Raw genomic sequence first — 72089 nt, forward strand, 5'->3', positions numbered from 1 at the left:
CATTAGAGCCCTCCATCGAAAGGAACTATCTGATCATCACTTGCTTACTTCTTGAATTCGTCAACAATGACCTCCAATTTCAGCTATCGTTTTGCCATTCTGCTCTTGTTGTCTTTGAAGGGACTTCAGGTTAGTAGTCTTTTTTTCGTCTTGCCCATGCAAATATTATCAACTCAAAAGGTCAACTTTTGATGTGCTCAGTGTAAATCTCGATTCGTTCTGATTCCTTTATAATGCAACATAGTGGAATATTCTTCGATTATGGGTACCATGTCTTCTTGGTTGAATTGTCTTGTAGATTGTCTCCCTGAGTATAGTCGGATCTCTGTGATTTTCACCTATTGTATTACAACCCCTTTGTCCATTAATGCAAATTATTTAGGTTTAACGAACACGGTTTAGTGAATCACCACCTCTTCTGAATGATGCAAATGATAAAAATAATAAAATAGAAGAAGACAACAATGAAAGGAAAAAAGTTAGTGAGATAAAGATAATAATCAGAACAATGATGGAAAAAATATCCTACCCCACATGATATCTACCCTATATGCTTATTATTCATACTCGGAAATGATCTCTATCCCTCAAGTTGATTTTGAACAAGTCCTAACCGCATAAATTTCTAGTTCACATGCTTTGAACAGACAATAAAGCAGAAAATAATCTCAAAGTAGCCTAGGATTTGAAATGAAGTTTTGGGGTGGGCTCTAATTCCTTGTAGTCTCTTGGTTTAGGTTCTAAAGAAAGGTACTCGAGTTATCATTGCGGGTGCCCCATTGGGCTTGCCAGACCCTTAGTCCTAAGCACATTACAAGCTTGTGTGGACTAAGTTAAACTCGAGAGGATACATTTCCTTATGCCCATACGGAGAATAAATTCACACGAAGACGTAAGGTATATGAATCCTGAAGGTTACTTTCTAGGCCCATACTGTAACACCCCCAACCCGTATCCGTCCCAAATACGAGTCCGAGGTGTCACATTGACTTTTCAAAACATTTACTAGTATAAAATAATGAGTAATTTAAAACTTTTATAACATATAGATGACGAACTTACATAAAATACATTTACATTATTGCAAAAACCGATCAGAGCATGCATAATTCCCTTATTCATCTACATATAACTTATTCAGAGCTTATACAATATACTCTTTTGAATACATGCCAACTAGAACTTTATATACAAAAATACATATTATTCACCTCTTTTCTGATCTGACATTCGGTAAGGAGAACTGACCTGTCTTGCTCCATATTGCTCTTTACTCTTCTAGAAACCGTGTAAATCACTTACACGCTAAGTCTATGACTTAGTGAGGTAAATAAACATATAATGTAAACTATAACTTGTAATCATGCATGAACAATTATTGTTACCATAGCATACCCAAACATATATCTGCTCATCCATCAAATCCATACATGCATATAATTATCTTGATTCATGTCATTATCATTTTATTATCATTCATATTTCTATTCTCTTGTTCATATGGTTTATTATGTTCATATCATATATCTTATAACATATACAATAATCACTACCACACAGATATCCTATCATATAATTCATATCCCAAAACATACATATCCCATACATTGTATTCAATAGATCTCTTATTAGCCCATGTACATATGAGAACTGTAGCACATAGTGTCCCAAAGGACTACATATAACACATATGTCCCAAATGATCACTATGTCCCGATGGACCACTATGTCCCGAAGGACCGCGTAGACCCTCGACTCTTGGCATGCCTATACTTCTAGCTCTCAATACACATAACATGGGCATTTTCACTTATATAATTTCACATATACACTTTTATATCACATGTTCATATAAGCTCATAGCTTCTTTCATGTAATTCATCACTTTTCATATAATTCACATGTTCACATATCTCTTTTCATATTCTCATAGGATCACATAGCTCATATATTCATCACATCACTTCTCATAGACATAATCCTCATATCACATAACTTATATTACATGTTCATATAATCATTTATATCTATACTATATAGCTTATATCACTTTCTCTTGTCATTACATAAGTCATTATTATTTACATAGTTTATGATCATATAACTTATATCACAAAGTCACATCATCACATAAATCATATCATAGAAAAGAACATAACATAACAATACATATTCACATACTAACGGCTACCACTATACTTATTTTCATGCATTCATAAATCAGAACATGGAAATAGACTCATCACAGTCAAATTTCCATATAATCATATACTATATCATATGCATCATCTGATCCTCACTAAGTTCCAATCCACTTTTATGATTTACTTTCTTTCGATCGAATCTTGACTTGATAATCGTTCCGGAACTTGTTCGTGATATCTATATAATCATACATTGATACATATTAGTATCTAATTGATATATTCTAATATATCATTTCTTAGACCAAAAGAAATGTCTATTTCAATTTCCTCTTGAAGTGTATCGATGCATTCTACAGTGCATCGATGCATTCTTTAACATGTGCATCGATGCACTGCCCATGCATTGATACACAAATTACCTTCGATGTTTTCATTTTAAGGGGATGCATCGATGCACTCCTTATGCATCGATGCACCAATTTCATTCGATGTTTCTTCTTTAAAGAGTGCATCGATGCACATTGAAATGTGCATCGATACACCTTGCCCAAAATTTGCATTTTAAGCTCGAAAACCATAAACTTTTCACTCAATTCTTCTATTTTAAGCCCCTATAATTTCATTAAACTTAATTACCATTACTTAAACCAACTTATATCCATATAAACCATCTTTATCTTCCATATCTCATCATGATTCTTAAAATTTAAGAATCTTGTTAAACTTTCAACTTTGTTATTAATCCTTTCTAACTTCATATATCTCTTATTCTTAGTGATGACAAGTCAAATTCCTTCTCAAATTTCACTTATTAACTCCTTTCCAGAAATTCATCTAAAAACTCATTTTCTTTAATCTCTTCTATATCTTTCATCTTGTTGTTTTAGAACAAATTAAGCTTTCCTTAAGCTTAATTATCATCTAATGATCATAACCCAACCTTAAAATCAATAATTAATCAACAAACAAAGAAACTCACTTTTGAGTCAAGCCTTCGCGTATAAAGAAGGAAAAAGAGAAGAGAACTCTGGAACCTTTCTCTCTTCCCACGTGGTTCCTTATCTTATAAAAAAAATCTTCCTTGTCAAATGACCCTTTTGCCCTTCAATTCATCTAATAATTACTAACAAATTTTATGATTTATTTCCAAATAAATCATTGAACTAATCCATGGTTCTACTCTAGTCGCCAAATTCTAAAACTTTACAATTTGATCACTAACCCAGTATTGAGGATGTTACACATACGGAGAATAAATTCTCACGAAGGTGTCGCTTTCGCCCCCACTTAAAAGGGTTTGGATCTCGGGTATAGAGCCTGAGATGAAAATTTTGAAAATCTGAAATCATTGAAAAAACTTCTGTACAAATATTTATTTGAAAAATAATCAAAGATAAATAATTAGAATCGAATAAATAAATTACACTTTAAACTTATAATTTTCACTCAAAACGACAACCGAAATTAATTCTGGCATGACTCACTTACCTGTCCCCAGCAGAGTCGCCAAGCTGTCGCTACCGTCTTTCGAGTGGGCTCGGAATTTTTGGTTTCGACTTAAAGTAAATATTAGAGTCGCCACCAATCATTTAAGAAATATTTAGGTTGATCAGATACCATCTTACCTGATCTACGTTTTACCAGAAATATGTTGGGCTCGGGAGTCGGTTACAGTTAATGAAGGATTAGCACCCTTGAACTGCGCGTTACCATTTAATTTATCGGTTGTCTTAATTGTGAAAATTAAAATTAAAATTTAAAAATTCGATCATAATTATTTACCTTTTGATCAATTAAAATTATCCTAAAAACCATAAATAAAGTTAAAAAAATAAAACAAACAAAAACAAGGAGTTAGTATTAAGATCAAAATAAAAAAGTAAATAAATAAATAAAAGGAATGAAAGAAAGAAAATTCAAATAAAAAATTAAATTGGAATAATTAAAATTCACGAATCAAATTAATTCTAGGAATGAGCTGCAAGAGAAAAAACAGAAAGGGATTAAATAGCAAAAGAAAAAAATTAAAGTACTAAAATAGCACAAACAAAAAATTAAAGGATTAAAATAGTATTAATAGAAACTAAAAGGACCTAATAAATAAATATAAACAAATAAGATCCTCAAAAATGAATTTAAAATAAATACAAGGGCCTAAATTGTAATAAAATCTAATTATGTGGATTAAAATGCAATAAAATAAAAGATAGTAACTAAATAAAAATAAACATGGATCGAAATGTAAGAAATTAAAATTCAATTGCTAAATTAAGATCTAATAAGGACTAAATTGAAATAAATAAAATTGCGTAATAAAATAAAAATAAATAAAAAATGAAAGAATTAGTGACTAAAATGTAAAAACATGGCTAAGTTATTGGGACTGAAATAGTGATTTTACCAAATAATTAAAACATGCATAACAAATAGGTGCAATACCAATTTTGGTCCTACAGGGACCAAAATAAACACAGCTATAAATAAAAATGAAAGAATTAGTGACTAAAATGTAAAAACATGGCTAAGTTATTGGGACTGAAATAGTGATTTTACCAAATAATTAAAACATGCATAACAAATAGGTGCAATACCAATTTTGGTCCTACAGGGACCAAAATGTAAAACACAGCTAAAGTGGAGGTATTTAAGATGAAATTATACCATTAACTTTACCTATATACCAATCCTTTGTTTTTTTGTTTCATTTTCACACAAATCAGGAAAAAAAAGTGTCTCAAATTTCTTTGGTCGGCCATGGGTCGACCGCCCTCTCCTTCACAAGCCGCCGTCCGGCCGTGCATTGGAATCCATGTTCTCGGATAATGTTTTACAAACAAGCATAAGGTTAGTTGCAGAGGCGGTTCGTGCATTGGAACCTAGCGTGAATTGGTCGATTTGAAGCGAAAAGCTGTTCGGATTGGGAGTTGTAAATTGGGTAAAGTTGAATACAAATGGTGCAAGGAGAGGTAATTCCGGCCTGACTACTTGTGGAGACCTTCTCTGAAATAGCTCGGGTGAGTTCGATTCTTGAAATGAATTTTAGAGCATTTACGAGGATCTTAGAATGACTTGGGACATGAATTTATAGAATATTATTGTCGAGACAAGTAGCAAAGAGCCATCGTTATGCTCAAGAAGGAATCGATTGTACAAAAGATTGTCACTTTTCACACACTTAATTGATTTAGTAGATCCTAATTGGAACCTTGATTTTCGTTATACCTCTCATGAATGTAATAGAATGGCTAATAGTTTGGCAAAATTAGCATGGAAGCGACCATTGGTATATCGGGCATTCCACTCTCCACATGCTGCTGTTACTAAGACCCTACGCGAGGATGACTCGCTTTTGTATCCTACGCAGAATGTTTCAAACTCTGCTAAATATTTTGTAATCTCCTGTTTAATAATTAAAAGAATGTATTATTGGCCGATAAATAATGTTGGTGGGTGGTTCCTTGCTTTTTTTTTTGTCTGTTTAATTTTGGTCATCAAATTTTAAAAAAGTTTGATTTTGAGTATTTTTGTTTTTAATCCGATTATTTTGATCACTGTACCATTAACTTTCGTTACTTTATTGACATGACACATTAAGAAAATTAGTTAAATTTTAAATTGATTATGAATTTTAGACAAAATACTAATTAGACATTAAACTTTACATAAAATACTAATTTAATCTAAAAAATTTATATAAAATATCAATTTGACCCTTAAATCTAGTCAAAGTTCATGTCATTGGTTGATATTCATTATTGTCGTTGATTACTATCATCGATCATTGTCGACGACCGTTAGACCCCAAAATATTATTTCTTCTCTTATTCTTCAGTCAAAATTTATTTTAATATTTCTCTAAACAACTTAAAATCAACAATGATTATCAAGTAACAAACTACAAACCTAAAAAAATAAAAATGCCACAGCTTAAGTTGAAAATGAAAACACTTAAGTAAAACATTTTACAAAATATAATGAATCATTTTAATTATAAAATATCTTATAATTTTATTTTTTTATTAAGATTTTTTGTAAAAAAATCTTAAATATAAACTTACGTGCACATATAAATTCCTCCGTTTCAACTCAAATCGTATAGAAAAATAACATTATAATTATTAAAATTATTCAAAAAGTTTTTATAAAAAGAAATTAAATTACAAAATTGATATCTATTGGAATATGGAATGCATGTGTTTTTATTCTTTCAAAGGTGAATGCGATAGCAAGTGAATCAGTTTTTAACAAATGCAGGTGCTACATTGCAGCATTCTAGTGACTTCGCTGTCACAGATGACATTCTTTTAATATATATAATATGAACACGATTTTTAAATATATTATATATTTTATATCTTAGCATATCCGTGGCGAAATGGTAGGGCGTCGGACTTCAGATCAAAAGGTTGCGTGTTCGATTCACGTATTGTTCAAAATCGCGACTCAAGAAGCGTGTCCAATTTTTTTGTTTCTGTTTTCAACAGGAAAATCAAATCGAAAAGCTTGAAATTATTCTTAATTCTTAGTTCTAATATGTTCTCCAAATCCAATAAACAAATGAGAACCCAAGACCCTCTCCAAATCCAATAACCAACAAATGAGAAACCCAGACCCATCCTCTTTGTCATATTACAACGCTTGTCTCCTCCAAGAATGCCTCAAATCCAATGATCTCCTAGCCGGAAAATCAAATCCATGCCCGAATTATCAAATCCGGGCTTCACTTTAGTGTCATCTTATTGAACAATCTCATGAACTTTTATTCCAAAACCGTGTGCTTTTCCGATGCCCGCTTATTGTTTGACGAAATGCCTGTGAAAACTAATTTCACTTGGAACACCCTTTTATCAGCTTATTCCAGACGGGGTAAAATGGCTGAAGCTACTGAAATCTTTCATAAGATACCGAATCCTGATTCTGTTTCTTGGAGCACGATTATTACGGGGTATAATCAGATGGGTAGTTTTGAAAGTGCTATAAAAGTGTTCGATAAAATGATTAAAGAACCAGTAACACCAACGCAGTACACAGTTACTAGTGCTCTTGCATCATGTGCTGCTATTGGAGCTTTAGATATTGGTCGAAAGGTACACTCTTTTGCTGTTAAATTTGGGCTTAGTAGTTATGATAGTGTAGTGAATTCTTTGTTAAACATGTATGCTAAGTCTGGTGATCCAATGATGACAAGAGTTATCTTTGATAGGATGGAATATAGGAACACATCGAGTTGGAATGTTATGATTTCCTTGCATATGCAGCATGGACGAGTTGATTTTGCACGTGAACAATTTGAAAGGATGAGTGAGAGAGATATAGTGACGTGGAATTCAATGATTGCAGGGTACAATCAACATGGGTATGACCTTGATGCTCTTTGTGCTTTTGGTAACATGCTGAAGGATTCTTTGTTGCTTCCTGATAAATTCACTTATATTAATGCACTATCGGCTTGTGCCAATCTTGAAATGTTGAAACTTGGTAAACAAATCCATGCTCGTATTGTTAGCACCGACTTTGATACGTATGGGCCAGTAGGAAATGCCTTGATCTCAATGTATGCAAAGTCAGGTGGGGTTCAATTTGCTCGCAAGATTGTAGAGCAGAGTGGGGTTTCACGCCTTGATGTTATTGCATTTACATCTTTGCTGGATGGATATGTTAAGCTTGGAGATTTAAAACCGGCTAGACATATATTTGACTCATTGAGATACGGGGATGTGGTTGCATGGACTGCCATGATTGTTGGATACTTGCAGAATGGTTTGAATAATGATGCATTGGAGCTTTTCAGATTAATGGTTAGAGAGGGTCCTAAACCAAATAACTTCACTCTGGCAGCCATGCTGAGTGTCAGTTCAAGCTTGACTTTGTTGAACAATGGCAAACAAATTCATGCAAGTGCAATAAGAACTGGCCAGGCATCTTCAGTTTCTGTGAACAATGCTCTAATTACCATGTATGCTAGAGCTGGAAGTGTTAATTGTGCACGGAAAGTGTTTAATCTGATACATTGGTTCAAAGATATTGTGTCTTGGACATCCATGATAATGGCTCTTGCTCAACATGGTCTTGGAGAAGAAGCCCTTGAGCACTTTGAAAAGTTGCTGGCAGCTGGAATTAAGCCTGACCATATAACATATGTAGGTGTGTGCTCTCTGCTTGTACACACGTGGGACTGGTAGGCCAGGGCTGGAGGTATTATAATATGATGAAGGATTTTCACAAAATTGAACCAACACTGAGCCATTATGCATTGATGGTTGACCTTCTTGGACGAGCTGGATTGGTACAAGAGGCATATGATTTTATTGAAAAAATGCCGATTGAACCAGATGTTATAACTTGGGGTTCACTCTTATCTTCTTGTAAGGTGTATAAAAATGTAGAACTAGGTAAGGTTGCAGCAGAAAGATTGCTCCTTATTGACCCTGGCAACAGTGGGGCTTACTCAGCCCTAGCTAACTTGTATTCCGTTTGTGGAAAGTGGGAGGATGCTGCAAAAATCCGCAAGTTAATGAAGGATGGAGGGGTGAAGAAAGAACAAGGAATTAGTTGGGTTCAGATAAAGAACAAAGTCCATGTCTTTGGAGCTGACGATGGACTTCACCCACTGAAAGATGAAATCTACAAGATGATGTCACAGATATGGGAAGATATAAAAAAGATGGGCTTTGTTCCAGATACTGAATCAGTGTTACATGACCTTGAGGAGGAAGTAAAGGAGAAGATGCTCAGGCATCATAGTGAGAAATTGGCCATTGCTTTTGCACTAATAAGTACTCCTGAGAACACCACTTTGAGGATCATGAAAAACCTCAGAGTCTGTAATGATTGCCACTCCGCCATTAAATTTATATCTAAACTCTCTGGCAGAGAAATTATTGTAAGAGATGCTACTCGTTTTCACCATTTCAAGGATGGTTTCTGTTCTTGCCGTGACTATTGGTAATGGATACAGTTGGAAACAACTGACATATGGTACATTGTCAAAGAGGTTGATCCTGATGTTAAAATCTAGCGACACTCTCACCAGTGAAGTGAGTGCCAACCTAATAGATTTGGCTCAAGAGTATACACTATTGCATGGTTTAATATTTTGGGCTTATTGCGGCCTTTTGGCATGTAAAATGCTCGGTTGCACTTGGCTTGCCTTTAAGGAAGGCAGAACAATCCATTCCTACACTACTTTTTTGAGGTCTGGCTCATTATTTAGATTTAAGAGTATACTCAAGGAAACGTCTTTCCGGAATCGATCTCCGCTGCACATAACAAATGGTAAACCTTCTCCTCTCCTTAAAATGTTTCAATCTTATTTGGGTTCTGAACTTTTTTGATTCTTTTAAAGAGTGGAGTATTCAACATCTGTTATGTTGCAAAATAAAATATTGATAAATGATGCATTTAAAATATACTTGGTATTCTCATGATAAGTGGTCACCTTGCACAATAAGATTACTGTCCTTACCTTATTTTGTTTAACTTAGTATTTGACTTCTGCCTTTCATCATCATGTTAAACAGTCACTTTCTAGCAAAATGAGATCATTGTCCTTATCTACCCCTACTTTATTTCCCAAGTTTGGGGGGAGGGGTATAGTCTTTTCTGGTTATTCGATGATCTTAATGAACCTGAACATAATTTACCAATCAGTTATGTTAAGCGTGCACAAGTTACCCTTTAAGATTGTATAGCAACTATGAGAAGATTTTGAACCCTTAAATAGACTACACACTGAGTTATGAATTAGCCTAGCCAGTGTTTCTTCCAATAGATGATTGTTTACTACAATGATGCCATAATAGGTTTACAAATCTGTGTATCTGTGATATTAACTTTAGACAGAGAACTCAAATGAGGCCATTGGTTTGCGGTACCCAACTTGTATCATATAAAAATACCTTTCCTTCTTCTCTATGCTATCTTTATACGGATGCCACAAACTCAACCAATACTACTCAAATTTGGGTATAAATGCCCAGAGACTGTTCTAGAAAGCTCTTGGTCGTGAACCTGCAAACAAACTCTAGGTGAAGTTTTAATAACATACTATGAAAGTTCCAATACATAGTCAACTTTTGACAATTTTTCATTGGCCATGTTCATAGTATAGAAAGAACACTTACACGGAATTTACATAGAAATTCCAAATACTATATGACTCAAATGTAGAACCTATATATATATATACACTTTCAAGATTTTATATGATATACAAAGCATATTGAAAATCGATTTGAATTCAACCTTCCCCAATGTGAAATTAACTATTTATATGTTCAACATCTCAGACCTCAGGACAAGCTGCTTCAAAAACTGTGGGCTGCTTAAAATTATGCTACTTATGTTTTTTTTATAAGAATTGAAGGCCTCGTTAAAAAACCCTTCTTGATTAATGTAGCTTGTAAAAGAGCTACTTAATCAGAGGAAGGAGGAAAAGAGTGCCTTAGGGTTTCATTCAACAACAAAAATTACATAAGATACATCCTTTAGAACATCCCAAAACAAAACAGAACACCAAAAACAGCCGTACACAACCATAAACAGCATCACTAATTTAGGCTAAACCGAACAGCCTCAGCTAGTGAAACCTATAACCGAACTAGCAAACCATTACAAAGATAAAGCCCATAAATAACTCAAAGAAAACTACAAAACATAACCACAATAATCTTTCGCCGATCATCCAATCCCCTGTTTAGCTAGCTTGTCAGCCTCCATGTTAGAACTTATAGGAATCCATCTAAGATTAGCTACTTATGTTTATAATGGCATTTACCAAATGCCATCTCCGTTTGAGCGGTTCTTGCAGTGATCATCTAACAGTTTCTGCTGTAAGGCTAGGCTGGTTCACGAGGACGTTTAGCCCATAGTGTACTCAAAGCTTGAAGATGTTGGATGTATTCTCCCAAAGCAAGTAAGCCTCTAGCTGCCTGTCGAGTTGTTAGGATGTTAGACATCTTCTGTAGTGTTTCTTGCCGTAGGTGGTCAGCCTGCATATAGAAAAACATCAGATATTAGTTGAAACTTTGAAACATCACCCAGATTTCCTGTTTCTCATATCTACTAGGACATTAATAAAACATTATCAAGTAAACTCAAATTCAAAAAGTTCTCCTCAACAGGATTCTAGTAAACAAGATTTTTGTTATTCAAACTCTTCATTTTTTTTGAAAGTATTTATATTTGGCATCTATTAAGAAAACATACATGTTTGTATCCAACACTCATTCCGAGTTATGGTGACATGGAATAGGACCATGATGATTTAAAACCATTGAATTGCCTACTATAAGAACCGATTGATGGGTAAAATACTATGTATTCCAAATTCTGTATGAGATCCAGAAATGGGTACATGGCTAAGATAATACGTATTTTTTCTAAGTTTTCCATATTTGGAGGATCATACATTCATATTTTCGTATTCATAATTTCATACATATCTTAATATGCGTCAGTCAAGTATTTGTCACAGGTAAAATAAAAACGATGAGAAGAGCAAATATCAGGAGAAAAAAAAAACTAAAAGTGTAATTGTGTAAGTTCTTGAATTAAGCCCATGAGACCATCGGATGATTGTACAGTTACCTGGTTCACAAAGCAGACGAGAGCTTCTAACTTCTCCATTGCCATAGCCACCCGAGGAACATAATAAGTACCTTGACCCATTTGACCAGATGCTAAAGTTGCACTGTTTCCTGGAGTTTCCCCATGCCTTGCAAGAGGGCATCTTCAGCTTGATGACATGATTGCTTCAGGTTAAAAACTTCCAAAATTTGCTGGTCTGTCAAGGGATCTATCTGAGGCGTTAACACATGTAATCAAAATATAATCACAAAAAAATGATTCTACAATTGGGAATAGGCTTGGACCAGAATTCCAATGAAAAATACAAGAAACTATGCTCTTCAAGTAAAATGGGATTATAGTTAGTTCATTAAAGCATGTGTTGCTTCAACCCTTTCAAGTACCCCAATCCAAGACCTATATTTGCCACTTATATGAACAAGGATATAAGATAAGATCCTCCAAATACGTGATTTTTTTTAAAAACAAAACTGAACGTACTCGTCGGACATATTCTTGTACTCAATACTCGTATCCGAGTTTAACATAGATTAAAGCAACGATGATTAACCAATGGCCTCAATTGTGATGTAATCATGTGGGTGAGAAGACCAAACAGAACCAACATTGATAAAGGTAACAATTGGCCAAGTTTAGTGATCCAAGAAACTAAATATTTAGTTTTCGATACACAAATCCTGGAAACCCCTAGAAGAGAGCAATTGCAAAGGATTAAGGACAGAGAAAAGGGAAAACCTATCAACTGCAGGAAAAAGAAAACAGAGAAAAAACAAAGAGAATAGATTTGCTAAGCAAGCATTGTCTTCACAGCTACTGAGATCCAAAAATAATGATTAAAGAAAAAGCTTCAGATCTTTTTTAAAAAAAAGGGGAAAGAAAACACCCAAAATCCAGACGAGATGTAGGCATATGTCCATAGGAATTGTTTGCACATACATCCATCTATAGATGGTCATTGAATTTTCATCAATGCCATCTGGCAGAAAGAATTTGCAGTTAGATACTCTGCTATAGGTTCTGTTCCCCTCTAAGACCTATAACAGGAATGTAATGATGTACAGTTAATTAAACTAAATAATAATTCACCTTAAGAAGTTCTGAAGGCCGAAACCCTCCAATCCATGAGAAAAATCGCTCCACTGATGTTTTCCGAGTACCGTTCATCACATAGAAAACATCGGCCTCCGCAATGGTTGATTTCGGAAAAGTTCAAAATAGTGGCTCATGCCACTTTCCTCAAGTATGCGAAGCTCTATATCACTGATCTGGGCATTCAAAGCACTCCTCAGTTCACATGTGTTTATTTAGTTCTTCCATCCGGAATCCTCAGTTGGACTAATCAATTAATAACATTAAAGAATGAAAATTATTAACTTGGAACCAGAAGAAAATGGTGCTAAAGGGAATTATTGCAGAAATTTCACTTTTAACACGTCAGATAGTTGCAATGGGACACATATAACACCAAAACATTTTCAAGGTGGTCTAACAATTACAGTCCAGCTGTCAATATCGTAGACATTAAAAGAGTGAACTTTCTGATAGCTTATTTATTGAATAAACATTTTCAAAATGTCTTTATGGCACATAAATAAAGAATGTAGCTTAGTTTCAATCAAAAGAGTGAAGTTTCTGATAGCTTATTTATAGCATAAGAAGTATGATCTTCAAGGACAAGTGAATGGAAGTGAAAAATTAACGCCTAAAAGAAGTTTAAGGTCTTTCATAAACATGTAACTTCTCTAAGAAAAATTTAAACGTCCCATGAGCAAAGTTCAATCTGTTGGTATTTTTCCTTCAATTTGTGAGGAATCATGTCTGCTGCAAATCAAGAAAAAGTTAAATACATGTTTCTTACATGACAAGAAATGGTAGGGTTATGTCGTTTCTTTTGAAGTGTTATTCCACAGTTTTCACTAAGGTTGTGAGGGGTCCAACACTTTGGGGTGCACATAATGGCCTGTCCAACCCATATCTGGACATTGGTATGTAAGGTTATAGCTCGCTTAGGACCCTCAAAGCACACGGAAAATCTTTTAAAACAATTGAATATACATGAGTCCAAAATATACAAGGTCCCATCATGGTACGGATAGAATGAAACCATCAAAGAGAGCAGAACCAGCCTGAAGGAGACAAGGACTACTTCACTGGCACCATTGAAGTTTAGTTAAAGAATTCAACAAACATCTTATAAAAAGAAAAAAGAAAAACAGTATATTCCTTACTCCTGTCATGACATTCAAACAAGCATGGCATTAAAGCAAGAGTAAACAAAAGAAAGCTAATTCTTATTTGTACGAGTGAACGAGAAAGAAGTAAACACTACCAACAAATCGAAAGAACAAAATCGCCCTAATCAAAACCTCAGTTTCAACCTCAATTCAAAAGAATCATTTACGAGCTTCTATATAAGTATAACAGCTTGAACAATCAGGACCCTGGTACTTCTGCAAGCTCCTTTTAATCGTTTTTTCTTCTTTGTCTTACCCGTTCGCGTTAGTTTGCAATCATGAAATTGAAGTTCCCACTTCCTCCTAGTCTAATTCAGTCATAATGACCCTTCTATTCCTGGCATTATGGAAGCTGGCAGTTAAGGAAGATAAATATATTCTGAATAGTAACAGCGGCAACAGCGGTGAAGGCACTGCAAGGCGGTCATAGATTACACCTAATAGTTTGTAAAGCATGGACCGTCACATATTTTTATGCTTCCTCAGCCTATTTATTCCACTAAAAAACAATCAATTATGCAAAGCAAACATGAATTTAGTGCCTTCTTCTCCAAAAACACGGATTATTTGAGTCCAAGTGTAAGAAAAGATTGAAAACCAATTACGATTCTCCTCTGTCCAGCTCATGTCTTATGTACAACGGATTATTTTTATTTTTAAGTTAAATTATTTTTATTTTGTGATTTGAATTCTCTAAACAATTTTAATATAATTTTATTTTAATATAATTTATATATTATTATTTAAAAAAAATTTAAATAAAAATATTAAATTTATTTTTATTTTGTGATTTGGATTCTCTAAATAATTTTAATAAAATTTTATTTTTGATATAATTTATATATTATTATTTAAAAATAATTGTAAAAAAATATTGAACTCTTTTTTTATTTTTAAGTCTTACATTGATTATAATTTAATATATATGTGAAATATAATTTATTTATTATATTCGTTTAATAATTTAATATATATATATATATATATATGTTTGAAATAATCTCAAACACAATATATAGAAGATTGTGCATTTTAGAACCAAATACATGACTTTGACCAAGTGGTAAAAGCTTGCCTAATTTAATTAATTGAATTAAAATTAATTAATCAAATCCACTCAATGCACTTCTATTCCAATATGTTTTCCTTTGTATAGGTCACCACCTGATTAGTAGGAAAATTTGTTTAGTTAACATATTAAAATTAATTAAATTCACCCTTAAATTATATAGTGATATGACACCTCCAGATTGAGGACTAAATTTAAATAATTGAATTAAAATATTAACTAAATTGATACATTGTGTAAATATTAAGACTAAATATATAATTATGCTAATTTTATTATCGGCCACGTCATTACCTTTGTTAAAATTTAACAGCCAGTTGTCTGTTTGATCGTTTTAAATAGTTTGATAGTATATTTAATCGCTTTTAAACGTTGGTGGTCAAAATAGTTGATGACCATAGTTTGATAGACACTTGTGTAGTTTATCCTTTTTTTCCTATTTGAAAAAGAAAAAAAATTATTCATTTATTGAAAAAAAAATGTTATCTCTCACTATCACTAATGTACGTACCAGGTGACGTCTTATCCTACGCGTCAGTTCCTCTTAACCTAAGCACACTCCACTTTCTTATCTTGATAGTTCATGTAATTTTTCCAACGAAATTCCTCTCTCTCTCTCTCCCTCTCTCTCTCCCTCCCTCCCTCCCTCCCTCTCCCTCTCCCTCTCCCTCTCCCTCCCTCCCCTCCCTCTCTCTCTCCTCCCTCCCCCTCCCTCTCCCCCTCCCTTTCCCTCCCCTTCCCTCCCTCTCCCTCTCTCCCCTCTCCCTCTCCCCCTCTCTCCCCCTCTCTCTCTCCCCCTCTCTCTCTAATGGGAGATACTATTAGTTGACAAAAAAGGTAGTGAGTTTACGCGCTACTTCAGAGCGTGGGCGAGGAAGGAAACAAAGATGGATGTAAAAGGCGAACAAATGTGGAGTGCGTTAACCCAAGCTATCAATGCGCGTAGAAAGGGATTTTAAACTTTTACTGGTTTGGTTTGATTTTATGCTATTGGTAACGGCTATTCCATAGGGAAATTCGGAGGAGGGGTAGCAAAAATAATTTTTGGAGTTTATTAATACTTTGGAGGTTTATTTGGAATACTGAGATTCTGTAAGGGTTGAATGTGGAATTTTTAAAAAGTTCCAATTTTCTTAAGAAAGAATTTTGAATATTGCTCAAAGAATTAAAGATGTTAAAGGCGGCGAATTCAATTTTTGTGAGTTTTGACATTCTATAATACATAAACAAGTATATAAGACTAAATTGAAAGTGATTTTATGATAAGTGTTAATTATATATTGTTGATGTTATATATATATATATATATATATTGAAGAATATACATGATTAACTAAAATAAATAAATATATAAATAATATTATCAATTTTATTTTTTAATAGCATTGCGCGAGATGTTTTATTGATGAACAAATACAATTTATCTAGAACTAGGAATTAAAGTTCTATTTGTACTTTGATTGTTAGACAAAAAACTATATAAGTGGTCTAAGTTAAATAATACATGATACATCTTCTGCTTCATTAATTATCCTTAATTTTCTTTTTCTACGTTTTGCATTACAGTTTAATCAGCATATAACTAGATGAGGATGATCAAATATATGTTTCATGCGTATAAAACTGTGTTTTCATCTATTGAGAGGCTTTTCTTCCTTCTCCAAGGTCACGCCATGGCTGAAGTCAAGCCAAATGATGGTTCATGCACCTTGTGACCCATCCGGAAGCCAAGTAATGGTTCATGCCCCTTGGGATCAACTTCCTGTTGATCTATTGGGTTTAATCTTTGAGCGCTTGGATTTAGAGGATCCGCATCCGATTCAACCTTGTGTGCAAGCAATGGAGAAAAAATACAAAGCAAACTCGACACCCGTTATGGTTGATGCTCCCTACCGAACCAAATAACAAATATTTGAGATTCTATGACATGTACGAGGGTAAAGTTCGTAAGTTAAATCTTCCTGGTTCTGTACAAGGAGGTTGGTTTTTGGGGTGCTCCAAAGGTTGGCTTTTTCTGGTCATGGACACAACTGTTGGTAATCTGCGAATTTTTCTGTTCAATCCGATCACAAGAACTCAAATCCCACTTCCTCCGTTATCGACGATATCAAGTGAAGATACTACTTTTTTACCCATTTTATTTATTTATTTATTATTATTATTATTATATTATTATTATTATTATTATTATTATAATTATTATTATATATATATTATATATATTATTATTATTATTAAAAAAATAATTACAAGCCCAAATCCCAGGCCCAACCAGAACCGACCCAGACCTAAATGAAAACCCTAAAACATTTAGGGTTTCAACTAGGGTTTTCTAACCCTAGCCCCGTGCGCTGCCGCCTCAGCATCACAGTCGTTGGATCTGAGAGATCCAACGGCCCACACTCATCCAGCACAAACCTAGGGTGATGATACCCTAGGGCCACGCGGCCGACGCAGCTACTCCCACCATCTCCACCGCTGCCACGTCTCGTCGAAAGCTTCCAGAAAGCCACTCCAGCCGCACACATGTCGCCCCAACGGTGAGTCACCACTGGAAGTCCGGTGACTCACCGGACTCCACTCTTTTACCCGGTCCGATAGCCACACCGGTGAAGGCTATAAAGCCATTGACAACCTGCAAAGAGAGAAGGCAACCACGGCAACCAACAGAGAGAGAAAAAGGAAAAAAAACAAACAAGGAAAAAAAGCGAGCAAATCAGCAACCACAAACATCAAAATAAGCAAGGAGAAGACGGAGAGATACTTACTGAGGAAGCTGCAACATCACCGGAGCCTTCACACGTTATCGGAAACCTTCGAAAACCGAAGGTATTTTCGTAGATTTACTCCGATCGGGAATGTTTTAAGGGAAACGGTCATCGGAACCATCAATAGGATGACCCGATCTACATTTAGGTGTAAAATTTTTTTCCGCCACCGGATGCAGTGGCCGGCGGTGGGGTTAACGCCGACGAACGGCTGCCGGCCGGTGCTTCTCTCTGTTTTAGAGAGAAGCGAGAGTTTTCTCTCAAAGAAGAAAGAGAGTGAAATGAGAGAAATGAGAGCTGGCCCTTCGGCCAGCCGATTTGGGACTTAAATAGCCCTCCCCAAACGACGCCGTTTTGGGGAGGGGTCTGTCTGTAATTAACTAAAGTTAAACCCTTTCGCAGCCCTCCTAATTTGTAATCATTATATTTTAGTCACTAAATCAATTTATAATCCTTTAATTCGGTTCTTTAATTTTAATTTATTTATTTTAGTCCTTTATATTAAATAATATTTAGGATAATATCATATTTAGTCCTTTTATTTTAATAATTGATATTTTAAACCCCGAACAACATATTTTCAATTTATTTTAATTTGATATGAATTTATATAATTTTATTTAGTCACCAAATTAAAAATAAGGAGAATAGCAGTTTAATCCCTGTAATTTAAATAATAATTACGAATTAGGTATTTAATTTATTATATTATAATTTTCACTAATTTTAAATATTTTCATTTATTATAAAGTTTTACTTTTTTTAAATATTAGTTCTAATTTTATTTTTATTATTATTATTTATGTTTAATTTCACTTGTTTATATTTAAATATTATTTATTATTATTATATAGTCATATAATATATATATCAATAATAATTATATTAAATCTTAATTTGATTTTACATAAATTATTTTTTTATCATATTTTAATATTTATTTATTTTTCAATATCAAAGAAAAGGGCAGTCTTAATACAACTGGATGTCCTATTCTGGTATTTTAAAATTAAATATTATAAAAAATATAATTAAAATTTTATTTAAATTATAATATTATTAATATCGAAGAAAGAGCTGTCTTAAGGCACCTAGAAGTCCTTTTCTGATATTTCTAAATACGTAAATATCTATTTATGTTTAATATATTTTCTATATATAATCAATAATAATTTATATTAAATCTTAATTTGATTTTACATAAATTATTTTTTTATCATATTTTAATATTTATTTATTTCAATATCAAAGAAAAGGGCAGTCTTAAACAACTGGATGTCCTATTCTGGTATTTTAAAATTAAATATATAAAAATATAATTAAAATTTTATTTAAATTATTATAATATTTATTAATATCGAAGAAAAGAGCTGTCTTAAGGCACCTAGAAGTCCTTTTCTGATATTTCTAAATACGTAAATATCTTATTTATGTTTAATATATTTTCTTAAAAATATTTGAATTAAATAGGATTATAAATTAAATATATTTTGAATTTTTAATAGAGACAATTTATAATTAAAAAAGTACCAATTTTGGGCGTTGTAGGGGTGCTAATCCTTCCCTAAACGTAACCGACCACGAATCCCTTTTTATTATTAAAAAGAACAATTTTTTTGGTTATAAACGCAGATCAGTTCATCTTTTAACTGATGTTTTCTTAAAACTCTTTTAAAAGATAATTTTTAGGTATTCGACCTACCTAACCCAAAAGGCTGATGGCGACTCCCAAATTATATTAAAAAAAACATTTATTAAACATCACTTTTCTCGCCAAGTAAAAAAATTTTGTACGGACGAAAACAAGTTACAACATCAAGCTTTGAAGATTGCTGCACTGCCAATAGCTCTGAATGCAACCCCGCCGAAAAAATAATATATTCAATTGAACCATCTTCCTGTGTTGCATCGCAATGCATAGTTGCGGCAACATTCCATCCAAACAGTATAACTTTGGCACTGTGTAGGCCATGGAGCGAGAGGTGGACCATCGTTGAAGGAGTATTAGCTGAAGGATGTTGTTATGGGAGTATTACCATCATTGATGAAGAACTATCACTATTTAAAAATCGGACCGGATGATCAGTTCATTCAATTTAATCGAAAAACGTTGTTTAATCCAATTCAATCTACACCATTGAATGTGTTACATCGCAATGCATAGTTGCGGCAACATTCCATCCAAACAGTATAACTTTGGCACTGTGTAGGCCATGGAGCGAGAGGTGGACCATCGTTGAAGGAGTATTAGCTGAAGGATGTTGTTAGGCGGGTATTACCTTCATTGATGGAGAACTATCACTGTTTTGAAAATCGGATCGGACTAGCCGGTTCAATCGAGAACTGTTGTCTAGTCCGGTTCAATCTACACCGGTTGAACTGCTAGTGAACCGGCCGGAACCGTTGAACCGTTCGAAAAAATCGAAAAAAATCGAAAAAAAAACCGCCAATTTTATTTTATTTTTTTAAAAATTAAACCAAACGACGTCGTTTGTTAAACGAGCCAAGTCGAACTCGAGTATTGCTGAGCTCAACTCGAACTTGAAAACTTTAAAAGTAAGCTCGACTCGACTCAAACTCATGAGCTAAAAATTATCAAGTTCAACTCGAATTCGGAATATAATATTGAAACTTGAACTTGAAAAGGCTTGAACTTAAAAAAATTAGAAGCTCGATTGAAGCCTAAAATTTGAGCTTGATTGAAGTGAAAGAATAGTTCACTCAATGCTCACCAAAAGGCTCCATGATTTTAAATGTCAAATTACCTCTATTATTTATAGAAGTTAGTTGGGATGCTCTTCTATGTTTCTTAGCCATGTAGGATTATTTAAAAAAAATTAAATCAAACAATATCATTTTGTTATGATTTTTTTAGCCCCAAATTTATTTTTTAATTATAGTTATATAATTATATTTATTATTTAATATGTTTTACCTTAAATATTATGTTATAGTTAATTTGAATCATTTTGTTTCACTTGATTTTATGGTTTTTAACTTATATATGTTATGACTTGCTTTGAATATGACTTGTGATATAAAAATTATTTTTTATTAAATATTTTTGGTATTTTTATTTAAATTTTTAAATAATTATGACGTCGTCCGGGTCTTCCAATCGATCGGATCGATTCGAGCGATTGAACCAATGAACCGATAGTATGACCGATTCGCTAACCGGTCCGATTCTAAAAACCATGAGAACTATACGCCACCGTTTACAGTGCAGATGAGACAGCAGACAATAATAACAACAACCTCCTTTTCAAACTCATTCCATAATGGTAGGAAGTGAGCGTGTGAACCTAAAGCTAATCTGTTGCACACCTCCACCTACTTGCATATTTTATGCTGCAGATGCCGATGGGAAAGTTTTGTACCACAAGGACTGCTCGCGATGGTCATGTTTGGTGGAATCAAACGGTCAACTACTGATGGTCACTCAAATATGGGATACCATAGGCACTCGGCTTGATGATGATGGTGATGATGATGATGAAGATGACATCACAAACCTATTTATATATTTTAAAGCGGCTACGTTCCAAGTTTTTAATATCAATAACTGAAGATACAGTGTGTACAACAAGGTTAACTGATCTGGTAATCGATCTTTGTTATTGGGAGACGGGGATTACCTTGCACTGGAAGATCCTAACAACTTTGATAAGAATAGTATTTACTTCTTACAAGCGTGCTCTTATGAAGGTTACACAACACATCCATCATTTTGTCGTGAAGCGGGCGTTTATCACCTTACCGATGGAAGCATTCAACGATGTTTCCCAAGCATTTGCAGGCATTGGTTTTCACCAAATATCAAATCTGTTTAGGCTTTTTTGTTTTACATGTAACTTTTTTTCAAACATGTTAATATTTTTGGTGTTTTTTCGGGTGCGCATTAAAATATTAATTTTTAATTTTAACCTTTTAATTTATTATTTATATTAGGAATGTTTATTATCGTTAGAACTTTATATATTTTTTTTAATGAAGAAGAGGCAAAAGCCTAGAAATTGGATAGAGAGTTGCTATCGATCTTTGGGTTAGGTAGGTCAAATATGTAAAAACGTATTTTAAAACAATTTTAAGAAAAATCATTTTATAAGATAAAAATTGGTATGCGTTTATCAAAAATTTTCTTTAAAGGATTCGAGAGTCGGTTACGCGTGGGGAAGGGTTAGAACCCCACAACGCCCAAAATTGGTACTATGTCGCTTACATATTGTTGTAAATGGTGGAAAATAGAAATCAAATATAAAGTTAAACTATAATCTATTTATTGAATATTGATTAGTTTGTTTCAAATTCATGATTAGAGAAAATTCTTGAATTTGAAAAGAAATCTCAAGATTGGAAATCCTCCGTCGGGAAAGCTATCTCGTCTATTTCTTTGTCTACAAAGAATATTCCCTCCTCGATATAAAAACACGAATCAAATATAAAATGAAGATCGACAATTTGCATAAAATAAAATAGATGGCTATTTAGAAGCATTCATTGCATTGTTCGACTTAAAATGAAATGAATTAATAATTAGCAAAATACAATCGGTTTATTTCAAGTTCGCATTTTGTTTGAATTTCATATCGGATTACATAATTTCGATCAAGTGGTGCTTTCCACGCCCATTCTACAAGTAACGTTCTTGAAAGTATTTGAATACCATATAACAGATAAAAACATGAGGGAAATAAACATTAAATAAAAAATAACAACATACATCTATATACAATAATCATGGATAATATTTACTTAATAATATTACATACATAATGTAAAATATATTCATACATGGGGATTAGAATAAAAATAAATGAATATTACAAATCAAAATGAAAAAAAAAACTTACAGGACTAAAATAGAATTAACAAAAACTTGAAGGACTGAACAATAAATATAAATAAACCAGATCCACAATAGTCAATATTAAACAATACATGCACTAGAAATGCAAATAAGCCATAAATAACAATAAGGACTAAAATACTTAAATCATAAGGATGAAGGAGTAAATAACAATTAAACGAATGTAAGGCAGTGACTAAAATAGAAGATTTTGCAAATATTGTGGCCAAATTTGAACATTAACAAGAATAGCATAATGAATAAACTGGTGACTTGAATGAAACAATTGAAAAATACATGCCTGAAACAGAATATCATTTTTTTCATTTAATGACTAAATCAATAGATTACAAGGAACTAGGGACATAATCGACTATTATTCCCTAACCAGAAACACAGAGAAGAGGGTGCCCAAAATGACACCGTTCTGGTTCGCGTATATAAGCCTAAATCAAGGCTTAATCATCTCCCCCATTTGTTCTATATTTCAGAAAATCAGAGAGAGAGAGTTTTGTGAACAGTCTCAACTTCCCTCGTCGGGGAAGAAGGAGATGGTTGCCATCAGGAGCTCCGCCGCGGTCGTAGGAAGCCAAAAGGATCCAAAATGCTCCTCTCACCTCTCTAAGCCTTGATCCAAATCTATTTTAGTAAAAAACCCAATCTACAAGCCCATATCCAATGCTTACCTTTCTAACAACAAATAAAACCCGACGACTTCTCGGCTTCCCAACGTTCCTCCGACCAAGGTATGTTACTCTCTTTCCTTTTTTTTCTTGTTTTTTTTTGTTTTTTTCATTTGTTCTCTCTGATTTTCTTCTTCGATTTTTTTTTTGTTTTTGTTTTCTCTTCTGTTTTTTTTTTCTTTCCTCTCCCCGAAGATTCCCTCCTGATATCTCTCAACCTCGAATGAGTTTTTATCTAATCCCCTAATGGTTTTTCTTTATCTTTTTATCTCTGAAAATAAACCCCCTCGGGATTTTAGACTAATTTGTTTTGATTTTTTATTTGGGTTTTCTTTGATTTGCTTGACTGATTTGGTGTGATTTGTGGCAGGAGACCGATCACTGTAGATAAAAATGACGACTCTAAGATGGTCAGCGACAACAACAACAATCACTGGCGACGGAAGGAATCAAATCCCTAGGGTTTCAGAAACCCTAGGGGGTCGGGTCAGATCTACATGTGGGTTGGATCCGGGTCGGATGCTGGGCGGGTTTGTAATATCTTCAATACCGGGTTAGTAACTAAATTGTAAAATTTCAGGATTTGGTGATAAAAGTAGAATAGTTTAATAGTTCAATGATTTATGTGGAGATATTTCCTAAAAGTTATTAGTAATTATTAAATGAAGTGAAGGGCAAAACGATTTTTGACTTAGAAATTAATTAAAAATGGGATTGATAAGGATATAAGGATAAGATGAAAGAGATATTTTCTCCAAAACTTCTCTTCATCTTCTTTTTTTCTTCTTCAACGTGGAGCATACAAGCAAAGGTGAGTTTCTTAATTAGTTGATTATTTATTGATTTAAAGTTTGAGTTTTGATCATTAGATGATAACTAAGCTTAAGGAAAACTTAAGTTATCTTAAAATCAAAAGAAAAAGGAGTCAAGAAAGATTAAAGAAAATGGGGTTTTAAGTGAAATTTTGAATAAGAAGGTTTAAATGAATTTGGAGGATGAATTTGACTTGTCATCTATGAGAATAAGAAGTTAGAAGTGTTAGAATTAAGTTTGAATAACATGGAAAATTTGGTATGATTCTTAGCCTTAAGAATTTGGATGAAATATGAGAGATTATAAAGTGTTGGAATGATATAAATTAGTTAAAGTTGTTATAGATGAGTTTAGTAGCATAATAAGGATTTTATACATGAAAATTTGTGTGAAGTATTGATGAATTTCGGGTGAAAATACCCTATTTTGGACAGGTGCATCGATACACTATGAATGGGTATCGTTGCACTAAGACAATTTTGAAGGTGCATCAATGCATTAAGGGGTGCATCGATGCATGGAAATTTCAAAGTTATTTTGGGTACCGATGCATACATAGTGCATCGGTACACTCCTAAAGGAAAAGTGAACTTTTGGTTCATTAAATTAGCCTAAGTTATTAATACCGAGTTATAAGGTTTAGGATTCTGAAAATCGTCTTGAAATTTATGTATGTAGATATCAAGCCTAAAAGAGTTACGGAACAATCGAAGAGTTAGGATTGAATCAAAGCAAGAAAGGCTAAGGTGAGTGCAATTTAAATTGTACTTATGTGATTGATCAAACACTGGCTTGCGATGAGCCAGTGGTAAGAAGTAACTTCTAAAATGTTATGTGATTACTATGTGTGCATTAGTACATAGAAATGGATGTATGTTATTATATGTTACATGATTTACATGCTTACGTGAAAATGCAACATGTGATATATGTTACATGATATGACATGCGAGTTTACATGAACAAATGAGAAATGATATAAGCCATATGAAACGATCTACGTGAATATATGCACTTGTGATACATGTGATATGATATGAGATATATGGTTACACATACATGTGGTATATGACAGAAGATAAAGAACAAGTGATATGAAATGTATAAATGATAATGCTATGTTATATGGTATGAGAGCTAATGGTATAGTTGGCATGCCAAGAGTCGAGGGTTACCTATGTTCTACGGAACATATGGACAGTTTACCTATGTTCTTCGGAACATATGGACAGTTACATAGGTCCTTCGGGACAAATTTCATATGCCCCTAGTGAGACCCCATACGAGCTATGGTGACAGCATAGTGCACAACCTCAATGTACTTGAATACCTTGAGTTCTCAGTAATGTACATGGGCCTATAAAAGATATCAAAAGTGTTTGCATTATTATATGATGTTATGTGTGTTTCTTTGTGATATATGATATACCGAAATGATAAGTACAAGATCATATGGTAAATGAGTTAATGATAATGGTAGAGATTATGATATATGCATGTATTTATTTTGTTATATGAAATGTTTTATGATTTTTATTATATGTTTTATATGCATCACTAAGTCTATAACTTAGCGTGTGATTGTTTCACACGTAGGTTTCGAGAAGAGGAATATTGATAAAAGTTAAGCAAGACAAGTCAGTTTCTCCTTTCCAAAGATCAGATCAGAAAAGAATTAAATAGTATGCATTTTGTAATAATGATAGTGGTTGACATGTAATAAAAATTTGAATTCGATATGCTTTTATTGGTTTGTAAAATCATATGATTGAGTTTTGTAATGTTTTAAAGGTGTATATGTAAATGGTAATTTTATACGAATGAAAATTTAGAATTTTATGAATTTATACGTATTTTGCCGAAGTTATTGTAGTAGTACATCGATGCACTGTAACAACGCATCGAAACACAATTTATATTCAAACTTTTTCACTGTTCACGGTACTGTTCATAATGTATAGTACTGTTTATAAATACGTTTTTGCCTTAATTTTTTATAATGAAGCATAATTTAATAGTATTTTATTATATTTTCTTAATATAAGTTCAAATGTTTTGTTACTTTGTAAAAAAATATTGTTTTAAAAAGTCAATGTGACATCTCAGACTCGTATTCGGGTCGGGTATGGATTGGGGTGTTACAGAGTTGGTTGCTGAGTGGATCTGTTGGGCTTCACGTTTGGGCCTCCAGGTTGGCTTGGGTTTTGGGGTAGATTGGTTGGCTTGTAATGGGCTTTGGTACTGGGTCGGGTTGAATAATGTAGTTGGGCTTTAGCTTGTGGGGCTTGCAAAATTTGTAATTAAATTTTAATAATAATAATTAATAATATTAATAATAATAGTAATATTTTTGTAGACTCGAAAAAATACGAGTGTATACAATAATATTAACTTAGTAATTTATAATCTAATGATAAAATATTATTAATGATTAAATGTTTATTTTGAGTATAATAATCTTATGAAAGTTTGTTTTATTATCTCTATTGTGGGTGAACTCCGTTTATCACATTAGGTGTAAGATTTTTTGTATTTTTTCATCTTTCTTCCTCGTTTCGTTCCTCTTTTTTATTTTAATGCTTTTTTTGTTTATTATTCATTTATCTCTTTTAGGGTATTTTGTTAAACACATAAATTTTTATTAGGTTTAATGTTTTTGATGATTTTTTTGAACTGGGTAGTGAAATATTAAATTTTAATTGTAAAACATTTTATTTTATTATCTATATTATGAATATTTATTATTGGTGATGTTTCTTATAATTAGAATTATATGTATCCAGGACAGACGTAGTATTTTAAGTTAGAGAGACGAATTTAAACTTATAAAATTTTTTGAGAACGAATTTAAACTTATAAAATTTTAGGAGTACGAAAATAGATTCTTAATAGAAAATATATAAAAAAAATTTAAATATATAATAATTTTAGATTTTTAAGGGATGAACCCGTGTTCCATCCTGTATGTAAGATATTTGATTTTGATATATTTTATGATTATGTTTTTTATATCCATTATTTAATTTTATTATAAAATATTTTAATAATATAATTATTTTTTTTATCGGTAGTTTTTTTTTTTTCCGAATGTTAAAAGTTCGCTCAGAGCAAACTTCATTGGTTGCAGCAGCTTGAAGTACACAGGAGAAAAGAAAAACGGGATTTCTCTTTTTCTCTTATATAAGATTTAGTTCCAAACGATTATCTGTTTCTCTGTTAATCGACAATGAGCGATCAAGCGGAGGAATTGCCTCTTATGGCTCCCCCATCGATCACCGAGCCCAGCGAGATCGACCTCGAGGCCGGCCCTGCCGATCAAATTCAGTGTCGAATTTGCCTTGAAACCGAGGGTATTTTCTACATTTAAACCCTCATTTCCTCGAATTCTCACTTTCTGTTAATAATAATAAAAAAAAAAAGATTTCGTTCCAGCGATTTGCTCTGAAATAGGCCCAAATCTGCTATTCTAAGGTTTCATCAATCTAGTGCTACCAGTTAACTGTTTTTGTTACTGAATTTGGTGAGGAAAATAACAGCAATTTTGACATTAAAAGAAAATTTGAAGAAGAAATTCCTGCGCATAGTGTTTGGTAGACCATGACAAAAAAAAAATGCCACCAAGTGTGATTTTGAAGGAAATTGTGCTAATAATTCGATGTGCAATGGTTTTCATCAGGTAGAGATTTTATTGCTCCTTGCAAGTGCAAAGGAACATCAAAGTATGTACACCGTGAGTGCTTAGATCATTGGCGAGCTGTGAAGGTATTAATATAAATACCCATTTTATTGAATGAAAATTCAAGTGCATTATACTTCACTTTTATTATGGTTTTCTTACTGAGCTTAGAGATGATTTTTCATAACTGTCACTTTATTGGATACGCTAAATTACACTGTAGGAGTTTGGTTTGGGGACGCCAACTCCCCCACCCCACCTAAACTTCAGTTCTATTACTTTATTCTGCCGTGTCTGCTAACAAAGTAAAAATTAGATAACTTTACAGCATAAACAAGATGCATTAAGTCATTTGTTCTATAATGGAGACCAAATAAATAAATAAAAGCTCTCTTTTGACCATATAGATTCCAGTTAAATTCAAGTTTACTTAAGTTGGCTTAGCGTTTCTTTTTTTCACTTGGCTTTTGGCTTGAAATAGTACGAAGTAATATATGTTTTTAATGAAAAGTCAGCCAGCTACTGGTATTGAACCATGTAATTTGATTTCATATTTTACTTTAACATTTTTTTAATGCTGTCCTAGATTGTAATGTGTTCCTAGCTGGAATTTGGATAACTTTTTGCAGTACATCTTGAATGGGAGTAGAATAAATCACATGACTCCAAACACAGAATGATTGAATAACAAATTCGATCAGTGAAATGTGATATGCTAAATTTATTGAATTTTGAGTGATGTAGCTGTATTATATTTTCTTGCATCATTGGTGTAGGTCTGAATGCCCTAATAGTTGAATGTACTTGCTTTGAATACTTACAGATGCTAAGATCATAGAAAAGTTTAGAAATAAATGGTGTGAACAAATAGAAGATTTACAATAACTGGTAAAGCAATATTGATAAAGTTAGTTTTTTAGCTATTTCGATTTTTTGGTGTCAGTGGTTTAGGGGACACTATTTCCCCTTTTTGTGGTTTGGAACCGGAAGCTGTGTCTCATCTTTTTATATTCAGCAGAATAGTGTGGGAATTATGGGGCCGGTTCCTGCATTTCTGGGATGTGTCCTTTGCTGTCCCTGATAACCCTTCAGACGTTTTAGTTACGTGGATGGACATAGTGCCTCACTCAGATATTTGGACCTTTATTCCTGGGGCTATAATGTGGTCGGTTTGGAAGTGTAGGAATGCAGTAATTTTTGAAAAGGGGAAGGTAGATCCATGTCATTTATCTTTTCTTACTAGATATAGATTGGCTGTGTGGTTTCTTGCTAAGTTCCCTAAGGTTAGTATTCCGTTTGATTGTCCTGTGGGGGATCCCTCTTTGGCTGATTCTTGGTGGAGCAGCAGGAAGTTATTTCCAGCCTCTATAGTTTGGTCTCCTCCACCGAATGGTTTTTTCAAAGTAAATGTTGATGGTGCGATGAATAAGGACTGGTCGAGAGGTGGTATTAGAGGTTTATTTCGTAATTCAGTAGGTCTGGTTCTGGGTACCTTCTTGGATAAAGTTGGGCCTGGTCCCCCTATTCTGGCCGAGCTATTGGCTGTCAAAGCGGGGTTAAGCCTATTTTTTGAATCGGCTTGGTGTACTAAGGGAAGGTTGATTGTGGAAAGTGATTGTGCTAATGCTCTGGAGTGGGTAAAAAACCCTGGTTCTTGTCCCGCCCTATTTGAGGTGTTAGTGAAGGATATTGCTGCAACTGTTTTGGATCGAAGTGTAATTGCCAAACACATTCAGAGATGTGCTAACTGGGAGGCGGATGAATTAGCAAAGTTAGGAATCTGTTAATTATTTTCTCTGTATCCTAGGTTTCTAGTTATGGTTTTAGTTTTTTTGGCTCAATTGGTTGTTTTGTTCTTGATAGGAACTTTGTAACTCTTTGGGGAATAATAATAAATTGAGGCACTCTTTTCCTCCTTCCAATGTTCGTTGAGATACTCTCTTGTATTTCAAGGGATATGAAGAGGTTTTTAACGAGGCCTCCCTTTTTATCAAAAAATTTATTCATTAGCCTATGTTGCTTATCCCTTTGAAGCCTATCTACATAAAATAATGACTAGTCCATTGGACGAAGTTGGTTTTAGCTGGTTGTTTCTGCACATGCTCACATGCATAGAATGATAACCAGTCATCTGGAGGGAATTGGACATGGGTGTTAGCATGCTATCCCCATATATCTGTTTGCTTTTCTTGGGCATCAATCTATTCTCCTGTTTCCCAGGCCCTTGCTATACAATATTTAATCATGTAATTTTTTCTTTTTGCAGGAAGGTTTTGCATTTGCTCATTGCACAACCTGTAAAGCTCCCTATCATTTGAGAGTTCATGTTGCTGCTGATAGGAAATGGCGAACCTTGAAATTCCGATTTTTTGTAACTAGAGACATTTTATCCATATTTCTGGCTGTTCAACTAGTATGTAGTCAGCTCTTGATTATTAGTTATGGCTTTGATAGTTTACTTCTACCATAAATATATTTGTAAGGTGTAATTCCGGGTTCTTTTGTTAATTATGTTCAGATCATTGCTTCACTGGCATATTTGGTGTTTCTGGTTGATGGTTACCAGCAGTCATGGCTCCGTCTTACATGGGGTTTCGACAGTGAGCTTAGCTTTTATTACATATGTGGTAAAATCTCAAGAACCTAAGTAATATCTAGAGACTAGTGCAAATAATATAATTTGTTTTATTTTCCTTGTTAATTTGTCTTTTGGATTAATGGTTGATTTATAGAAGGAATACCTTTGATATATTTGTCACTGTTTTTTTAGAGAAATAGTTAATTGATGCAATAGAGCAAAGAAACTTGAGTAATATTCACTAACTTTAACTTTCTTACTGGACATTATTGCTTCCCTTAGAAAACTTTAGAATACGGGATAGTGTTGCTTCCCTTGGAAAACTTTAGAATGCTTTTCTTACAGAATTAACTTTCAATTCCCCTGAATTTGTGAAATAGACTTTTATGGTTCCCGATGTGTAAATATTAAATGTAACATTGGAAGGGTTTGTCTTTATGTTGGAGGTTGTTGCATGCTAGATTTTTATCTCATCTTAATGATTGATAACTAGAGTTGAATCCTTGATTCTAAGCTGAAACGAACACCATGTATTTGTTGAAAAGTTGTTTATTTGAAAGTAATGAAGTTTCCTTCACTATTTAACTTAGCAATAACTTTGTTAATTTGTTTTTCCTTTTTTCTTTTTGTTAAATTTAAATTTGCAAGTCAAATTTTACTAGTGATAGCTTTAAGTTAATTCATTTACATTCTAAAACTGCAATATAAAACTATTTGCTGTGTACCATGCATTGAGATGCATTTTCATTATGGAGAAACTTCAATTAAGAATTTTAATACTGTTAAGACTTGAAATTAATGAATCAATTAATCATTGTAATTGTAAATTTAAAAGTTGAGATATAGTTTTAGATAAAAGGTTTGACTAAAATAATATGATGTTAAATATTTGTCATTATTAGATTAGTCAACCAATTTTTTCCTTGTGTGAGGACATTTTTGTTTATCTGGTTTTATGCTTCAATATTTTTACTTGTGTGAAATACTTATTATCCCAACTTGTATGCTGTTGTTGATGGTTAAACAAAAATGATTGTTGAATACAGGAGCGTTACTATTTTTTGCTTTTCTGGGGCTATCAGGGTGCTTTATTACATGCTATGATCGAAGAGTCCGTCGTGATTTGGCTCAGCCTTGTCGAGAATTATGCCTCTGTTGGTGTCACCCAGGGTATATCTCTACTTGTAAACTTTGATAGCTGTTGTTGAATTATACTGTCTGTTCAGTTACTTCAGTATATTAGTATTCATGATTACTTTCTCCAAAAGTCTGTTGATTACTTATTAATTTGTTAAAGGAGAATGAGTTTGTTACTTGAACGGGTCTACTTCTGTGATTTATCATTGTTTACACAACGTCTTCTCTTTCTCATTCGCACTACCCCATCATTTGTATTGGCTTATGGTTGGTATAGCAGAGGAATTCCGTGTTTATGCCTATCATTATACCTCCATATATGTAATACATGCTTGTGTGAGAGCCCGTATCCACACATGCACAAATATGTGAAAGCAAATGTTATATTTCAAATGATTTCTATTTCTCCCTTCCTTCCCCTCTTTTCTCTTTACTGGTGTGAGACGTGGCTTTATTTTTCCATGGATTCAAGAAAAAGAGGAATATTAGCAAATAATTATTTAACACAGAAAAAAAACTTCAACCCTCTGCATAGTTTAGAAGAGTTTTCCTATGTTGCTCATCAAATTTGAGAAGTATATTGAATTCGTATTTTTCGTTGTATTGATTAACCTAATTTTAAAGCCTATGCAATTTTGAAGTTGGTTAATTCCTATAATGGGGATGTCATTGCCATTATTATCACTTCTGATACTGGACTGGGTTACTAGGGAATGGGATTATAACTTGAAATGGTCTGAAGAAAAAAAAAGTGATGATGCATACTAGTATCTGGTTTATTTTAGAGCATGTTGCATTTGCCTCTCATTTATTTGATATTCTTAGCTATTGAAACAGCTCAAATGTTGGGATGAAGCGCATAGAATTTTACTGGGGAATTGGAATATAGTGTATAATATTGGCATGTGAAGCAGTAGATTATTTGATTGAGTAGTTTAGATTAACTACAATTCTATCCTATTTGATTAAGTAGTTTAGATTAGCTATAACTTCATTCTTTTATTTTCTAAATAGGATAGAACCTTCTCTAGGAGTAATTGTAGTTATATTTGAACTCTTCTACTCAGCGTATTTAAATGAGGCTTGTATATCTCTTCTAATCAATCAAGAAATCCAGAGTATCACTTTGATCTCTGTTCCTAAATCCTTAATGTCTACATATAGGCTGTAGCTTCCAAATGGTCTAAAGAAGTTTATGGTATTTAATGGATTCTGGGATCTGATTTATTTTAAAGCAGCTTGTATTTACCTCTTATTTGTTTGATCTATTTGATGTACTAAGCTATTGAAGTGGTTCTAATGACAATGATGTACATTTACACATGCATACCGATATACATATGTATATCATTCAATAATTAATATCTGTGAGAATTGAGGCATACTGATCAGATTATTAATTTGTTCATTTCCTAACTTGCAGAATGTGTGCAGACTGCCGTTTACCTGGCACTCTTTGTATGTGGACCGACTGTACTACATGCTTTGAAAGCTGTGCTAGTGCTGCTAGTGCTGGTGAAGCAGGGCTGCCATTATTGTTTATGATGGCATTGATTGTTCTTGGATTGTTTACTATCATTGGCATATTTTACAGTGTTTTGGTGGCTACAATGGTTGGACAAAGGATTTGGCAGCGGCACTATCACATTCTCTCCAAAAGAATGCTGACAAAAGTGAGTTGAACTGTGTATCTTCATCTTTAATTCTTGTGTTTCTGTATCATTAAGTATTCTTTGAGGCAGTAGGCCAATTAGGGCCAAAATAAACTAGTTGAGGAAGTTAATTTTTGGTGCCAGTTTGTAGATTAATATACCATTTCTACTAGAAGATATGAAACCTAAGGACTAAACATATCACCTTCTTCCTGTCTGTTTTGTATTTAACAGTATTTCCGTAGACATTACAGCTTCTATAATGGGGTGAGAAAAAACTTTGTTTAATCTTATTTCAAGGTTGTGAGGAAATTTTGGTGTTTGAAAATAAGCATATTAAATGTTGCAAAACGCTTGGCTAAAAGACAAGTGGCAAAAGAAGATATATTACATTTCTCTGCACCAGGCAAGGATAGTTGTACAATTTAGGTTCTTTTCTAAATGTAACTTGTTTAAATGTTGACGAGTATTAGTCCAACAAAGCTTTGAGGTTAAAAGGTGCTGGTCATTTATGCATTGTTAATATCACAAAACTTAGATGAACTGATGAAGTATAACCTGAGTGATGTCCATTCAATTTCAGTTTCTTTGTTGCTTCATTTATTTGTTATTTACAAATTAGCTCTCATAATTCCTATAAAAAAAATTAGCTCTCATAATCATTTGAATATACTGCAGCACTCTTTGTTTCTTTAAAAAGGTGGGGTTTTTTTAAGGTTGTGCTTCTAAATTGCTGTTCAGTGTTAACATAATTCACCTTTATGTATAATCTATTAGGAATATGTTGTTGAGGATGTCGATGGTGAAATGACTGGATCTGAATGGTCTCCTCCCCCTCTCCCACCTGAGCATGTCCAACAGCTGAAAACGCTTGGCCTTCTGTAAGTTTAGAACTGCATTTTTGTCAACTGACAAAAACATCATTTAAATATGGACTGGCTCCGTATTTTGGTATGTTAGTCTTCGCAACAGGCTAATGAATCCTCTTTACACCTAAAAAGTGAGTTTGAGGCAGTAATCAAGGAAGAAGTTTTACTATAGTTGACATCATTTAGTTAGAATCATGTGAATAACTATATGTGAGATTCTTAGTCTTCTTTTTCAGTTTCTATTTCCTTTGAAGTTTACTGTTAGATTCACTTCCTTGAGGAAACTAGTACATGGAATATAACCAACAAAATGCTTAAAACACAAATTCCTTGCTAATGATTTCCTGCCAAATATTGGTAACCTAGTAGCGAACTATTTTCTTTTCTTGTGAGTGGTTTCTTGTCTAACCTATCTCACTCAAATTAAGTGTGAGTTTGGAGATCCCTTCTCCGTAATATAATATGTACCCATGGTTAATGCATTATTGAAACTTGAATTTGCTGCTTTATATGTTTACTGATACCATCTCTCTCTCTCTCTCTCTTCATTTTATTGTTATACTCGAATTTGATTGTTTCGGGTACTGGTATGTGCCTAACACAAGCAAGGAAGATTTTTCAATAAGTTTTTTCACGTATTGGAGTATCTTTGGAGGTCATATCCACATATATTTATGTGTCAGAGATGAGTACTTATAGAAAATTGAAGAGTTAGAGCGTGTGTCCAATATTTCACTGCCTACCTTACATGTTTATTAGGATCTTTAATATCTGATATGTATTCTTCCTTTCCTTTGCATAAACCATGGCACTCTACAGATTCTATGCACTTTACATAAAGATAAATCTGCTAGCTAGGTTTCTTTTCATGTTTTTAACTCCCATAAGAAAAGAGTTGATCACCTTTAAGTGGGAGATTTCTAACCTGATTGAGATTCGAATTTTAACATTTGCAACTCTTTCCTTTTCTACGAAAGAATAAAGATAAAAATACCTGGCACTAAAATGTGTCAGGACCAGACTTGACAGTTCATGCTTGCGTATTCTTTCTATATCATAATCATGGTTAGAAATATCTTATATTTATGTAAATTTGTTTGTGCATTATATAGAGTTTGATCTCCTTAAGCATGTGGCTTGTCTATGGCCATGGTGGATATGGACTGCCTTTGGAGTTTTACGTCATATACGAGGATTTGGTTGTAATCATCCATTAAGAATTCCGCGAATACAACCTAAAATGCAAAACGACCAGGTGAAACTCACGTGGTTCTGAAGTACTATTTTTAAAACATTTCATGATAAATCTGAATTTAAAATCAATTGACGGTATGATCCAACTATGGAACTATTGAAAGAGAGGAGAGGTGGAAACGCTTGGCATGTGCAAATCCATTTCAAGACAAAATCTAGAATATAATAAAGGCGTGGGAAATTTGGATTTATCCGCGAATAAGGTGTTTTCCTTTAAGAAAGGAAAACATGGGTCACACGAACATTGTTAATCGTCTTCGGAGGAGTAGGCGAGATTCAATGTTTTAGTTTTTTTTATATATAGATTTATTTACTTCAATTTTAGATATGGTCCATTGATTTAGGTAGGTTGATTTAGCTCAACAGGTTATTACTCAGAGACGCAGAGTTTCTTATTTTTCACTTTTCTTAGACAACTCTTTGTTCATCCGTAAAACGGCCATCTCTGGTTCTTATTTGCTAATTATATACTTGGATTTGCCAATTATATGGATTTTAAACATTCTTTTAAAGCATTGCTTACCAGAAAAATCTAAGATTATGATTTCTTGGATTAAAAAGTAAGTTTAATATATTAATTGGAAAAAAAATCATTTAGCGTTTAACGCGCGTTACGGGGAATGATATGCCTTTGTTTTTAGTTCTGTTAGTTGGCTGGTTCTTCATCTATATAAAAGTCAACTTTATTAAAACGCGCTATTTGTTTTTTGTGAATTAATTTGGTAAAATTGTAAACAACAATAAAATTAAGTTAAAAATGGTAAATATCTTTTTAAGTGATATATACAAATTAATTTTTTTTACCATGGATCTTCAAATTTAAGGAGTGTTAATATGTGATTTACATAAAATTAACCAATCATAGACACTACGGAAATCAAATTTAAAATTCGAATATCTGATAGTTGGAAGTATATTTGATGGTATAAAAGAGGAATCCAACCCACGTGTTTCACATTCGTTAAAAAAGTGGCTGTAGCCGTGATGGTTTTGAAGCTAAGGGGGGCCGTGAAACAACCAGAGATTACCAACTCCAGTTCCTGTGTAGCGGTGTTGGCTTTGAAGCTAAGGATTGAGGTTCCCAAATTGGGGTCTGAGCCCAAATCCCAGGTTGGTGTTGCAGCTCTCCATGGAGCCCTTTCTGCTTGATCATCACTGGCACTGCCTCCTACTAAAGCCAGCCTTGTAATTTAGTTAACTTATAACCACAAAAATGGAAACCCCCCGCCCCACCCAATTTCATTTGTATATTATGGTCTTTGATATGAAACAAAATTTCTGCTTTTCATGATCTAACTTCTAACTCGGATTCAAATCATATATGTTTTTAAAATATTTATAGAAACAATTTCGGAGCAGGAAGTTAAGAACTTCAGTTCTTTACAGGATCACAGTGATCTTTTATGCTTGCCACCCAAAGCAACAGCCAACAGCCTACTTTTCATCAGATATAACGTGAGCAAAAAGATTCTAAAAATTAATTAGATTTTAATTTCATATATTTAATTCAACTTAAAAAATATTAAATAAAATTTGAATGATAAATTATTACTTATCAATTCGATTAACTTAATTTTCTTTAATTTAATACATTCAATCGAGTACTCGCCCTTGAAAATATCATTACTCGATCAAATCCTAACCATACTTTCAAGTCTTGGGTATCTTCATCTTAATATGCCATGTCTTGTTTCCTCCTCTCGGAGAGTGTTATTGAACGGTAGTGGCTAAGATGCGATTCTATTGGTGGTCCAGGAAGCACGACTGTCACACCCCAAAATTGGGGATTAAATTCTTCTTTAAATGGCAAGGGACTAAATTGCAATAGTTTAAAGTCTAAACTTCAAATTGAAAGGAAACTATTGAAGCAAGGGACTTGGGCAATTATGCCATTTTTTAGAAGGGATTTAAATCCCCCATGTTTGGAAATTCTTCTCTCTCTTCCACTTTCCAAAATTGGAAAGTTTAATTTTCTCTCTCCCGTATTAAGCTTTGAATGCCATTTCATCGTCGATTGAACATCGATTCACATCATCACCATCACCACTGTGTTCTTGACTTTGAAAGGAGTCGGCTGATGTTCTCGGCATTGTCATCATTAACTTTGTGGATGAAGGTGAAGCAAAGGAAGTTTGGGTGTTTGTAAAATTATCTTTCTGTTGCACCCTGTCGTGAAATAATCCCAGTGACTCAAAATCATCAAAATATGAATTCTGCAAAATCTGATAAAAAATAATGATGACCGTTGCCGTCGCACGTGCCCCACTCGCCACCTCTGCGCATGGGCTTCATCTACCGCCTGGGGAGTTTTCTGAACCGATTGGACCGGTCTGAACTGCTTGAAATGATCCAAGTCGAGCCATTCGAGCCAAGCAGTCAAGTTGGGCCGCTGAGTAAAGCAGAGTCATCGTTGACCCATAGATCGACCATTAACTTTTTTCGAGACCACCTATCATGTTGTTTTTCACGTCCTAAGTCAGTTTTTGGGGTTAGTTTCGCCAAATTCGAATCAAGTAAGTTGTTTTTTGGCATTTTATTTTCTGATTTAATCTGATTTTCACGTTAAAGCTCTGATTCTAATGTAATTCTTTTTTCCATGTATCGAAATATTATAGGACATCAAATTCAAGTTCAAGAGTGATCAAGTAATGGTAAATGACCGACTGTGTGGCATAAAAATCAGGGTAATACTTTATTATCCTATGCATACTTTATGGTGTATGTTGGTAATTGATCGGTGCATGAATAAATATGAGTTGGAAATAGTTTATGGTTGATTATTCTAAATCAACTCTAATATTGGTATAATGTTAGAAACCTGATTAAGACTTTTTTTTAAGAAAAAAATACTTATATTCTAATAGCATCATCAATTACAAGTTGTTTAATACACTCAGGTTCATACAGGAAGAACCAAAACAGATTGTGGTTCGATAAGGCCCATTGAGCCAATGTATGAGCCACTCTATTTGCTTCCCTACTAACATAGTGAACTTTGATGGAGAGAGAGTCAAGAAGAAGTGCTCGATCCTTATTGAACAATAATTCAATCGTAGATATATCCTGGGTCTTGTTTGTGGACTGATTAGACAACCTTTACACTACCGAGATATCATCACCTTCAATAATCACATTACTCCACCCATTCTCAGTAGCTAGTCGAATCCCATGACTGAACGCAGACGCTTACGTGGATTCAGCCGTATTAGGAGGGTCAATTTTCGTAGCCATACCACCAAGGGCCATGACATTCGAATCTCGAGCCACTATGCCTACCGCAGCCTTATGAGACTCTTTGCAAAATGCTCCGTCCATGTTGATCTTGATCGTTCCCAGCACCGACTTACACCACTTTCGCAGTCTGTGAGTAGGGGTCCCTCCACTAGGGCAATCGAACAGCTTGGAAACCTGCTTAAACTCACCAAGAAGATTCCAAGCTTTTAAAATAACATCTCTGTGTGGCTGAAACTCCGCATCATGGATCCATTTGTTCTTACGGTTCCAAATATTCCATAGTAACGCGAGGAACATATCAAACCCTTATTGGTTAAACTTGGAGTGTACACATTTAAACCATTCAAGGCAAGAATTCCCTTCCCAATCGACAATATCCTGGGGAAGGCCCGACAGATGAAGAATAGGTTTCGACTTAGAGAAGTCCTCGCGTGCAGAGCCGACTCAAGTGCCTCATTGCAAAGGCTACAAAAACCATCCCCCAGATTGGTTTGTTTGAGTTTAACACCCCCGTAAGAAGAACTTCATGGCAGAGTCTCCAACCAAAAATTATAATCTTTAGGAGAACGTTTTCCTTAGCCACAACATTCCAGATACCTTCCACGACCATGGCCGGACTATTCCGAATCTTCAACCAATTATAGCCTGACTTGGCCTGTAACATCCTCAATATCGGGTTAGTGATTAGATTGAAAAATTTTAGAAATTGGTGATTAAAGTAGGATAATTGAATAGTTTAATGATTTATTGGAAATATATGATGAAAGTTATTTAGTAATTATGGAATGAATTAAAGGGTAAAATGGTCAATTGACAAGTAAGATTTTTATTCTTCCTTTATAAGAAAAGGGAGCCACGTGGAAAGGGAGAGATTTCTCTAGAGTTCTCTTCTTCTCCTTTCTTCTTCTTCACGTAGAAGCCAAGAGCAAAGGTAAGTTTGATTTAACTGTTGATTTCTTGAATTTTTAAGTTGGATTTGAGTCTTTGGGGGTTATATAAGCTTAAGGAAAGCTTATATAAGTTTAAAACACCAAGAAGAGAGAATTAGAAAGGAATTTCTATTAAGAGTTTATAAATGAACTTTTATTATAAAAAGGTTTTTGAAGTTCTATGGATGAATTTGACTTATCAAGGGTCTAGTTAAGAAGTTAGAAGCAATAGAATTGAATTTGGGAACATGCTGAAAATTTAGTGTAATTCTTGAATTACATATGGAGAATAGGATTTTGATGTTAAAGAGGTGATTAATGAATAGAAATGAGTTTGAATATGAGTATTTAAGTTAAGAATAAGACAGGGGATGATATATGAAGTAATTAAGCTGAAAAGAGTGGATTTTTGGGCATAAATTGGAATTATGGGCTAGTGTGAATCGATACACATTCATCATGTACCGATGCATCAAGGGTAAATTTCCAGAAATTGTTCAGTGTGTATCGATGCACAGGAAGTGCATCGATGCACCCCTTAAAAATGAAAACATCGAATGCAATTAGTGCATCGATGCATAAGGAGTGCATCGATGCACATGTTAAGGGATGCATCGATACACTGTAGAATGCATCGATGCACTTCAAGGGGAAATATAAATAAACCTTTCTTTTGGTCTAAGAAATGATATATTAGAGTATATTAATTGGATACTAATATGTATCAATGTATGATTATGTAGATATCGAACACGAACAAGTTCTGATATGATCATCAAGTTAAGATTCGATCGAAAGAAAGGAAATCATAAAAGGGGATCGAAACTTAGTGAGGCCAAGGTGAGTGCATATTCGATAGTATATGATGGTTGATGGAAATAAGACTTGCTACAAGTTTATTTCCTATAGTGTTGCGTATGAATTTATGAATAGTAACTTGTTTTTAATATGAGTGTGTGTATGCTTTTTTATATGAATTGATTTGTTCTTGTATATGTTATGTGTTTTATTTAAAGACACTATTAAGTGATGATAAGAGAATATAAAATAAGTTAAGAAATTAAATGAGTATAAAGGATAAGTTAAGTGATAAGATCTATGTGCATATGTGATATATATGATATACATGAACATATATGAACAAGAGATGAAAATGATATACATGCTATATGAACACATGGGAAGTGTTATAAGATAAGTGACATATGAATATGAAATCATATGAACAATGATATGTACATGTGAAAATGTGACATGATAGATTGCTAATGCCCATGTTATCTGTAAAGAGAGCTAGAGGTATAGTTGGCATGCCAAGAGTCGAGGGTTCATAGGTCATTCGGGACATACAGTAGTCATTCGGGATATTTCATAGTGGTCATTCGAGATAAATTCATAGCCCCTAATGGGACCCCATACGAGCTGTGGTGACAGCATAGTGCACAACCTCAATAGACTCACATATCTACAGTTCTCACATGTATGCATGGGCTAAAATAAAGGATATAATATGAGAAAAATGCTATGTGATACTATATGTTTGTTTGGTAAAATGATGTGTACGTATATGAAAGTATGATAATAAGATGATAAAGTTATGAAGTGAGGGATGATATGTGCACATATGGATAATTATTTTATAGATGAATATATGAAATGTGCATAGTAGGAATTAGTATATGTATATGTGGGTGTGATGCTTGTATGTGATATGTTAGTAGAAATTGTTCAAGCATGATTACGAGTTAGAGTTTTATTATGTGTTGTATGCCTCACTAAGCCAACGACTTAGCGTGTGATTGTTTCACACGTAGGTATGAGAAATGAGAGTGGAATAGCGAGAAACAAGACATGTCATTATTTTCCTTACGATGATCAGATCAGAAGCATATTGAACATATGTATTTTGTTTATAGAGTTAGTTGGAATGTAGTTACAAGATTTTAAATTGAATATACTCTGATAGTTTTAAAGAAACAATTTAATTGTAATTATTAATGTAAAATACTCATTTTCTTAAATGATGAAATTAAGATTTTAGTGGATTTGTAAAGAACAGAGTTTTGAAAAGTCAATGTAACACATCGGACTCGGATACGGGTTGAAGGTGTTACATTTAATGGTATCAGAGCTAAGGTTTAGCCGATTCTAGGCTTAAACCGAAGTAAAAAGTGTTTTAAAAAGGTGTACATGCCAAAACAGAATGAAATTTTTTTGATCTAATAGTGTAAGGAGTATGTTGTCTTGCTAATAGAATAAGATTTGTATGATATAGTAGAAATTGATTATAGAAATTGTCAAAGTGAATCGATAGCTGACAAATCTGATGGTGATAGCAATTCACCTGCCCTGGCCAGGCATTATGAAGAGCGGAAACCTCAGAAAGTATCTTATAAGATTAAAGGTTGATTTCAAAAAGTTGAAATCATATCTTAATAATAATAAAAAGTTTTTCACTGTTTTGAATCAGAAAAGTAATATGGAGTAATTTTATTATTTCGTGGATAAGATAGAATATGGTGAACAAGTGTCACCATAAGAGCGTTAAAAGATCAAATGATGTAGTGAGAATTAGTAGAAGAGTTCAAGAATAAGTGTATGAGTGACAAGTGTATAAAATATATAAAGTCAGAGCTTATGAGTTCAAAATGAAAAGATAGCATTATGTATAAGAAAGTGTTTATATGATAAGGGTTTACAGTTAAGACGGAAAGAGTTAGCGTTGGCTAACCAGAGTACGTGATAAAAATGTACTGGAATTATAAGATTATAAGATATTGTCAGGATATGATAACCAAATATGAAATGGATCTGGATACAGTTGTATATTTGGATCATAATAATGTGGTATAGTAAAGGAAAAGGAAGTAAGGATTTGTATATTTGAGTAAAGATGAGGATTGATAAGAAGAGTTTAAGAATGAGTATATCGATGATCAGATTATAAGACAAAGGAAGTCAGAATGTTGAGGTTGAGCAACAGAAATTACAGGATGTATGAGAATAAAGGTGAAATTGATAAGTTAAATAAACTAATTTTGAGATAATTTCGATTGAAAATGATGTATATGATTAGTTGACTAGGGCTTGTGCCCTAGATTGAACATATATTATTGACTAGTTGTCAGAGTAAAGGTGATAGAGTTATAAGATTGGAGGAAAAGATAAAGTTGAGTTAATTGATTATGATGTGAATATGAATATAGTTGTGTATTTTAATCAGATAGCTATGATGTAGAAAAGGAGATAAGTATTTGCATGGAACCTTAAGGAAGGAAAATACAAGTATAAGAAATGATAAAGAATGAAGTTCTATATAAGAAAATGGGTTATCAAAGTTATGAGGATGCAATGAAGATTGGTACATAGAGATGAGTATATGTGATAAGACAAGAATATGTTAACATGAAAGAAAAGATATGATTTGGGTATAAGGAATAAAAAAAGGAATAATGGAATAAAGAAATGAAAGGGATGAGTTAAAGGATCAGATACGATAAAGGTTATATGGAAGTGTAGATGACAATTTTGATATAGAAGTAAGAAAAATGTGCAAGGTAATGTGAAAAGATTCTTTAAAGTGTATGTTAATTATATTTTAAAAATATCTAATGTTGTGTTCTTGGTCAAATGATGTTGGAAAACAAGTTGGTTATTGTTATAAGATAATTAAAGATAGATTTATGAGGTTAATTGATGAAAATGGATGTTACTGTCTACGTGATTAGTGACAATTCATGAAATTTCAGAAATGGTTAAAGGAAAATGCATAATGGAAGGAGAGAAAAGACAGAAATGGATTAAAGTTACTAGTTACTGTTTATATGATAAGTGACAGTAGATATATATATAAGGGAAAAAGGTAGTTGAAGAACTAAAGGAATGAAAGATTAAGTAAATGAGGTAACATGAGAACATTAGAAGATATGTTCTTATTAATATGTTCAGTGAAAATTCGAGGATGAATTTTCTTAAAAGGAGGGGAGATTTGTAACATCCTCAATATCGGGTTAGTGACTAGATTGAAAAATTTCAGAAATTGGTGATTAAAGTAGGATAATTAAATAGTTCAATGATTTATTGAAAATATATGATGAAGGTTATTTAGTAATTATAGAATGAATTAAAGGGTAAAATGGTCAATTGACAAGTAAGATTTTTATTCTTCCTTTATAAGAAAAGGGAACCACGTGGAAAGGGAGAGATTTCTCCAGAGTTCTCTTCTTCTCCTTTCTTCTTCTTCACATGGAAGCCAAGAGCAAAGGTAAGTTTGATTTAGCTGTTGATTTCTTGAAATTTTAAGTTGGATTTAAGTTTTTGGGGGTTATATAAGCTTAAGGAAAGCTTATATAAGTTTAAAACACCAAGAAGAGAGAATTAGAAAGGAATTTCTATTAAGAGTTTATAAATGAACTTTTATTATAAAAAGGTTTTTGAAGTTCTAAGCATGAATTTGACTTGTCAATGGTCTAATTAAGAAGTTAGAAGAAATATAATTGAATTTAGGAACATGTTGAAAATTTAGTGTAATTCTTGAATTACATATGGAGAATAGGATTTTGATGTTAAAGAGGTGATTAATGAATAGAAATGAGTTTGAATATGAGTATTTAAGTTAAGAATAAGAGAGGGGGATGATATATGAAGTAATTAAGCTGAAAAGAGTGGATTTTTGGGCATAAATTGGAATTCTGGGCTAGTGTGAATCGGTACACATTCATCATGTACCGATGCACAGGAAGTGCATCGATGCACCCCTTAAAAATGGAAACATCGAATGCAATTAGTGCATCGATGCATAAGGAGTGCATCGATGCACATGTTAAGGGATGCATCGATACATTGTAGAATGCATCGATGCACTTCAAGGGGAAATAAAAATAAACCTTTCTTTTGGATACTAATATGTATCAATGTATGATTATGTAGATATCGAACACGAACATGTTCCGGTATGATCATCAAGTTAAGATTCGATCGAAAGAAAGGAAATCATAAAAGGGGATCAAAACTTAGTGAGGCCAAGGTGAGTGCATATTCGATAGTATATGATGGTTTATGGAAATAAGACTTGCCACAAGTCTACTTCCTATAGTGTTGCATATGAATTTATAAATAGTAACTTGTGTTTAATATGAGTGTGTGTATGCTTGTTTATATGAATTGATTTGTTCTTGTATGTGCTATGTGATTTCTTTAAAGACACTAATAAGTGATAAGAGAATATAAAATAAGTTAAGAAATTAAATGAGTATAAAGGATAAGTTAAGTGATAAGATCTATGTGAATATGAAAATGATCTATGTGCATATGTGATATATATGATATATAGGAACATATGTGAACAAGAGATGAAAACGATATACATGTTATATGAACACATGGGAAGTGTTATAAGATAAGTGACATATGAATATGAAATCATATGAACAATGATATGTACATGTGAATATGTGACATGATAGATTGCTAATGCCCATGTTATCTGTAAAGAGAGCTAGAGGTATAGTTGGCATGCCAAGAGTCGAGGGTTCATAGGTCATTCGGGACATACAGTGGTCCTTCGGAACATTTCATAGTGGTCATTCGGGACAAATTCATAGCCCCTAGTGGCATCCCATATGAGTTGTGGTGACAACATAGTGCACAATCTCAATAGACTCACATATCTACAGTTCTCACATATATGCATGGGCTAAAATAAAGGATATAATATGAGAAAAATGCTATGTGATACTATATGTTTGTTTGGTAAAATGATGTGTACGTATGTGAAAGTATGATAATAAGATGATAAAGTTATGAAGTGAGGGATGATATGTGCAAATATGGATAATTATTTTATAGATGAATATATGAAATGTGCATAGTAGGAATTAGTATATGTATATGTGGGTGTGATGCTTGTATGTGATATGTTAGTAGAAATTGTTCAAGCATGATTACGAGTTAGAGTTTTATTATGTGTTGTATGCCTCACTAAGTCAACGACTTAGCGTGTGATTATTTCACACGTAGGTATGAGAAATGAGAGTGGAATAGCGAGAAGCAAGACATGTCAGTATTTTCCTTACGATAATCAAATCAGAAACATATTGAGCTTATGTATTTTGTTTATAGAGTTAGTTGGCATGTAGTTACAAGATTTTAAATTGAATATGCTCTGATAGTTTTAAAGAAACAATTTAATTGTAATTATTAATGTAAAATACTCATTTTCTTAAATGATGAAATTAAGATTTTTTTTGGATTTGTAAAGAACATTGTTTTGAAAAGTCAATGTGACACATCGGACTCGGATACGAGTTGGGGGTGTTACATGGCTGAGTAGGAACCTGAATTGTGGTGAAACCACATAATCTTGTCACCATGGATTGGTGCAATCAAAGTCTTCAGCACCTATGACGCATCATCACTCAACAAAACCCTTCTGACTTTGAGTTCATCCTATCTGGGGCAACCGGGAAGCATACAATCCGCCACCTTAACTGGATCAACTCCATTATCCATGTACCTCTCCTTCAACTGGATAGGACCAGAGTCCCCCCAATTATCGCAAAACATCTTAGACGTACTATTAATCCCCACTCTCCATAAAAAACCTTCACCAAGAGCATCCTTAGCCTTAAGAATGGTTGCCCATGCATAAGAGTACTTGTCCCCAAGTTTAGCATAAAGAAAATTCGAGCATGGGAAGTATTTGGCTTTAAGAAACTTAAACGCCAATGACTCCTCATCATGAATGAGTACCCATAATTGATTGCCTAGGATGGCAATATTGAACAATTTTAGATCCCAGAAATATCCTGCCAAATCTTTTAGACCGGCAAACCTTATCCCAAGCAAGCATAACCCATAATATAGTATCATGCTTTCCCGACCACCAATACGACCTCGCTTGAGATTTTATATCCTCAATAACCCCTTTTGGTAACAAATAACAAGATATAGCGTAAGCCGGAAGCGCTTGCACCATATATTTAATGAAAATTTCTCTGCCTCCAAATGAAAGGGGTCTCTTGGTCCATCATTGGATTCTTTTTGCAGTTCTGTCTTTGATAAAGTTGAAAGCCGCTCGCTTACCTTTCCCCACAACAAGCAGCAACCCAAGGTAATTCCCTGGATCCTGAGACTCCACCACTCCCAGTTCGTTGAGGAAAATCAACCGATCAGTAAGAGGAGTATTATGGCTAAAATAAATATTAGATTTCTCAAAATTGATCTTCTGTCCAGAAGCCTTCTCATATTTTAACAGAATGTTTCTAACTTTTCTGAGCTCCTCGACATAGTTCTTCACGAAGAGGATGTTATCGTCAGCATAAAGGAGGTGGGAGATTCTCAGTCCTCGAAGGCTAGCCCAAATGCCTTTGATATCATTCCTCCTTTGTGCTTCAAGGAGCAAAGTTGAGAGTCCCTGTGCGTAAAACAAAAACATATATGGGGACAAGGGGACGCCTTATCGGAGTCCCCTTTTTGGGGTGAAGGGATCAGACAAAGCACCATTAATCCTAACTCAAAAAGAAATAGTGATAATACAATTATGAATAAGGTTAACAAAAGATTCATTAAACCCCATTCGAATCATGACATGAAGCACAAAATCCCATTCAACCTTATCATACGTCTTTTCCATATCTAGTTTTATAGCCGCCCCTTATTAGGACCATTTTTAGAACCTTTAAGGTAATGAATTAGCTCATGGACAACTATGAAATTATCCGAAATACGCCTACCCGAGGCAAATGTACATTGGTTTTCAGCAATGCATTTAGGCATCAAAGGTTTTAAACGATTAACAATGACCTTGGACACTATCTTATAGATGACCGAGCAAAGGTTAATTGGTTGAAAGTTTTTCATTGATTTTGGACTGACAATCTTGGGAACAAACACTATAATAGTACGATTAATAATGTCAAAGTTCAGAGAACCATTCAACAAGTTCAAAAAAAAGATCAATAAAATCATTACCAACAACATCTCAAAAATAACGGTAAAAGTAATCAGACAAACCATCATGACCTGAAGCTTTGGAAGGGTTAACTTGCGAGAAAGCTTGGATGACTTCCTCGGGGGTGAAGTTGCGGCCAAGCATATCGTTTTCCATGGGCGTCACCCACCGATCTATGGCCTGCAAGATCTCCTCGTCTGGCTCAGTACTTGAAGACTAGAAGAGAGAGGTAAAGTAACTAGTAGCAACGTCGAAGATACCTCCAACTGATCACACCAAACTCCTCCCTCGCTCTTAATACCCTCAAACCAATTCTTCTATTTACGCCCATTAGCTCGCATGTGGAAGAAGATAGTGTTCATGTCTCCATATTTCAGCTAAGCAACCCGAGATTGCTGTTTCCAATAGACTTCATCCTTATCAATGAGCTCCTTAAGCTCCGCCATGGCCCTACAACGTTGTTCGCAAGCAGAGTCTGAGATCCGAACTGAAACTAAGTCAAGTATTCGGTGTCGAATACGCTTTTCATCCTTATTTACCTGCCCCTTTCGCATCCTCTGCCATCTGCCAAGCTTGTCACCCATTTTTTTAAGCTTGCTCGATAAGGAATCATCATTATTCTCCCATATCGATCGAACAATATTCCCACATTGTTCCTCTTTGGCCCAACATACATCAAACTTGAAATAATCAACTCTATGGGTTCGATTAGAAGCAATGTTTTCCATGTTGAGGAACAGAGCACAATGGTCCGAGCATGTAGTCGGGACCGTAGAAACTGAGCTTCCGGGAAACATGAGCCTTCAATCATTAGTGGCTACAATCCTATTGATGCATTATTTCACACAAGTATACGCCCTGGTTCCAGCCACCCAAGTAAACCATCATTCATTGGGCCTACTGTCCCATAAATCCACATCTTGAAGACAGCTTTAAAAATCCTCTATATGAACTCTTGCCCTTTTTCTTCATCCCTTCTTCTTCGATGAATGAAGAATCTCATTGAAATCACCTCCCATACACTATGGGAGTGAAGAAGAGGATGACAAGTTTGCAATCGTCTCCCAGTTGTGTCTCTTATCAGCCCAAGCACTTCAACCATACAATCCCGTAAATTGAAAAAAATGTTCATTCCATCTAACCTCCACGTCAATGTGGAGACTAGAAAAGCTCTTCAGCGAAATAATGATTCACTCTTTCCAAAGTAGCAATAGTCCTACAAAGTCGTCCGATCGGTCAGCCGAAAAACATCCATACATTCGAGTGGCGAGTCTGATAGACTCTACTTTATTCTTCTGAATTTTGGTTTCTGAAACAAAAGTAAACAGTGGGCTCTTTTCGGATATAAGTCTCCGTAGCCCTCAACAGTTTCAGCATAACATAATTACGAGGATTGGCAGGGCTGAACCTCAACTACCATCGTCAGATACACGTCTCCCAACTGCTCGTTTGCCAGCTTACTCGGATCTTCTTCTTCACTGGTTCATGCTCTCGAATTCATAGTGGACATTGTAGTGTTCAGATCCTGTCGTAACGTCTTTTTGAATTTCTTCTTTCCTTTGCTAGTTTCACCTCCTTTTCTTTTGCCTGAGCTCGATACGCACACTTGGGGTCAGGTTTTGAGATTGATCCTCATCTCACGAAGAGTGTCGAACAAGATAGATGTGCGAAGGCAAACTATCAGGATCGGTGGAGTTAGTCTCGTCCTCTGGGTTAGTGCTTACCAAATGTAAAAGATCCCTACCTGAAACCCACTCCCGCCCACGAGCAGTCCTTGGAGGACAGTCCGAAAGTGGACTGTTTCCCGAACTAGCAATCAATTTTTCCCGAGACTCACTATCAAGGTACACCACACTTTCCCTTCTTGATCGGCTACTCTCTTCGACTGGTTTATTTACCGCCACAGACAATCATTACCCGAATTGTAGAGGTTACTGGAGCTGTTTAGATAATCCAGGGCATTTAGTTGGGACATGGCCTATGATATTGTATCTATGCAAAAGAAAGGAAGTCGTTTGTATTTTAGAAGATACCTCATCGGCTAGCCGTTTGCCAACTTCCCTATTTTTGCACAATGTCGAAGTGTCTTAGAGTAATTAATCTCAACTAGAACTCGGAGGAAATCTTTCATGCGACCCTCCTCCAATCTTATGTCAATCGCAATAGTCTGTCCAATCTTGTTCCCATTCTTTATCGCCGTGGCTTTACGCATAAGCCCCAACGGGAGCTCATGAATGCTTACCCACACTGCCAATGGCGCAAAGTCGAATTCCTCCAGGCTTAACGTAAGATCATAATGCACCAACGCTAAAAGAGTCCCGTTAAAACTCCATGGAGTTCTTCGCATTATAGTCAGCTTATCATTCAAAGTTTTAAACTTGAAGAGAAACATATTCTCTCGTAAAATACTCGAATCTTCCAATCTGCCACTGCTTCATATGGAGCGGAAAACTCTCAAGACAACTTTACAGTCAACCTTATTGTATCCAATAATCTTCGTAACCACCCATCTATCCATCTCTATAAGGTCGTCTTCGCTAATCACTCATGGAGGGGAAATGTCTTTCGATTCCTCCTCGGTGAAGTTAAGTTGTTGTATCAAGTAGGCCACATCTTCTGACATGATGATTTTGAGAACAAAGGGTTTGAAGAAGCTTTGACAAATAGGGAAGTGCTTGTGTAAACGTTCGAACAACAAGAAGAGAAAGTAAACACCGCACTTTTGTGAAATTTTCATTTAGCCCGATTGCACCCTAGCAGCCTACCAGCCCCGAGGACTCTGTGCCAGCAATAACCGATGAGAAGCTGCTGCAACCGATAAGACTGCCCTGTACCCATACAGTACCCTCCCCACTGTGCTATAGAAATCCGTGCTACGGAAATACAATCCATCCTTGGAAACTCCCCTCTTTCCTCGGTACGACATTCCCATAATACTTTCAGCTTGAACTATATTTCTATCAGTCCTCCCTGGCTTTTTCTTGAGGTCAATTGTCGTACATTGATCATTCTAAGACCCAACACCGTATACCGTGAGAGATTGAACATATCTTCCCTCAAGCTCCGTGCTTCTTCCTATTTTCTTACATCCTCGGTCGGCAGTCCTACCACACCGGTACAATATTTGAGACCTAATAAATTTTACACAAAAATAGGACAACATACCTCCTAAAAATCTGTTGTATATTATCCCAAGGAATATCTCTCCAAATCTTCCTTTCTCCTTGAATTTTCGATTATGATATTCCTTCCCGAAATAATCTCATACCACTCTTCTATGTTTCTTGATTAGCTCAAAAGCGTTATCCCACAAAGGAAACAAAAAATCCATCAGTACAACATTATTTTTTTCATCTTTCTATCGATGTACCTTGTTGATTTGCACAATCTTTCCTTAGAATACGTGCACCTTACTTCTTCCACTTTCCTTATGTCGAATACCCCTGAACTTTCCCGACCCGACCTCTACTTTGTCAAACGGCCGATGACCAATCTTGCCCGAATGAACATTCTTTGGGAATCCGAATGAGTAAACTTCATCCATTTCTTACACATGTTGCACTCGAAGAAACATTTCCTACTTACTATCCCTTTTTTATTTCTCACATTTCTTCCCTTGGAGTATCTAGCACATTGAAGCATCCCCTGAAGGTACACCGTAACAACTTCACCTCACTATATCCGATTTTGGTGCCTTCCCTCCATAAGGCGATCCTGCATAAAACATAGATCAGATAAATAACACCAATGGTAAACATAATTACTCTTACCTTTGACTCTTCCTCCTAAGGATAAAGAAACAAAGTGACAATGGAAGGGACATTCTCTACCCAATTCTAAAAATTTGACATAACCGTTTAAACACAACTGATTTGAGGTCCACCAATGGACCTCTAAAACCTGAATTCCATGTCTCATCATGGAAGAAACTGGGGAAACCCAAAGAGGAAAACACCAACAAAGAAGACCACTAGAGAGAAGGGAGAGGAAATTCTCTCTCTAAAACGCTAGAAGGGCTACCAGTATGCTACTTAAGACTTAAATGACCCACAGAAGGAATTAGAGAACTAATATAAAATTTTAAGTTGAGTGAAGTGATCTTTTTAACCATAAATTTTGATTTTTCCTATTAAGAGTTTTTATACCGTAAATATTTTGATGAGAACTGATGAAAATATCCTTAAGGTTTAAAAGGAACGCATATTACCTATAATAGTGGAATTAACCCAACAATTAATATTTGATATAATATGAATACCAATTTACCTATTAAATTCTTGACTGTTTGAAAAATTTATGACAGTCAGTTTCTAACCTTTGAGAAGGCAGAATCTAAAATTTCTGATTTCTGAGCAACACCTAAAAACTATTTTACCGAAAACACTCTATATGATTGAATTTATTAAAAATAATCGAAATACCCCTGAGCTTTAAATGATTATAATACTCTCGAGTTCTGGAATGATCTAAATACCCTTATGATTCGGATTAAGTGAATGCCATTGGATAATTTTTTTAAATACTAGTAAAGCTTTAAACACTGTAACGACCATAAGGATTATGGAGTATGACTTGAGTATGTTGGTCTTTCCTAATACTCTTACAACACGAGAATAAGGATAAATATTACATAAATATATTTGTATCTCCTTAGGATTCATTTAAGAAAGATTTGTGAAGGAGAATTCTTCAACTTCATAATGCAGTCGGTATTAAGGAATCATCATTCGTGAAGTGTTCCTGTCATAATTCTTGGTAAGTACCACAATGATGAATTTGTTGAGTTCGATTAGACTTGGGAGCCGAATAAGTCATTAAAAATATCGATTATCACAAATCATCGTTAATCCTTATTAATTTGTCTTACCAAAGTTTCTTTAAAAATCAAAGTGACTAAAATGCCTCTAACCTAAATACCAGAACCTAGAATAACTCTGGTATATATGATATATATGAATCCCAAACATTCCTAATGTATCAGACCTTAAATATATAATTTGATATGTTAGCTATCAGACTCATTTTTAATAGGGATCTCATTTATGAAATTAATTCAAAAATCTATCTGAAATTTTGTCTTCCATTTTCTTATAATTATCAAGTATCCCTAAGAAATAAATTGGGCCCTCTAGTGTGTTACATGAACATTTGATTATTTTCTCTGATTTAAAAACAAGACTACTTTCTCTAGTTTTAAATGTATAACTCTATTGTCTGAAATAAAAACCCAATATCTTATTTCTGTTTTCGGATACAAATATATATATGGATCATGTTTTTTTTATATTATTATTTTACTATTTTGGGGTTGATTATTATTAGAGGAAGTATTTCAGGCATAATTTGTAACTTGTAAGACGTTACTACATGCTACTCTGTTTTGTGTACAGGGTAAGTCCTTTCTGCAAGGTCCTCTGCTTTCTACATGGGGCAAGTCCTTACTGCATGCCCTTATGCTACAAGTATAAGGTTATTACTAGGTGTACAAGTGATTGTATGGTTCAAGGGAACTTACACATTCGGGTGTTCGGATGGAAGATAGTAAAATGATTTTTAAACTAAAATTTACCATTTCTTTAGAAACTCGTTTTGTTGAAATAAATTATCACAATTTGTAATTATATATGTATTTTTCTCTGCACTGATGGAACACTCTAAACTCTTCAACTCGATATCTATGATCTATCATTGTCTGACTCTTCTGATCTAAATACTTCTCGGCTGTTACTATGAGAATCAATTAATAAAATTTAAACACTTCTCTGGAGCCTATAGAAACTTGTATCACTAAAGGAATTTTCATGTATTATAATATATTTGCTTGACCTTTAGCATTATTTGGTAGTTTTTTATTAATGAGTTTTCCTAAAGCTAACTTTATCTCATACCATTTCAGGTTAAAGGAAATGATTATGTGTTTTTACCGTCATAAGTTTTGGGAGTTCCTCCGATGTTACTTGTGGAGTGTGGCGCATGTAATTAGGGGGCATGTATGTTACAATTGCTTTTATATTAGAGTTTGAAACTTGTTTTTACATTGTGTATTATTGAATTTTATTTCAATGTCTAGATTTATTTATATTAGAGTATGAAACTTGTTTTTTATATCATAGCCTTAAATGAATCTTTATCATTTTAAAAAAGGTATAATTTCAAATTTGTTATATTTTTAGATTTCATTCTTCCTTTAAAAATTTAATTTAATATAATTTTTTGACAGAAAGTCGCTAGTTTTATTAAAAATAGAAAATATTCAGAATTACAATAAAGATTTACAAGTATAACGTAAATATAAACAAAATTATAATTAGGATATTTTCCTATAACTATTGACACAAAAACTAGTCACCTAGATTACACAAGGACCAAATAAGGAAAATGTTAAAAAAATCTAACCAAAAAGCTCGAACAAAATAAATATATGAACAAATCTGACTACATCAGCAAACAAACCACAAAAGAGGATGGAACTACTAAAGGCCACCGACAAATCGTAAATCGGAGTCAAGATACGTGAAAAAACTATCCAAGAATGCAAAACACGTATCCAAATCAATCCGAGTGCCCAAAGCAGGGAATATCATCATGATAACAAATAAGCGTCATCTTGATCAATTGTGGTGATGTCAAATCCAACCCTGAGAAAAAAATAAACAAAAACAACGGTAAAAATCCGTAAGCTACCAAAAGGCAGAGAAAAACGTGTCACAAAGGCAAAGATAAATGTGTCATAAAGACAGAGATAAATGTGTCATAAAGACAGAGAAACATGTCACAAATACATAATTATTCTTATTAAAAATTTTAAAAAAGAAAAAGAAAAAAGATAACCGGCGGGCGGCAACCAGCATCAAAATCGGTGCTGCCGTCAGTTAAACAAAATTAAAGAAGAAAAAAGTTGGATTGATCAATAAAATTGACAAAAATTATAAAGAAAAAGAGAGAGAAAAAAGTAGATTAATTTAATATTTTTAAATATGATATTAACATATAAGATAAATAGTGTTATATTAATATAAAATACGTGCAAATTGTAATGTGATCTATCATCTTAAAGTTGTTAAATTTAATATTTTCTTAAAAAATAATTTTATTTTTTTAAGGTCGATAGTAAATTTTAACTTGAAGAAAATAAAGACTAGTTTGATAAAAAGTATAAATATAAGAAAATTACCTTTTAGGCCTTAGTAGAACTATATGTATTAAATAATGAAGAATTTAAAAACTTACCATCTTGAAATAGAATTTAAACAAGGGGTTTTTTAACCACCAAGTTTCCTTTCTCAAAAAGACTATAAAAATAAAATCCTTTTACAAATTCTCTCGTCCATGGGGCATTCATTTTATGAAATTTAGATAAGAAATTGGTTTTTCTTTACCCAAAGTGACTTTATGGAGCCTTTTAATTTGGCTAAGGATACAGTAAAAACCCATATCTGAATTCAATAAATGAAATCCGATTTGTTACATGTGAGCACCATTTTCTTATTTTAATTAAAACTCATGCTAGTGCCCATGCTCCACTAAACCCTCACCCATACCCCCACGTGAAGCACTTTCCAACTTGTGCCCATGCCTTCACCAATTCCAAGCATGTCCCTCACTCACCTGTAAAAAGACAGAACACAAGAAAGTGGAATGTTTTTTATTTGATTGTAACTGGGTATTTAACCTAATCAAGCAGTCTGTAAACGATTGGAAAAAAAATCATGCGAAGAATACACTATAAACTCATCTTCAAGAATAACATACTTCAAAGGTTGTCTAACCCCTACTGTTTTTTTCTCTTTTATTTTTATTATTCGAATGTGTTTTAGTTCTGATATGTTCATTTCGAGTTCAATAACTAGTTTTATTTTTATTTCTTTTATTATTTTTTAGTTCGATTAAACACAATGTTGTACCCTATTTTCTTAAAAAATTTCGCAATAACTTTGTCTAATAAACTCAGGCCTTGCATGTTCGAATGAAGTAAATATAACCTATTTTTTCCCTCTTTTTCAAGCATGGTAACACAATATATATTCGAAATATAAAATAAAAAATAAATATTTATTTCGACTCTAATCAGCCCAACTAACCAGAAAATAACAAAAAATAAATAAATAGAGAGAGTCTAGAATTTACCTGAGAAAGGGAGGGGTTTCATCGGAGTTGGGGTTGAGGCGTAAGTTATCGGTGAGATGGTCGAGTGAGTTTAGAAACTCTAGGGTCTTGCATGTTAGTTTACTGCCTAGATCTAGGTTTTGAGATGTATGTTTTACGGTTGTGGGGTGAGTAGAGGTCGCTCCGCCGTCGAGGGTCATCGGAGTAGAGGCCATACGAAAGGTCGAGCTCTTTTCGGGTTAGATCCGAGGTTATTTGTGGGGTTTTTGGTGTAAGGTTCAGTTTTAGAGGATAGATCAGAGAGAGACGAGCGTTTTGGGTTCAGTTTAAGGGCTCCGACCACTACGTGTGGTGGCTGGAGCGACGGGCGGATTGGTGGCGTTGGATTCCGGCGAGAGTTATCGCCCGAGGGAGGGAGAGAGAGAGAGTTGAGAGGAGAGTTTAAGTTTTTTTTAGTTTTTAGGCATAAAATGAAAAAGTGGAAGAAAGTGTGTTATATAGTGTAGGTTTAAGGGCTAATTATGTTTAAGTCCCCCTAGGTGTTTTCGTGTTTTGCGATTTAGTCCTAGGTAAGGGCTTATTTGGGTATTTATCATTTTAAATGAGTATTGATTTGGTTATTTCCCTTTCTTCTACGTATGTTATGCATTTTTGGGTGATTTCCTGTTTAGTCCATACAATTTCGGCTTGCTTTATATTTTAGTTATTAATTTGTTTTCATTTTGTTTTGATTTGGTCACTTAATTTTTAATTTATTTTAATTGAGTCTTCAATATATTTAATTCATTTATGTAATTTCCCCAATTAGTTATTATCACCTATTTATTTCATATATATTTCTTGTTTATTATTTAGTTATTTTAAATTTATCATTTAATGTTATTTAGTTAATTTACTATTTTTGATGTTAAATTAGATTTGTAAATCAAACATAGGAATTAGAATTTCATTTTAGTTTAATTTAGGGGATAATTCGAGGTAGCCTCCATTAAGACAGAATTCATAATTTTCGATTTTAAATATAGGGTAATCAACTAGGTACCGATTTTTGGGCATTTGTGGGGGTGCTAATCCTTCCCCACGCGTAACTGACTCCCGAACATGATTTTTGGATTTTTGCAGACCCCAAAACTCGATATTTTATTAAAATAAAATATTTTATTAAAATCACCCAGTTTTTACGGTATTCCAATATCACCTTAAATGATTGGTGGCGACTCCTCACATTTCGAAAATGATTTTCAAAGAGAAACCCCTCGAGTTGGTATCAGTGTTTCCCCGCCCGGGCGAAAAATGGTGACGGCAGCTTGGCGACTCCGCTGAGGACTTTTGTTTTTTTAAAACAAATTGAAAGTCGAGCCACGAATTGGTTACCATATATTTATTATTTGGAAATTATGAGTTCAACTCTTTAGTTAATTTATGATTCATTTATTGAAGTTTTTTTATTGCTTCATTTTTTACTAAGATTTGAATCTTTGCTTTCAAGATTTATCCAAGTTTGTCGAGTTGTTTCGCTTTCCTTTTGAGTCGAAGGTTTGAACGTTCCTCCTCACACACAAAATGTGCATTTGCATAACATAAGCTCTCTTACGAGCTTATTCCCTTTTAAGTTGAGATGAAAGCTTAGCTTACGTGAGATAATTTGTTTCTCTGCATGGGTTTTAGCAAGTAATCTTTGGGGTTCATATACCTTATGTCTACATGAGATAAATTGTTTCTCTGCATGGACATAAGGGAATGTATCCTCTAGAATTGAACTCGATCCGCATGAGCCTGTAATGGGCTAGGATTGAGGGTTTGGTAGCCCAATGTGGCACTGACATTAAGGACAATTCGAGTACCTTTTTCCTCATAGAGCCAAAACTATGCATATAGTGAATCGTAGAATGGTCACCCTAGGTATAGCTATATCGAACCTCTGTTTGTCAGTAGGTACCCAAAATAGGTGTACACAAAGGAGGAACATTTTTAAACCTTTTCTTTTTGCTTTAAATAATGTTGGGTAGGTATCATGATTGGGTAGGTGTTATATTTACCTTTAAATTGCATCTTTTAATTTTATTGATTATTTTGCCCATACTAATTTAATTCGTTTTTTTTAGTATGCATTTTTTCGTCCTTATTTGCATTGCATCACTTTTGCATCTGGATTTGCATCTTCGTATTTACATAATAATCATGAATAAAAGAAAGGTGTTGATTAAACCAAGTAATCATCATATTAGAAGAGCAGTCATTGAAATGAAAATGAGTTTTCATAACAAGGAAGAACCTAATCCAGCGGTTCTAAATTGATCTAAATGGCAAAAAGATATAGTTTTTTGGGGATTTCATATCACAAATGATCACAAATGTCAATTCCAATCTCAAGCAAGAATGATCTACAAGAGCTGATAGAGATTTGGGATATTTAGAGAATATTTACCAAGGAAAATTTTCACAAGAAATATGTTGACATGGTCTATATCCTCTGCATAAAGATAGATTAATCGTTGCTTAAAGCTCTAGTCTGATGTCGGAATTCCACATACAAATGCTTCACTTTTAAAAGACAAGATTTGACACCAAAAATAGAAGAGTACTGCTCTATTTAACTTTGAAAGCCTTCAGGTGGATAGAATTTATTACAAATTTTCGAAAGTCCAATCCTTCAAAAGAAAGCTTGTGAAGATTACTGATAGTAGATCACATCCAACAAATGGTAGAAAGGGAGTGTTTTATGTGGCATTGCCTCAAAAAGGTGATACTAGAGCACATAGATGAAAATAGGGAATTAAACATCTTTGCTCTGGCTATACATGGTTTAGTGATATTCTCAAAGATTGTGCTACACATTGAGGCTGATGTTGTAGATCTTTTGATAGATTGGAGAAAGGTATAAATATTGCATCGATTATCTTGGCAGAGACTTTTTTATTCCTAAATGATTGTCATAGATTGGAGGGAAGGCAATTCAGAGGTTACACTTAACTACTCATCGTCTGGATTTAGAGTCATTTCTGGAAAGAGGAGAAAGTTATTGGGGTCATGATTGAAATCATGGAACTATTTAAAAGGGTCGAACTGTATTCATAGATAGATCTCTTTTGTAAAGATGAAAGCTCTTTTGGAAAAATGGAACTCTTTCTAAGAATTATTACTTTTGGAAATCAATACCTTTTGCATCTCATATTTTACACACCCATTTTTCATTTGCATGTGCATCTTTTCATCTTTTCATTAATATATACACATTGTACATTACATGGTATTTATTGTATCTCGACATGCATTAATCACGAATCCTGAAAGTAACTTGCGGAGAATATTGTGAATAAAATTTTTTAGGTGAGATGAAGTCACCTCATCCGTACCCAAAAGGGATTGAGAGCTATGAACATAATGTTAGCCCTGTATGAAGTTTGAGGCATCATCGAGATCCGTGGTGCACGGAGAAGCAAGGCCCATATTTTGTTTGACCCAAGGGTATTGACCTTTAACTTGTAATGAGACATTATGGGGCCGGTTACCAAGAAATTCTACCATCCAACGTGAAACCTTGTTGCACTTGTCTTGTCCTGTTTGAACATGATTTCCTTAGTATATATGTATTGATTGGGCTTATGTCATTTTCTAAGGTTATGAGCAATAAATCAAATTTAATCTTGTAATTCTTTGAATATCGAATGGATTAAAAGTTCTTTTACTACTTCATTAATTATAGATATTTGACAAGGGGCAAGACTAGACATTCCATACCCCTTCCCAGACAGAAATAACCTTTCAATAATATTACCTTTTTTAGAATAATGACTTTAAAGTCATACATTTCCCTTCCTAGACATGGAACCAACATTCGTTTCCCAACCTCAATAAATCCTGGGGGCATGACGAGGACTTTTCCTGTAAGAAATACAAGATGGAGTATTGCGGATCAAGTTTTTGAGAATTCGAATAATTGGGGCATACTAGGAGAAAATGGTAGAAGAAGAGGGAATAAAAGGAATCGTTGAAATAATTCCATCATGCATTAATTATATTGTTTTCATGTAAATAAGGTTAATCCTGAGAACTCGTCCCCCAGGGGATACCTCTTTTACGAAGACTTCCATGTATGAGATGATGAACGAATTTGTTTCATTATACCCCTTGTTGTCCCCTTTTGAGACCATAGTATTGTTTATTCTGATTCAACCCTAACCAAGGATCACCCTCCACATTGGGGGGCAAAGGTGAAGGACATCTGCTCACATAAGTGAAGATCATCAGTCCATATTTTACTACAGAAACAAGTCATGATGAAATGAAAATAGCGAGATATCGTAAGGTGGACCAAATACCAAGCACTCATCGTGTTGATGACACAGAGAGAAAAAAATAAAATATATAACAAAAGGAAAAAAAAGAAAAAAGATAGAAAAGAAAAAAAAAAGAAAAAAATAGAGAATAAAAAAAGAGAAAGAAAGAAAGAAGAATAAACGATCAAACACTTCAAGATGAGTAACTCAAATCAATTCACCTGAAGATCACGAAACACCAAGGGGAAAAAAAGAGAATAAAAGGCGCCCGAGCAGATTCAAGTCGAGCAAGACAAGATTGAAGACATCAGAACGAATTGATCTTTGGTTCAATTACCCTTAAACATTTGTTTGGGTGTATTTATCCCTTTCGTTCATAACCATGAGCCCTAACGTACATTACGCGTCTGAAAAGTCTCTTCTGATCATACATGGATTTCTAAGTGGAGAGACTATCTTCAGATTTCATTCTGTCCCTCAGGATTAATCTTTTATTTACACAAAGGTTTTCTAAAATCTTTAATGCATGGTAGAGAAAAAATAACAAAGGGCGGTTCAAGACGTAAACTCTGAATAACGTTTTGAAACCAAAGGAGGATTCGAGTTGAAAACCTGAAAAGGTAGCTCGAACATGAAGATTGTCAACCACTACACAGAAGGACGATCTTATATATCTCTTGATAAAGCATTGTAAAGTCCAAAGGTGCTAGTGAGGGCCGGGAACCAGTGAACATTTCTAGAAGAGAAGCATGGAGGTTGTTTCATCATATCAGTAAATAACAAAATCAAGAACACAAAAAGCCAACCTGAAACATATTACCTTCCCAAGTCAGCCTGATCCTTTTATCAGCATTAATCTTTACACTTTTCAAATGTATATAATTTTTGAAGGATTAAAAGAAAATTTGGTTTATTTGGTATTCAATGAACTATTTTTTTACAATTTGTTTTGATTGTGAGCCAGAAGAAAATGAAAACATTTTGAATTTTATTCAACATTTTTTCACATTTCCAAAATAAAAGAAAAGAGAAACATTTTCAAACAGGACAATCTCAAGTAAAAAAGGTCTTTGAAGCTGATAAAGCTCATTCTGCCTCTAACGAAGAAAAGAGCAAACGATGCCAGAACAATAAAGCATTTCTTGCAAGAAGATAGTCTGAAAGATCATAAGGACTAGATGATGGAACTTCTAACACTTCATTGTGACATTATCAGAAGCAGATGATCGACTTAGTTGAAGGTGACACATATCCTATCTCATAGTAAAGATGAAAGAGGAATTGATCACTTCTTAAGTGTCCTTCTGATGGTGGCATCATGAAGAGAAGCCCTCAAGGTATTCGTTAACATTACTAGTTAGCGATACAAGAGCAATACCTTTCAAGATGAAGATTTTGATACAAAGAGAGCCATGAGAACCCACATTGAGGCATTACCAAAGCCAGATGTCGTTAAGATAATAAGATTCAAACCAAACAGACATGGTGAATGACCCCCATCGCTTGGAGTGTCAGGGTCAAAAAATGAACACAAGCAGAGCTTACCCAGATAAATGAATCAGTCATGCTGCAGTTAGCCAAGGACTCTAGTGAAACAATTCTGATTGAAATGTAAAGTCAAAGATGTGTAAGGTGCCCAATCATCTACCTGATCACAACAAGAATTCAAAGGATGAAACACTTCTTCTAAAATCATGTTGAAGAAGCAAGACAAAAGATAGAAGATGAGAGGGACATGATTGTTCCAGATGATTAGTTTGACCATGTTGATGTTAGGGCCAAACTCCATACAAGGGTGATCAAGTGAAGGAAGACCGAGATCTCTATTTTGAAATGATTACTGATATATATTTATGCACATAAGAAAGTCATGCATTACATGTTGCATTCATGCATCAAAGCATAATTTTACAGTTTTTTCAAGAAAAAAGAGATTGAAAAGATATAATTCGAGCCTTGAATGAAAGGAATTATATTCCGAGTGGAAGAACCTCAAGAATTGAGGAACCCAATACACAGAACAATCATCATTTTTGAAGTGGGGTATGTTACCCAGCTAAGGTGTTTTTAAAGAAACTAAGTTTGATTTCCAGAAGTTCCTTGATGATTTCAAATGAGTTTTTAAAGAAACTAAGTCTATTTTCAGAAGTTTCTTGACGATTTTTAAATTATTTTAAAGAAACTAAGTCCGATTTTTGAAAGTTTCTTGATTTTTCTCAAATGATCTTTCAAAGAAATTAAACCTCATTTTTAGGGGTTTCTTGATGTTTTCAAATGAATTTCAAAGAAATTAAGCCTAATTTTTAGGGATTTCTTGATGCTTTCAAATGTATTTTTAGAAACTAAGTCTGATTTTCAGTGGTTTCTTGATGATTATCTCTAAAGAATTTTTAAAAGGATGATAAACCTAATTTTTAGGGGTTCCTAGACAACTAAGAAACTAAGCCTTCAGGGGCTTCTTGATTTGTAAGTCCTTCGGGCCATCCATAAGACCTTCAGTGCAGAATGTTTTCAAATGAGATTTTAGAAAATAAACCTTCGGGGATTTATTGATTTGTAAGTCCTTCGAGCCATCCATAAGACCTTTAGTGCATGATGTTTTCAAATGAGATTTTAGAAACTAAGCCTTCGGGGGTTTCTTGATTTGTAAGTCCTTCAGGCCATCCATAAGATCTTCAGTGCAGGATGTTTTCAAACGAGATTTTAGAAACTAAGCCTTCGGGGTTTCTTGATTTGTAAGTCCTTTGGGACATCCATAAGACCTTCAGTGCATGATATTTTTCAAATGAAACTAAGCCTTCGAGGGTTTCTTGATTTGTAAGTCCTTCGGGCCATCCATAAGACCTTCAGTGCAGGATGTTTTTCAATGAAACTAAGCCTTCGGGGGTTTCTTGATTTGTAATTCCTTCGGGCCATCCATAAGACCTTCAGTGCAGGATGTTTTCAAATTAGATTTTAGAAACTAAGCCTTCGAGGGTTTCTTGATTTGTAAGTCCTTCGGGCCATCCACAAGACCTTCAGTGCAGGATGTTTTCAAATGAGTTTTTAGAAACTAAGCCTGATTTTCAGGGACTTCTTGACGATTATCTCTAAAAAAAAGTGAATTTTGTCTCACTTGAGACAATTTTTATTCAAAACAAGTTTTGTCTCTTTTGAGACAATTTTTCTCAAAACAAATTTCGTCTCGTTTGAGACATTTTTCCTTTGAAATACAAATTTCGAGTTTGTTTCACTCGAAACAAAGTTGATCTCACTTGGGATTTTTTTTCTCAAAACAAATTTCGTCTCTCTTGAGACAATTTCCCTTGAAACAAATTTTGTCTCCCTTGAAACAAATTTTGTCTCCCTTAAGATAGTTTCCCTTGAAATGAGTTTTGTCTCTCTTGAGACAGTTTCACTTGAAACAAATTTTGTCTCGCTTGAGACAGTTTCTGTTGAAACAAAAAAAATATTTGAATATATTTCTCTTGAAACAAATTTTATCTCCCTTGAGACAGTTTCTCTTGAAACATAAAATCTTTGAGGTCATTTCCCTTGAAACGAGTTTTGTCTCTCTTGAGACAGTTTTCCTTGAAACACCGATCTTTGAGATCGTTTCCCTTGAACTGAATTTTGTCTCCCTATAGACAATTCCTCTTGAAACATAAAATCTTTGATTGTGTTTTCCTTTGAAACAATAAATTTTATTTCACTTGAGATGGTTTTTCTTAAAACCAACTTCGTCGCTTGAGACAATTTTCCCTCAAAAAAAATTATCTCACTCGAGAGAGCTTCTCTTAAAACATGTTTCTTATTCATTTTTATCCAGATGTTGAATATTTGACAAAAATTCCAAAGTTAGCAGAGGTTTCATTTCACAATTCCATGTTGAAGAAAAAGATTTCAGCAAAGAATCAATTCACGTCTTTATTTTTTGAAAAAATAAATCTCAGTAAAATTTGAGGACCTTTGGGTTAATACCTTCGGGTACTTCAAACACAATTCACTAACACATGATAAACTTTTGCAGGTTTAAATCACCAAAGAGAATATCAACCTTCCATCAATATTTTCAGTGGATAGTTCATAATGAGAAGAACTCATCCAACGAGGGAGACAAAGTTCATAATGAGAACTTGTTCAACCTTGGTTCAAGATTTTTAGTGGAGAGTTCATAATGAGAAAAACTCATCCAACGAGGGAGAAGAAGTTAATAATGAGAAGAACTTGTTCAACTTTGGCTCAGCATTTCCAATAGAGAGTTCATAATGAGAAGAACTTGTCCAACGAGTGAGAAGAAGTTCATAATGAGAAGAACTTGTTCAACCTTGGTTTAAGATTTCCAGTGGAGAGTTCATAATGAGAAGAACTCATCCAGCGAGGGAGAAGAAGTTCATAATGAGAAGAACTTGTTCAACCTTAGCTCAGCATTTCTAACGGAGAGTTCATAATGAGAAGAACTCCTCCAACGAGGGAAAAGAAGTTCCTAATGAGAAGAACTTGTTCAACCTTGGTTCAGGATTTCCAGTGGAGAGTTCATAATGATCAGAACTCATCCAGCGAGGGAGAAGAAGTTCATAATGAGAAGAACTTGTTCAACCTTAGCTCAGCATTTCTAACGGAGAGTTCATAATGAGAAGAACTCATCCAACGAGGGAGAAGAAGTTCATAATGAGAAGAACTTGTTCAACTTTGGCTCATGATTTCCAGTGGAGAGTTCATAATGAGAAGAACTCATCCAACGAGGGAGAAGAAGTTCACAATGAGAAGAACTCATCCAACGAGGGAGAAGAAGTTTATAATGAGAAGAACTTGTTCAACCTTGGTTCAAGATTTCCAGTGGAGAGTTAATAATGAGAATAACTCATCCAACGAAGGAGAAGAAGTTCATAATGAGAAGAACTTGTTCAACCGTAGATCAACATTTCCAGAAGAACCCGCGACTTGAAGAGAAGAAATTGAGTCAAAAAATGGCACTCTTTTATCTTTGCTTTATTCCTGTTCACAACAATGAGCAAAGAGGGGCAGCTATGAGCACCATTTTCTTATTTTAATTAAAACCCATGCTAGTGCCCATGCTCCACTAAACCCTCACCCATGCCTCCACGTGAAACACTTTTCAACTTGTGCCCAAGCCTTCACCAATTCCAAGCCTGTCCCCCACTCATCTGCAAAAAAGACAACACAAGAAAGTGGAATGTTTTTTATTCGGTTGTAACTGGGTATTTAACCCAAGAAAGCAGTCTGTAAACGATTGGAAAAAAATCCTGCGAAGAATACACTATAAACTCATCTTCAAGAAATAACAGACTTCAAAGGTTGTCTAACCCCTACTGTTTTTTTCTCTTTTATTTTTATTATTTGAATGTGTTTTAGTTTTGATCTGTTCATTTCGAGTTCAATAAATAGTTTTATTTTTATTTCTTTTATTATTTTTTTAGTTCGATTAAACACCATGTTGTACCCTATTTTCTTAAAAAATTCTGCAATAACTTTATCTAATAAACTTAGGCCTTGCATGTTCGAATGGAGTAAATATAACCTGTTTTTTCTTCTTTTTCAAGCATGGTAACACAATATATATATTCGAAATAATAAATCAAAAATAAATATTTTTTTCGATTCTAATCAGCCTAACTAACCAGCAAATAACAAAAAATAAATAAATAGAGAGAGTCTAGAATTTACCTGAGAAAGGGAGGGGGTCTCATCGGAGTTAGGGTCGAGGGGTAAGTCGTCGGTGAGATGGTCGAGTGAGTTTAGAAACTCTTGGGTCTTGCATGTTAGTTTACTGCCTAGATCTAGGTTTTGAGAGGTAGGTTTTACGGTTGTGGGGTGAATAGAGGTCGCTCCGTTGTCGAGGGTCACCGGAGTAGGGGCCATGCGAAAGGTCGAGCTCTTTTCGGGTTAGATCCGAGGTTATTTGTGGGGTTTTTGGTATGAGGATCGGTTTGAGAGGATATATCAGAGAAATACGAGCGTTTTGGGTTCGGTTTAAGGGCTTCGACCATTGTGTGTGGTGGTCGGAGCGACGGGCGGATTAGTGGCGCTGGTTTCCGGCGAGAGTTATCGCCCGAGGGAGGGAGAGAGAGAGTTGAGAGGAGAGTTTAAGTTTTTTTTAGTTTTTAGGCATAAAATGAAAAATTGGAAGAAAGTGTGTTATATAGTGTAGGTTTAAGGGCTAATTATGTTTTAAGTCCCCCTAGGTGTTTCCGTGTTTTGCGATTTAGTCCTAGGTAAGGGCTTATTTGGGTATTTATCCTTTTAAATGGGTATTGATTTGGTTATTTCCCTTTCTGCTACGTATGTTATGCATTTTTGGGTGATTTCCTGTTTAGTCCCTACAATTTCGGCTTGCTTTATATTTTAGTTATTAATTTGTTTTCATTTTGTTTTGATTTGGTCACTTAATTTTTAATTTATTTTAATTGAGTTTTCCATATATTTAATTCATTTATGTAATTTCCCCAATTAGTTATTAGCACCTATTTATTTCATATATATTTCTTGTTTATTATTTAGTTATTTTAAATTTATCATTTAAGTTATTTAGTTAATTTTCTATTTTTGATGTTAAATTAGATTTGTAAATCAAACATAGGAATTAGAATTTCATTTTAGTTTAATTTAGGGGATAATTCGAGGTAGCCTCCATTAAGACAGAATTTGTAATTTCTGATTTTAAATATAGGGTAATCAACTAGGTACCAATTTTTGGGTGCTCGTGGGGGTGTTAATCATTCCCCACGCGTAACTGACTCCCGAACCTGATTTCTGGATTTTCACAGACCCCAAAACTCGGTATTTTATTAAAATAAAGTGTTTTATTAAAATCACACAGTTTTTACGGTGTTCCAATCTCACCTTAAATGATTGGTGGCGACTCCTCACATTTCGAAAATGATTTTCAAAGAGAAACTCCCGAGTCGGTATCGATGTTTCCCCGCTCGGGGGGAAAACGGTGACGACATTACCACACTTGTTTTTACAAGATTTATTTTTGGATTATTACCCAAATTTATTTGCAAGTTGCAATAATCTTATTTGACAAATTAAAAAAATCAAAAACCATCAACCGTTGTTGATTGTTTTATGTTATCAAATAAAAAATTTCGGACAAATGCTATTTTATAATCATCCTAAACTTTTAAAAAAATAAATCTACTCTTTCCGTCGACTTTAGATAAATCAATTTAATATCGAGATTTCTTTGTCTATTTTTCACTGTTGTCAAATGCTATGAATGTATATTAAATCTTGCCGATTCAACGTATGCATTAGACCTTGAAAAGGTTAAACATGAAATTTACCAAGGGAAGCAACTCAACCCTATTCAAAGTATATTATATAAACGCAGAGATAAATTTATATAATCACAAACAAATATACAAAATTTTAAGAGGCATTGTGAATCCTGCAACAACAATGAGTTGCCGGAAAAGTTTCGAGGTAACGTTATTCCCCCTGCTGCTGCTTCTTATTTCTAGTCATCCCGGAGTGGATGGTTTCGAGGTTTTCATTATCAACAACTTGGGCGGCAATACAAGTCTGTACGTCAACTGTTTTTCGGCCGATGAAGATTTGGGGAATCACGTGCTCCTTCCGGGCGATGATTTTCACTGGGATTTCACCATCAACATCGGCACCACCGCCGAATACGACTGCGACATGGCCTAACAAGGTAGGCAAAGACGATTCCTAGTGTTCCAGGAACCAAAAGATGCGTTGAGATGTGACCATCAAAAATGTTACTGGCGAGTGGATCTTGATGCCTTGTATCTTTACATTAAGGATGAATATCAGAAACAGTATTCTTGGGATCTTTTTTTTAATCGGAGGATTGATCTTTCCTTCTCTTTGGTCTTAAAACTTTAAATAAAGAAGCAAAATTTCCATTTTTTATGAGGATGAATATAACTCGATAAAATTTATTTGCTTAATTTTATATGAATCAAGTTTTTTTTTTAATCAAACAATTCAAGTTATTTGAAAAAAAACTGTTGGTGGAGGAAGTATGACCGTAAATGAGATGAGATAGATCGTGAGTTACTCGAGAGTGACTCAATTAAAGTTCAATAAATACTCGACTCAAATTCAAGCTTGACTCGAGTTCTTAAAGAGTCGAAACGAATTACTTAATACTCCACTCGAAAAACTCACGAGCAACTCAAAAAATAATATATTAAAATTTATTTTTTTAAATAAATTATTAATAATATTAACATTTATGTGTTGATTTTTTTTAAATGTAGTATAAGGTTTTCATGTACTTAAGGTTCAAGTTCAAGTTTGAGTTTCAACCGAGTTAAGTTTAAGATTTTTTTTTTCAACTTTTTCAAATGTTTCGAGCTTCAATTCATGGTTTCGAGTTCAAACTGAACTTGAAAATTTCAGAATAATGAATTTTTTAATCGAGTCAAAGTTTATTTTTAAAATTTTCAAATTGAACCGAAGTGATTAATACTCGAGTTTAACTCAACTCATTTTAGAAGGGAGTCAATAACCACACTTTTCAATTCCTTACCGGATCAGAGTGATCTGTTAAGCTTGCCACCTAAAGCAACAGCCTACTTTTTCATTTTCTATAGGATGCAGCTTGAGCAAAATTAAATTATATTCGAAAACTCGGTTAAATTTAAAATTTACATATTTGATTTAAATTAAAAAATTAAATGAAGTTTTAATGATAAACTATAATTTATCAATTTAATTAATTAAAAAAAATAACTTCATTGGATCAAATATGATATTAATATATGATAAATAATGTTATATTAATATAAGTACATGTAAATCACAACCCGATATATCATCTTAAAGTTGTTAAAATTAATATTTTTTTTCTTAAAAATGTAATTTTTTTAAAGATTAGTGATAAATTTTAACTCAAAGAAAATAAAAATTAATTTGATAAAAATTATAAATATAGAAGATAAAAGGCGGTTTTTAATCACCAAAACTCATTTTTTAAAATTATAAAAAAAAACTCCTTTTCGAATTCCCTCATAGCACATTCTCTTCATAGAATTTAGATATAAAATTGATGTTTTTAACCCAGGGTGACTTTATGGAACCTTTTAATTTGGGTAAGGATACAGTGAAAAACCAAATCTGAACATAATAAATGAAATCGGATTTGTTACCACACCTGCTTTTACAAGATTTTATTTTTGGATTATTTTCTTTAATATCGAGATTTCTTTGTTTATTTTTGCCATTGTTGTCAAATTCCCTGCATGTATTAAATCTTGCCGATTCAACGTTCGCATTAAATCTTGAAAGGCTATATATACACACAAGAAGAGAAATTTATATGTTGACAAACAAATATATAAAATTGAAAGAGCATTGAACCAACAGTGAGTTGGTGATATGTTGACAAACAAATATATAAAAATGAAAGAGCATTGAGCATTGAAACAATAGTGAATTGGTGGGGAAGTAAGGAGGTAATCTTCTTCTTTCTTCTTCTTCTCTTGAGCATTGAAACAACAGTGAGTTGGTGGGGAAGTAAGGAGGTAATCTTCTTCTTCTTCTTTTGGATAAGTAAATTATATTCATCCAAAGAATGCAGCCTAGTTGCTGCAAAACATAACTAACCACAGCTAGATAAGTCCCCAATTCATGCACAATTGCTATTTACATCATCAAGCCTATACATAGCATATCTATACAGTTTAATTTTCACAGCCTCCCTTAGCCTATTTACAATTACATCAACCGAACAAGCCAACCTCCTATAGTGTCTATAAATGCGTTCCTTCCATATAAAGTAGAGAAACCCAGTCCACGCAAGCTTGAGAATACGTACTTTGAGGGATTTTCCCTTCAAATTAACCTGCAGCCAATGAAAGTGTTCATCCTAGCTATGAACCTCATGTGAAAGACCACAAGCAATCAAAACAGTACCCCAAACTTCCTTTGCATAAGAACAGTCAACAAAGAGGTGGTCCCGAGACTCTATACCAGTCCCACACATCCCACAAACATTGTCAACAATCAACCCAAATCGAATAAGCATATCCTTGGTAGGCAACCTATCAAGGATGATTATCCAAGAAATTAAAGAGAATTTGAGAATGTGAGCAGGAAACCAAATAAGCCTATGCTAGACAACTTTCTCCCTACTGTTTCAAATATTGTCCCAAATTCATTTCCCTTGTATTAGATTCTAGTTAGCACAAGGATGGAGCAGTCTCCTAGCCTCCTCTCTCATCCTAAGCAGCTTAAGATATAACTGAAGTGGGGTTTACAATCAACCTCCCAGTAACTTACTGTTTTAAAACAGTATTCTTTGATCCATGCAATCCAGAGTGAACCCTCATTAACCAAAATATTTCTGACTAGCAAAAAAAAAACAAGACCTGCTCTATACCACAAGGTCTCTAAGCCCCAAGCCACCTTCATACTTCAAGGTACAAATCTGACTCCAGCCCACACGGGCACCTCTGGCTGGGGTATCACTGCCCTACCAAAAGAAGCGCATACACATCCTCTCTATGTCCTTGATAATCCCCTTAGGAAGTATGAGTTGCCTACTCTAGTAGTTAAAAATACTAAACAAAACAGTTTTAACAAGCTGCGGTCTACCACCAAAACTAAGTTTTTTGTTAGACCATTGGTTAAGTTTATCTTTAATCCTAGCCAACAAGGCTACACAGTCTTTACCAGTGAGTTTCCTGGTCACCAGAGGTACCCCAAGGTACCTAACAAGGAGCTTTCCCAACCTAAACCTAGTAGCCCAACAAATCTGCTCAACAGTGTGTTCATTCAATCCACAAATAAAAAATTCAATCTTCTGAGCATTTAACTTAAGGCCTGACAACTCATAAAACTTCTCTAATGTACTTTGCACTCCCAACACAGCATCAAGAGATCCATAGCAAAATACTAACAAATCATCTGTAAAGCAGAGGTGAGTGAGAGGGATTCTCTTACACTTTGGATGGAATTTGAAAATTCCCTTTTTTGCAGTAGCATCCAAAAGAGAAGACATGGCATTCATAGCAATGACAAAGAGATAGGGAGATAAAGGATCTCCTTGCCTAATCCCTCTTGCACCCTTAAAAAACCTTCACCAAACTACCATTTATGGAGACAGAGAACATAGGAGTAGCAATACAAGCCTTAATCCAATTGCAAAAAACACTAGGCAGACCCAAAGCCTCAAGAACAGTCAGCGAAACCCCCTAATTAACATAATCAAAATCCTTTTGCAAATCAATTTTAATAGCATACCTAGGAGAGAGACTCTTCCTAGAGTAGCCTTTAACAATCTCTTGAGCTAGCAAAGTGTTATCAACTATATTCCTACCCTTAACAAAAGTTGACTGACTTTGTGAGATCATGGCAGGGAAAAAAAAGGAACTAGTCTATTTACAAGAATTCTTGTAATGGTTTTATAAACCACTGAACAGCAGGAGATAGACATAAAATATTTTGCCAAGAATGCATTAAGGGACTTAGGGACCAAAACTAAGGTTGTAGCATTGAAAGTTGGTAGCAAACAAGATGAATGAAAAAAGTACCTCACAGTAGAAACAAAGTCAGCCCAACAATATCCCAGGCAACTTTGAAGAATCCAGAAGTGTATCTATCAGGGCCTAGACTTTAATCATTCCCTTGCCTAAACAGGGCATTTTTAATCTCCATATCATCCACCTCCTTAGTGAGGAAATCAGCTTCTCCCTCAGGCAAAGAATAATTCAGCTGCCCCTTCAAACTTTCAACAGAGTTGCCTCTCACTAATGGGTTAGCAAAACCAATTAGATTAGTGAAATAGTTCACTAACTCAGTAGCCATATCTTCAAAGGATTCATAGCATTTCCCATTTTCACCTTTAATAACTCTAATGGTGTTTCTCTTTTTATTAAATTCAACCCTCTGGTGGAAGAATCTGGTATTCAAGTCCCCCTCCTTTAACCAATGCATTTTGGCTTTCTGCCTGTAAAACCCTGATTCATCAAATTCCAAGTCCACTAATTCAGCATAGATGCTCATTTTATCTTCAATTCTCCTCTGATCAACATTAGACAGATTAAAAATTTGAATCTGCTCCAACTTAGATCTCTTGCTTCTGACTCTGCCAGAAATATCAAAAAAGTGGACCTTATTAAATTCCTTTAGACAAGGCTTAAGTCTTCTCAACTTATTAAAAAACACTGCATATCAGAACCTTCACAGTGACCTTACCAAGGCTCCATAACAGTCCTCAAAAAATCCTCATGAGCATTCTTGTAATATCATAAAATCAGGGTTAGTGACTAAAATGGAAATTTTGAAACTTTGAAACT

At 34.1% G+C, this 72089-nt stretch overlaps 2 protein-coding genes and 1 pseudogene across 2 annotated transcripts; 2 read left to right on the plus strand and 1 right to left on the minus strand.

Moving 5' to 3' along the window:
• The first annotated feature begins 6667 nt into the window (after positions 1 to 6667).
• LOC120144488 (pentatricopeptide repeat-containing protein At2g22070-like) lies at positions 6668 to 9383 on the plus strand. The gene is given in 3 exon segments (XM_039158528.1): positions 6668 to 6837; positions 6839 to 8293; positions 8296 to 9383. Coding segments are annotated over 3 exon segments (2349 nt in total). The 5' UTR covers positions 6668 to 6744; the 3' UTR covers positions 9097 to 9383.
• A 1523-nt stretch (positions 9384 to 10906) lies between these two features.
• Positions 10907 to 13035, minus strand: LOC120144489 (annotated as a pseudogene).
• A 14262-nt stretch (positions 13036 to 27297) lies between these two features.
• LOC120144467 lies at positions 27298 to 34517 on the plus strand. The gene is made up of 7 exons (XM_039158505.1): positions 27298 to 27501; positions 27828 to 27913; positions 30094 to 30240; positions 30346 to 30454; positions 31452 to 31575; positions 32966 to 33215; positions 33972 to 34517. The coding sequence occupies exons 1-7, from the start codon at positions 27378 to 27380 to the stop codon at positions 34077 to 34079; spliced, it is 948 nt and encodes a 315-aa protein (XP_039014436.1). The 5' UTR covers positions 27298 to 27377; the 3' UTR covers positions 34080 to 34517.
• The last annotated feature ends 37572 nt before the right edge of the window (positions 34518 to 72089 follow it).

This window comes from Hibiscus syriacus, unplaced genomic scaffold (assembly GCF_006381635.1).
Source record: "Hibiscus syriacus cultivar Baekdansim isolate YM2019G1 unplaced genomic scaffold, ASM638163v2 tig00110890_pilon, whole genome shotgun sequence".
NCBI classification, from domain to species: Eukaryota; Viridiplantae; Streptophyta; class Magnoliopsida; order Malvales; family Malvaceae; genus Hibiscus; species Hibiscus syriacus.

Bases quoted from the DNA above. Each gene is read 5' to 3' on its own strand.
- LOC120144467 (XM_039158505.1), top strand. From the start codon at position 27,378: ATGAGCGATCAAGCGGAGGAATTGCCTCTTATGGCTCCCCCATCGATC. The intron at 30,241-30,345 runs GTATGTAGTCAG...AATTATGTTCAG, and splicing joins TATTTCTGGCTGTTCAACTA to ATCATTGCTTCACTGGCATA. The intron at 31,576-32,965 runs GTATATCTCTAC...CCTAACTTGCAG, and splicing joins CTCTGTTGGTGTCACCCAGG to AATGTGTGCAGACTGCCGTT.